This window comes from Tinamus guttatus, unplaced genomic scaffold (assembly GCF_059628265.1).
Source record: "Tinamus guttatus ecotype Peru unplaced genomic scaffold, ASM5962826v1 Tinamus_guttatus_pri_ptg001173l, whole genome shotgun sequence".
Classification (NCBI taxonomy): Eukaryota; Metazoa; Chordata; class Aves; order Tinamiformes; family Tinamidae; genus Tinamus; species Tinamus guttatus.
In genome coordinates, this window is record NW_028289707.1 from 78,580 (window position 1) to 149,680 (window position 71,101).

Sequence of the window (71,101 nt, forward strand, 5' to 3'; positions counted from 1 at the left end):
TTATTGTCACCATGGTGAAATATATATTTCATATATAAAATACTCTATGTTTCAATTATATGGCAATGGTGATCGAAAGTTTTTTTTTTTTAATTAAAAAGGTCTTTCCTCAAGCTGGAGCACCCTTCCTTCAAGCTTTCAGTCATTACTGCATTACTGAGACACCCACTAATGAGTGAGGTCCATGCGAAGCTACCTTAAGTAATCTTTAACAGGATGCTGTTTACAGATAAACTCTGCAAACACCAGTGTGCTCAGCAAACAGTATAAAAATACAGTATTTCTTCCAGTACTTGAAGAAATGCCTGCAAAATTATTACAGCTGCAAACACATTTATTTCCACTTGCACAAAGAAAAACTTGCCAACTAAATCATTTGATTGATTTTAGTTTTTATTAAGTCATCCAGGCCTGCTGCAGCCATAGTCTCCATGCTAAAATCTGTTGTAATTTCATTTATTAAACATTAAGAAAAAAATCATACAAGCAGACACCACACTCTTAAATTTCTTGGAGCTACAATTGACTTGCAATAAAATCCCCCTGCGCATTACGGAACAGGGCTGTCAAGTCATAACAGCTCTATTACGGCTTCTGCTTCAGTCCCTGCTAGTCTTTGTGCAGCCTGCCAAAACTCCCACCTGCCCGGGGGAACCTACATTCAACAACAGAGGAGAGGAAATTGTGCTCAAACGAGCTGTTCTCTCACCGCGTGGATTGCACGGGTTGCGCTCTCGTCGCTAAAGCAGCGCGGGCGGAGGGCCGAGGGAAGGGGAGAGCAAGGCCGCGGGTTGATGGGCCGCGGGAGCGGGGCGCGATCGGGGGCTTTTCTCCCCCCTTGGGTGACTCTCGTAACAGGCGAGGATTTGGTGGTAATAACAACACGAGGCGGCAGCGGGGACCGCACCGCGGGGCTCCAAAGCCCTGGCTTTGGGCACCACGCTGACGCGGACCATCCGCAGGTCCTCCAGTAACTCAGGTCAGCCCTCTGCACCCCACACACATGGGGAGATGGGGACAACGATGCTTTTCCTTTATACCCAGGACTTTCAACTTTTAAGGAGGTATTAACTGTGGTTGAATCACGCAGTCCAGCACTGAGGAGCCCCTGAGATGATGCCTGCCCTGGGCCAGCTCTCTGCCTCAGCTACACGGAATGATTTCTGTGGGATTTCCTTCTACCATGCTCCTAAAAGACTTCACTGGTGGAGGACTCACAACTGCTTTTAGTGCCAATTTTGAGGAATATTTAGGGCCTGAGAGGAAAAAAAATCATTCGACAGGTACCACCAGGCATCACTCTATAGCAGTGTTTATTTTACTATTTCCTGTGATTTAGTGGAAACATTACCACCTTCAGTGCAAAGGTGACTTAAGGCACGTTAAGAAGTTTGACCAGGAGGAAGAAAGTTTCCTTTTGAGATGATCCAAAATGCAGCCCCACCACCATGTGGTGCTGCCTTGGCTCTCCTCTGCTGCTGGTGTGCGACAACTGATGTACAAGGAGAATGAAAGCAATTGGGATTCAAATCGTTAATGAAATTATCTACTATTATTTACCATTCCCCATTGCCAAAAGTGACAGTGCCCCGATGAGGCCTGCAGATTTGCTGAGCCAGGTGTTGGTAACCCACAGGAAATCCAGGTACCGCTCCTCTGGTTTTACAGTCAGATTGAAATCCTTTCCACTATCTCCACCCAGCACAGCTGCTGCTCGGGGCCCTTGGTCCCCCCTCCCTGGGATGGAGCGAAGCCTTTCCGAAACCATTCCGGAAACCCCAGCCCCAACAGGGAAATGGTGTTCTCCAAGCAGACCCCACAAGGCCATGGCACTGCTCGTGCGATGCTGAGGTTGATGCTCAGCCACCAGCAGCTGGAGGGAGCCCACACCTTCCACTGAGTGGAGCTGGAGGAACAAGTGGGCACACCTGAGCAAAACAAATAATAATTTTTTAAAAATCCCAAAAATAAAAAATTAAAGGGGGCTTTTTTTTTTCTCTGAAAGTTGGATAAGGTGTGCATGGTCTAAAAAGAAAAATATGTGCTCATGACGCCAGGCTCATAATATTAGCAGTAAGTCTCACGGGTACTTCTCCAAGTTGCAGTTAGAGTTTTACAATATGCAGAACCTGCTTTTAAGACATCCCATTCTATTTTCTCACCAATGCAAAATATTAGGCAATTACTGCAAAGCTCAAAATGTAGCTACTCTTAAATGACACAAGAGCCAGCCTATTTTTCTTCCAAGAATGTTATACCCTACATAGAGATTTATAATATGCTATTCCCCTTCCCCATGCAAGACCGTGCCCAACATCTCTGGAGAGAGCAGTAACCGTAGCCCTATGGCCATACTCAGCTAAGGCTAAATGAAGGAAACAGAAATGCTTCCCCTGAGTCCTTTACTCTTGCCTCTGATTTTGCTAAGCTTCGTATTTCAGGTACTCATCCAGGTCTTTTTTTTCTCACTCTCCCATTGGAAAATTCATCTGCTCTTCACAATCTGTAGGTGAAACCTCTGACAGCTCTCACAAGTTTTCTAGGACTTTTTGCACCAGAAGGTATCATTCTTGTCTGAGGACTAGTGGCAATTTCTCCCCAAAGCCTCCAAGATGTAGGGCTAAAATTTAGCTTAAAACACTAGCTATATTTCATATGCCTGTTTACCTAAGACCATGCCACATTTATTAGATAAATATTTGAAGAATTACAGATTCAATATTACACTAACAGTCCATTTACACATGGACAGCCTTCTAACAGCAAACTCAAAGAGTTTTACAGTGTGACAAGAGCACTTGATTGGAAAAAGAATCAAATGTATTAACAAAATAATTATTAACATTATATATAATGTTAATATATATAATTATTAACAAAATAATCTGTTGTGAGAGTTTCCTCCTAAACAAGCTGCTAGTACATTTTTGACCATTGCTTCATTTGGAGGAGTGCCTATTTAGTCAGTATACAAACTAATATGAAGGACATATAGGAAGGCTAAGAGAGTATCTGATTGGGATTTCTAACTGCTTCCATAAGCTTAGAGAGAGTAGCAGAATGTTTTCAAAGCAGTTTGTATCACTAATTTCCTTACAAAATGCAAAGATTTGTCCTGTTTTCTTTGAACACTGTCTCTTCTAGTGGAGTAGTATCTGCTGTCGCCCACAGGATCTTTCAAGAGTGGTGAAGTATTTCAACTGTAATTTTAATGCTTCCTTAACAGGCACTTGGCAGTGAAATACAGCCCAGATCATTATGTGGTCTCATTAGGAGGCTGTATAACAACTAGTGATTGCCTAAACTAAGCTTAAAGATTTGGGCTGAAAAGGAATGCTGGGAAAAAGGTTCCAATAAAAAGCCATCTAATGAATATTAGTGAAAAAATGGAATGTCATTGAAGTAGGTAGTTTTAGGGAGAGAGGCGACATTCCTTTGGTGCTGTACTTATCGTAGTTAAAAACACAGGTTTTATATATAAATGGATTTTTTTCTCAGTTTTGCCCAAAAAACACTTTAGTCTGAGAGTCCTAAAACTCAACCCAACAGTGCTAAATATCATGGTAGCCTAATAGAAAAAGCTAAATGATCACTTCCCTCTAAAGCCTTAATATATTTTATGTCCCAAAGACACAGCTAACTGAACCCAGTCTATATAGCATATTCCACGGAAACCACATGACAGGGGAGAAAGAAAAACTCTAATTGTGTGGCCACCCCAAAAATCCCTAGGCACAACAACAGCCTGAAATTTAGGAACAGAGACAAAGAAAAAAGAACCAAGTAATGACAGAAAAAAAGAGAGAGTGAAATAAAGCAAAGTTACCAAGAAAACATCTATACTTAAACCAGAACTAGAGTTTATTTGTTCATATTGTTTCCTATTTCCATTTGGCTTCCCTGGCAGGTAGCCCAGTGCTCCATCAGTAGGGGAAAGGAAGTTACAGTATCACATTGTTGTAGGGATTGAATTTTATTGCTTTGCTATTACAATTAGGCAAGCATTAACTCAGTTAATGAGGCATAACTTTTTTAAAAAAGTATATACAGCTGGGGAATGTGGATTAGCCCTTCATTCAAACACAAACTTTACAAGAGCACGGGAAGGAGTTTAAAAATAATAACATAATAATAAATAAGAAGCAATGCATCCTTAAAGGGGGGTGGGATACAAAAAGCAAGGAGTTATCAGTGTTGATGGGAAACCCTGATGAGAGACCTCATGATTGAACAGTGTCCAAACCCAGGTAGAGGCCTAGAGCACTCACCTCTCTCTTGAGCAGGGGATGCCTATGCGTTGTCCAAATTACCAGTTCAAGAGGAATGATTTCCCTCAGTAAGCTCAATTCTTGTCTTTTTTAAAATTTATTTATTTCTAATTAGCTTTATTTTGTTTCATCATCACCTGTTCTTCCTTAAGTGATGCTGCCGTGTATCTTAAGTGTTTATATTACCACTCTAAACCCTAAGTGGGAGGAAATGTCTACACCATATATGATTTATAGGGAAAAAAATCACAGGCAAAACTAAATATCTGCTGGGAATCCATACAGCTTAACTAGGGTGACAAAAGATCCCAAACAGGAAGCACAGCAAGGAAAGCAGCTAGCAGCACCATTTTAAAATACTGCCTTAATCATCTCCTATCCTAATTTCTGGATTCTCTGCCTTGTTGGCCTACAAACCACGGTGCACTGGGACTCCCCCGCGCTCGCACGTCATTACATGATGTGTGAGTAGGTGAGGCGGGCGCGAGGCCGCAGTGGAGGCCGCAGCCCCTGCGGGCCCTGGCTCACTACCATGACAGACTTCCTCAAATCCATCCCCGCTCCTGCCAGCAGTTTTGGGTAGAGCCTTCTGCTTCCGCACAGCTCTCGCTGCACTGGGATGCACCCAGTGGCACCGGAGCAGCAGGGAAAGGCGAGCTGCGAAGGGAAACACGAACTCAGCACCTGCAGCCTCGGTGGCTGGAGATGGTGCCCGGGGCCGGTTCGGCCCTCTGAACCACGCAAAGGAAAACAGGAGCGTTGCAAGCAATGAAAGGATGATGGGAAAACGCTCGGAAGAGCAATTGCTTCAAGCTGGAAGCTGCACTCAGACTTGGTTCTGCAGCAGTGGGAGGCAGGGATGGGAAAAGCAGCCTTGGTGATTCTTGCTTGACTCTCTGGAAAGAGCATGGCATAGCCACACCAAACCTTCACTTCCTTTTGCATTCAAACAAATTATTTTTAGCATATAAATATTTTAGCATATATATATATATATATATATAATGCTAAAAATGACTTGTGTGTATATATAAATATTTATATATGTACGCATATATTTTCTGGCTTCCCTTCAGCTGGGAATTTTAAAAGTAAGGCTTGCGCGCAGTTCTCACGTGCATACAGAGAGACCCAACACTTGGCTGTGGCCGTTGCAGGCTTTGTGGCAGGAAGTGAAACACAGGCCCATGGAGGGAGCTGGCCTGGGGCCCATGCCCCGTTTGGGATTAAAGACCACGGTGCTCCGGGAACAGCCCTCGTTTGGACCAAGCTGTCTGAGAACCTTCAAACCAGACACAAGCAACACTGAGGCACATTTATTTTGTCATCTGAGACGAAGTCTCGATGTATATTGCTCTCAGTTTCTTCTGAAAGTAATATGTCATGTTTATTAGAATAGCAACCCAAATGCACTTTACATACACACCAATGATAGTACAGGTGCCTGAGATTTTGTCTGGTGCTTTTCGCCCCCCACAACTGCTGCTGAAAAATGCAGTTTCTACTACATTTCATGGCTAAGTGATGTCACTAATACAAGCTTGACATCTGCTTCCCTAAATCTCAGAATATTAATAATCTTACTAAATCTCTGGTCATTGCACGCTATCTATCTCGCACACATACACTTTTGCAAGGCTTGGAAACTGTGGTCAGCAGTAACTACAGAGCCATGTTGGGTAAACACAAATGGTTCACTTCGCTAAAGAGATTTAAAAATGGAGCTTTCTAATAATATTAGGATAAATTGGAGGACTGGTGGAAATAAAGGACAGTTTCCCTCCTATGTAGACAGCAGCAAGCTGAATTAGAAGATTTCCAGTGAGGCGGTGCAACTTAAGTACTTTCATGGGATGCCTGACCTTACCATCCAGCCCAAAAGCCATGTGGTAGTGATGAAGAAGAGTTGTTCACTCTAATTAAAAGCAAAGAATGTAGTCTGCTAACCAAACAGATGTCCCTACTTGCCTTTCTTTAGTGGTGATCCTTAATAGTTACTTGCACGCTAAAGTTCAAAATGCAAGCTGAAATCCTGGGCAGACAGGAAAAATATTTGCCCGCATGTGTTTTATTTTTATTTTACAGGTAGGAATCTTTGGAGTCTGAGCAAGTGATTGATAGCTTCCAGTTTGCAGAGCTGTGGGCTTTTCTACACAAACTTAAAGGGACTAGCCAAAGGGCAGCCCATGGCTACTCTTTTTGAGAAGTCATGGACTTTGAGCAAGGTCCAGAGGACAGGGCAAGAACAAAGATCACACTGAATTTTAGAAAGGGAAAAAAAGCAAAGCCAGGCAATTACAGACCAGGTACACTAACCTCAATATCCAGAAAGATATAAATATTACATAAGACATTTCTAAGCAGCTGGAAGATTACAAGGTCTTAATAAACCAACTAAGATTTGTCAAGAATAAATAAATCACGTCAAACTAGTCTAATTTATTTCTGTGACAGGATAATCTAAAAACTAGTAGATGTGATTTATCTTGTCTTTAGTAAGACTGCTGATGCTGTCCCACATGACATTCTTACGAGCTAACAGGGGAAATAGGGGCTATTATAAAATCACTGTAATGTGAATGCACAGCAAGCTGAAAAATCTTTCTTATTGAGTACTTAGCATTTATCAGGGGTTCTCTGGCTTTCTGGAAAGCATGACAAAGAAGCCAGAAGAAGGCTGTCTGTGTTTCATGCTATTTACTGTTTGTATTAGAAACAAGCACCATGAGCATGTGCATGTCTATACAGCGTGTGAATGGAATCAGCCTGGGAGTGCTTTCTGAGAAATATATTTTTAAATTAAGAAAGCAAAATTCAATTAAAATTCAATTAAGAACCATGCACAGAACTGAAATGAAAATTAAAAACAAAAAACAAAAACCCCTGCCTGCACACATACAACTGGAGAATCACTACTCAGGCAGCAATAGGATGCGAAGGATCTGAGGAATTACAGTGGCTCAGGAACTGGGCAGAAGTCAACACTAAGGACACTTGTCTGTATTAGCAGGCTCGTTGCATGCAAGATAGCAGAGGTAATTGCTTCTGGCACTGCTTAGACTTTCACCAGTTTAGATATCTAGGTTTGGACATCATCCTTCGGAAGGAAGGCAAAATGAAAGAAAAGTCACTGAGACATAACTGAAAAAAAAATGTGCATCACGCTTATGGAAGTGCTTGTTTGCAATGTGTCCCTCCGGATTTGAACTGAGACATGGCAGCAGGCTGGGAAACATGTGCTCTCTCTGCTGCTGTTTGTTGGACCTTCCCTACTTCCCACCTCAGAACTGGCTGTGAATAGCAATAATACTATTTTACAATAAATGTAAAACAGTTATAGAAGCATTAATATGCACTGTACCTTTACGGGTATAATGTAAATACAACGTGTCAGTGATGCTAAAGGGTTAGAGATGCAAGTCCATACTACACAGCTGTTTGGGTGGAAGCTGTTTGCATTGTAAGTCGCTTGCATACTGCAAAGATTAGACCATGAGAGCAGCTTCCCTGCCACTTGAGTACAGCACTGAAAAGCCTTCATTAGAATTTAACATGACACCGTATGCACCCACGGCAGCACAGTATGAAGGATGCTAGCGTTGCAAAGGAAAAACGGGTTTCGGTCCAGCTGTTGTCATTTAAAGTGAAGTCTAATTTTTGTCTGTATACTTCTGGGTAGCTCTTTTCTGTAACTCCCCCTTCACCTGAAGGTATCACGATGAAATGCCAAAAAAACGCTACTGAATTGAAAAGCTTTTAAAGTTTATCCACTTTCTCACTCCAGGACAGGTTTATCATGCGTTGTTCTGAATAGCAGCAAGTGTTGAAACATCCCCAAACATGCAAAATCAGTCACGGTACAGGAAGACCCAACTACTTTACTCCTCAGGTAATTGTAATGGGTTTTGGCAAACATTCAAACCATTCATACTTTTCTAGGAAGACAGTTCGCAAGAGGCAAAGGCATTCTGTTGTATGTTGCCATTTCCAAATAAGCCATACTTAGTGAAATATATAGAAACAATTTGTGAGGGACATAAGAAAACAGGAGTAAAATAATATCTAATACAGATACTCAGAGGCAAGAAATGATCATGGGGTTAAATTACAGTAAGATGTGGGCTTTTTTTATTTTGTTGAAAAGTACATTTTTTTACTGGATTCAACATTGTAATAAGATGAAAAGAGGTCCACTGGTAAGGGAAGGAAAAAAAAAAAGCAAAAATTTGGAAATATTCAAAACACAACTAAAATCAACAACAGCTTTTCTAATATCCCATAAGCAGGTTGTAGTAGATGCTTTCTCATTTCCATGGAGAAAGTAAAGTCTTTGACTGACATCAGTTTAGCAAAATGCTGGTCTATTTGAAACCTGTGTTACTTATTTTCTTTTTCTTTTATAGATAATATAGGTAATATCTAGCTTTAATTCTGAACCCATGCTTTAACAGTCAGAATTTATCCATATTTAATTACAATTCTACCACAGTTTTCTAATCAAATAAATTTAACTTTGTCCGCCAAGCAATCACCTCAGTATTCCAGTATGTAAAAAATACTTTCATTATGTTTATTATAAAAATATAAATGTTTCCACTACAAATCATTTTACATTAGTAAGAGGCCATCTACAATTGCACAATATATAAACTAAATGAGTAAGTAATGCTTTAAAATACAAGTTAAAAGTAAATACATATTGCCAATCAAATCACATCTATACATTGCTTATTGAATGCTAAGTAACAGCACAAAACTAGATATGTTATGTTAACAGAAATAAATAAAATGGAAACTATATTTAAAGATACAAAACCAATAATAGGATATGCGATTTTGTGAGTAGTTGCTTTTTGCTTGATGTCGATAACCAATGCAAGTCCTGTACAGGAAGATGGCCACACAAATTCTAATATGCCTACTCCACAATGAAGAATTGTACACTGCTATGTTTACATATGTACATGGGGAAAAGGGAGTATAGGATGTTTGCAACATAGGCCACTTACAGTACAAATCAACTTTTGACAGGGAGAAAAAGCTATATGTATTTTAAATGCTCTACTTCTAACAGGAAAGAAAAGCAAAATTGAGTTTTTTTTTTTCCCCGAAGCATCAGTGAGATTTAATCATTTATACTGAGCATGCTTAAACAGTGGGTAAGGAATATGACATGATAAGAAGAGAAAATTCAGGGTGTTTGGTGCAAAGTTTTCAGTCCCAGTACAAAACTGGATTCTTGTTTTCCGACAAAACTGGATTCTTGTTTTCAGAAGCATTTCACAGGTCTCTCCCCTCCCTCCCCCCAGCAGCAGAACAAAGCTGAAGAGACAAATCAAGAAGAATATGTTATAAAAAGCCAGCACCGCACATACTGTCTCCAAATGGATTTTGGTGACTTAAATTCACTAACAATGTCTGATTTGGATCCTAATCCTAAACTGAAGAGAAGCAAGGCTTTGAACAAACTAAGCAAGTGGAAATGTAGCTTTGTATTTAAGATGCTGTATTTCACTACAGATGGCTATCTATCATGAGAAGTCCTTCATAAGTGCTTTCAATTTTTAAAGTATTTTCAATTTACTTTTAAACCCATTCATTCTTCTTTCTTTAAAACCCACTTGCTTTTCTTTCAGATCACATAAATAAATGTTATCCTGTGAGTATATTTCAAACTGAATCCTCTTAAGCATGCTCACTGCCAGGAGTCACTAAGTAGCTCCTCTGCCTCTTTTTAGCCACATGTGATGAATGTCCTCTCTTTACATTTTGAGTCTTGGATCTGTGAGGAACAATTTAAAAGCTGACTCAGCTACACAAATGCAGAGAACTGACCCTTCCCTTGCATATGTGCCCTGTTCTGCGAGGACCTTCAAAAAGCAAAACAAACCAACATCAAAAGCAAAAGTAATTAACTGCTTTTCCCCGCATGGCAAAACGAGGCATGCCATGTAGTAAACTGCCTTGCTTATAGGCTTGGATCATCCGTCTGTCTTTTCAGGGACTCACTGCTATTCACCAGGAAAAGGTTTAGGTTTAAGCAAGGCAATTTGTAAATCCAGAGTGTTTTACAGGGTCAGCTGGTGCTTGACTTCTGCATGCCATGTATCAAGCCTAGCAAGAAGCTTACTGTGTCTGCATGGAGCACAAAAAGTGCCTCATGTTGCAATTTAAAATAACTGTTTCCAGGGCAAATAGCTATGTCCACTCAGAGCAAAGACTAACATGCACAGGAGCAAAAACTTATAGCTTGAGTTAGTGAAAAAAAAAAAAAAACACGGGGGAGGACGTGTGAATCCTGCCTGTGAGGGCCCTTTTCCTACTGGGTACTGTGAATGCTGTCCTAAAGGCAGTCTCCTTTCTGCTTTTGTTGAAGCAACTGGTCGGAATTTATTCTTCTCCTGCAAAGCACTGCAGCATCCCTTACTCCTTGACTCAAGTTTTAGAAAGAAGGACCATCTGTAACTACCTTTTGGATGGAGTCTGATATTTTTGATTATATGAGAACACGTAGCAGGCTGCATCCTTGCAAGTGCTCGAGTTCTGGGACTCTCAGATAGCCATGAGATAGGCAATGTGTTAGCCCTGCCAAGATGGAGGTGGCACCAGGCATATGCAGAGAAGCAAACACAGGTGCCTAAGGAACCTGAGAGTCAAAAGGTAAGGCCCCTACAGGAGTGAGGCTCAACAAAAGCCTTGAGGATCAGACTTAGGTAAAACTAGACACCAAAGTCCTATTTCATGGACTTAAATTGTCCCTTTGCACCTGGCTGCAAGTCACCATCTCAGCGTAATTGTTGGTGGCTGCTTACACGGTCATACATCTCCTTGTGGGTTACGTGACGAAGTAGAGCATCAGAAGCAGGATCTATGAAATGGGAACCAGAACCGGATCGCTCCTCAGTGACCTCAGAAAACGCCCTCCTTGGTTAATGAGGGATGCAAATCTGACTCCAATTATACACAGCAGGCAAATATGCCAAGGAACACTGCCTGAGAATAGTGGTACTTATGTCAGGCTTTGGGGAAGTAAAGGAAATGCACGTGCTTGACCGAAAGAGGTGTTGATTTGGAGGTCAATATGCATAAAATTCTGCCACGATATAAGCCCATGTTAAAATACCTTTCACTGTAAATGGAAGGAATGTTAGCAATTCCAGGTGATTTCTTTAGTGATATAACTGGAAGACCACCATCCTTCTTTCCTTCTATATTCGATATATGATGCTATGTAAGTTTGGATAACATGAGACAGATGGCAGTAACACAGCCAGGTCAAGGTATTTAAGCATAAATATAAACCATAATGGAAAAAAAAGAAATAAATATGTATTTTCAAAATTAAGACTTTTTCTATTTAAATGAACAAAGTTAGGGAAGCTAGCATCATGGCAAACATCTTTTGTCAACTAACTCAAAGTCACTACAAACTTTATTTCTGCATTCCTTTCTGAAGCTGGAATAACATATTACAATGACAGTATAGTAAATATGGCCAGATATGTTCTGAGGTATAGTCCTCTATTTTCCTTGCTTTTAAAGAAATAAAATACCTGTTACAGATCTCTTCTGTGTATAAAAATACCGCAAGTCTTTCTTCTTGTTTGCTGTATAGATCAAATACACAGCTTTTACGTCCATGTTTTTTGTACGTTATTCAGTCACTTAATAATCAAATGGCTCTAGGTTTTAGTATCACTATTTTTTACTTGGAAGGAAGTACACGTTTTTTTCTTTTGAAATTTATTATCTGCATCAGTCAGTTAAGAGCACCCACCCTTTAGGATTAATAGATAGAAAAAAAAAGTTCACTCCTATTTTTAAGGCATTTATACTCAATATATGAGTGTCTTAGTGGGTTTGAAATTTCAACCATTATGTTTCCAAAGCTGTTGCAAAGAACTTCAAACCGTGCCGTTTATCAGCCATCACTTCTGCCCTTTGAAGCAACTTCTCTCCCTTTTTCATCCCGAGCAACATCATTTTGGTACCTTACACGGGAACGGGGCTGTTCTTTGTATGAGTTTCTAGAGCTTTGATACTGCTAATAATCTTCTTTTGTGGCCCCACAACGGTAACACCGACTTTCTTCACGTCGCTGGAAGAAAGAGAACATGCAGTGCGTAAGCGTACCAGGTCTGGGGTGTGGGCTGATGTGAACAGACAGCAATCAACTTATACTGCTGCAGAGGAGGAGACACCAGGTATGGAAACACTGCTGCAACACAAACCCTGGCAGAAAAAAGTACTAAGGGACTTTGTAGGAAAACAACAGGAGACTGCAAAGGACAAAAAGAAAAGAGTCCAGCTCATTTAGCCTCGCTCTGCTTTCTTACCTGAAAGAAAGGCAATGAAACAGTGTTTTCTGATGATAAATACACTGGGATTTGGGACTTATGGGCAAAGGGTTCACTCCTAGGCCAGCTATGAGCTTGAGCCTCTCTACCATCTCCATTGCCCTACCAGTCTGACCGTTTCTCCTGGCCAGTGCTGACGTCTTGCTCTTATGTACTGAACTCTCTGAACAGTTTTCATAACTCTGGTATCAGTGTGACCAAACTTGCAGGGTAAATCACGATTTTCACCTCCTGTTTCTCCAGGCAGTCCATTCTCTTTGCTCCTTCTGCAACAGGAAAGTGGTTTAACACTTTGCTAAGAGCTAATTAACCAGTAGCTGACAGGAAATTGGACATTCCTAGAGGATTTCTGCACTGTCCCCATGGGGTAATTGTTATAATAAGTCATTATCAGCCTTTTTATAGCTGCAATAATACACTAATTAACAGCATTAATGTTTTTAATTTTCAATACTGCAGTTGTTGGTTACTTCTTCCTCACTTGTCTTGTACCCATCTATCCCATATGAAGTCAAGATTTTCTTTGACAGTGAGTTGTAACTGATACCTTTTTTTTTCAGGTGCAAGGAGAACATTAACATATTGTTCCTTATCGCAAGAACAAAGACAGACCATACTTGAACATAATAAACGGCCAAGCTTTAGACTCCCAAGTTTACTATGTTTAAATATTGGAACAGGAAGCAGGAGGGAATTTAACTCGTGAATCATTATTAACACACATTAACAATGCTACTTCTTCAGAAGGAATTGAAATTTCCTTGGCATAAGTGAAAAAAAATCTATGAGACTACAGCCTTTCAAGATATCAAGAGAGCACCTAACAGTTTTCCCCACAGGTATTCCAAGTACAACATTAAAAGAAATTTATCACTTCAAACACAGCGTTTTGGCTACACACTGGAAACTTCAATTCAAACTTACTCTGTGGAAATCTTGGCTATTGTATCACAGGAACTATATTCCACGCCTGTGAAAATGTCTTTGCACTGTCCTGTCCGGAAGCCGTTGAGCCAATCACCTGTTGTGCGGAAGGCTGAAATATCAATGTTACTTTGGTCCAGGAGAAGATTTGATGGCCTGAAATAAAAAGAAGAATGTGATGAAAGTTAGGGAGCAGGGTTTATTTGTGCCTAGACTTAACACCAGCAGTTAGAGCTTCCAGGCTACAAGCAGCTTTTCTGTTCATCTGTGGAATTTATCTGTCACTGAGGCCTCATTTATCCATGCTGGCAGCTTTGAGGAACACTGTGTAATCATTTTGCTCAAGAACTGCAGCTTTTCAAGTCCATAGTTTACATCACTGAAGTATCACCAACTCATGAAATGTATGGCTACATCACAATTTAACGTGGTTAAGCATTAGCAAAGACAAGCCTTGTTCTGATGTTATTTATGTGATTCACCCAGTCTCAAACAATGTACTACCGAATGCATACTCTTAATTTCAAGTGGAACATGTTGGCAGAATTTGCACATATCAACCATTCAAAGTACTGCAGCCTTTTGCAAAACCCTAGATAGTGCTATTACTGTTGGAAGCAGAAATAATTGGACACTAGTGGCTCTAAAATTATCTTAAGTCTAAAAATCAAGCAATAAGGAAATTTGTGAGACAAATGCAACTGCTCATGTGAGATTTGCATTTTACAATGCACAGAGACAGAAATGAGGAATTTTGTTGCTGAATATACTGAGCCAAACGTACATGCATTTGTATATGGTGGCCATAGGTGGTCACTCTATGATATCCCATAAAGATATCATACAAATATTTTCAAAGTAAGAATAGAATCATCTGCCTTTGAAATGAAGTCGGTGCTTATATAGAATACTGAACTGACATGGTGGCAAACATTTATTTTTTACTTAAAAATCAAAGAAGAAATCAGTTAGAAATCACTTCCCTTTGCTCACTCACAGCACTTCAGATCTAACACTGAAAGGAGTCAAGATTACAGCTCTAAGATGGTTGCTCAATCTTCAGGACCTTTGCTGCATTTTTTGTTTCAATGCCATCACTCCTCTTCATGCACATCATAGACACTCACTTGTTTCATGAAAGCCACTAGACAAAGAGCAGATTGATTTTTGGCTACAACGGATCATGAGTAGAGTGTAATAGTGAAATAACCCATCTTTTATTTCATTAATCACCTGTTTAAGCATTCTCCCCAGGAACTAATACAGGTACTGAAGTGTGGAACATTTCCTGTATGAACCATGCATTCATTTAAGCACTGGTTTAGAGAAGCAGATTACTCCAACATTAAAATATATGCAGGAAAAGTACCAATATTATGCCTAAAAGTACCTAAAACCTATTTCAGGTTAGCAGTTAAAAGCAACAATCCTTCCATATTGCAACTGGATTTTGAATGAAATCATTTTCTAGGTACTACAGTGCCAAACTTTTCATAGCTGAGTCCTTGTCTTTTTCTTATCTCAATAAGAGGAATTAAAGAAAACATATCATTATGTTTCTTTATCCATTAAAATCCATTTTCCTGTCTGTCTACCTAGAAGCTATTGAGAACAAAACATACAACTGAAAATAAAGGATTAAATGTATATATATATATTTTTTTCTGTCAAGGAGGAAATGTATTGCAGATGACCCTGCATTTTGCATACTGAAAGTAGCACAACTGTCTGCTCTTATATTGATCCAGAAATTCTGTGCTGTCCAACCACAGGATTCTTGTTTTCATGGTCTTGTTGTTATATTAGGATTTTTTACCTAAAAGCAGAAAGGTTAAAACAATCACCAGCCCTTCCCTATCTAGTCGCTAGAGACAGGATCTACCCCACTTGGTTTTAGCTGTCTAAAAATACAGCATGTAAGCTCTTTGAACTATTGTTACAGCCCGTGGAGAGACACGTGCATTTCTAGGGTTCTGCCCATTCTGAAACAGGTCTTCAAGACAAAAAGCTTTCATAAGCTGCCTAACTTTTAGGGTGAGAAATCAGTCTGTTCCTAGCATTTTTTTTTCTCACTGACTTCCTATTTTTTCTAAACTCTGTAAGCCTCTGAAGAGCAATACAATCAGTAATGTCTTCCTACTGACAAGGCATCTTACTAATGCTAATTATCTTACTTTCTCAGTGCTAATCAGTATGATAACAGCTTCCTCGACCAGTCAGATGCTATTAGAGAGCATCACCTGCTATTTCCTCACTTTTCCATCCACTGAAAAACAGGTTCCCACAATGAAAAGCTTTTAGCTCTCCTTCAGAATAAAGAAAAGAATGTTATGGGGGTGTTTATGTCACCTCATGCATAAAGCTAAGCACATGCCTAACTGTGAAATCAGCATGGTGCTGACTTATGAGTACGTGAGACTGAACTAGAGGATATCCAAAGCAGTCATTGCTGCAGCTCCACAATCTATCTTCTCTGTTAGATTTTTATTTCCATGAATCTAGTGAAGAATCACCTGCACAAGAGCCTGATTACTACAGCTAAGTCCATTCAAAGTGAATTTCTTCAACGGTGGGAACTGAAATGAGATGTGTTTAGACACACCTCATACTTAGAAGATACTGATTACACAGGCTAACTGGTAGGTTACAGATATCGGTACCTCTTCATCTCAAAGCCAAATCACCTCTGAGCACTGCAAAAGAAAAGGCTAAAGCAAGAGTTTGTAAAGGCTCCCAACATCATTAAGTGCTTAAATAACATCAAATTCAAACTCTTATAAGCAGCCTAGAAATTCCAAACAGAACCTCTCTACCCCAATACTTGTTTTTGTTAAGTTTCATCAGGATGAGAAGTACTAAAATAACATACTCTTGCAATACATCTGACTCACACTGAAAGCAGGAAATACCACATCAGTTACACTGAAACTTTTAACCTGAATTTTGAAGAAAAAACAATCTGGCTTTCAGAACAAAACAAAACAACAAAAAAAGTATTGGCTACATATTAAACAGCACCTTGTACCTTTCATGCTTTGCTAACCATTAGAAATCAGTTGATTCCTTTCAAGATCAGAAAATATTTTTTAGTATCCTTTTCCCTTCTGGGATCCCGGGACACCATTTCAGAGCTAGTTGGATGCTTGAAAATCTGACCTCAAAATCACAACTGGACAAATGCTGCTGCATACCCGGTTTTGACTGTCATCAGGTTTCAGAGCACTGATGTCCCTGACTGGGCACACTTGGCCTATCTTCTCTCTAGAGCCTAGCCAGGACAAGAAGGCTGTTGCCCACTGTAATGGCACATGTAATGATCAACCATTGACCAGCTATGGACCTTGCACCATAAGAACAACCATAGATGGAAATGAGAGGCAGAAAACACCAGAGCCCCGCTCTGCCCCCAAATAAGAAAGACAGGAAAGCATATATAGCAACACCAAAATAAAGCCTGAGCTAAGGAAAGAAGATCCAACAGACTTATGCTCTTGTTCTCATGCTAAAAACAGATCTTAGGACCTACATGATATATGGTTTCCAGTTAAGGGCTCAGTTTTGACAATAAGGCCCAAGATGTTTTTATTCAGTAGCTGTACAGCCTACATGTCCCTGACTACTGTTTGTCCCAAGAAGAGCCAACGCTTTTTATTTATAGTTTTCTGGGTATAGTGTCTGGAATCCCAGGACATTTATTAAGAGTATTTATGAAGTGTTCTTAGTGATAAAGCATGGAGTTTTGTTTTCTTTCCCAGCCTCATATGTCTTTTCAACTTAAATCTAATAAAACAAGCCCTGACTCAAGAATCACTAATGAAAAAAAAGTATAAACAAGTTGAAATAGAACAGGTCTCTAGGATTAGGAATTAGAGTGGCCCAAAAGAGCTTTTATGTTTATTACTTGGATCAAAGTATCATCAGAACAAAAAATATGACCTAATTTTAATGTAAGTGACCTCAGAATAACCAGCACTGTAAAGTATCATTTTTCTCCTTGTAGGATTCCAAACAAAAATTAGTTACTTTCCTCCTCAGAGAGGACATCTGGACAGTTTATCAATGAACAGGAATTTGTCTCACTGGGAAGAGCCTGTGATGTCTCCTCACATGCACCAAGGGAAAGCTGGGCTTTCAGTGCATCTGCACGCAACAGCAGTTCTTTTTCCCCTTGACCCAGCCCCTAGACAGAAGGTCTGAACACGAAATTTATGGGCTGGGTGATGTGCACCATGAGCTCACACTTTACTAGACAAATTAGATGGGTTGCAATCCGTGCAGCTGTAAACGACGTCCTGCAGGGTTCCACCTGATCTTTTACAGCTTTTCATAAATCAGTACCTACTAGCTTCAGAAGAGAGTCATTAAAAAGAAATCATGGAAATTACATGTTTGCTCAGGGGAAGTGAAATAGAACATTTCCCTCTGTCTTTTCTTCTCTTATTATTTCCCCCTGCCTCCTTTTTTAAAAAGCTCTTTTTATTTTGTTGCTTTGACCAAACTACAATATCCCCCCACTGGGTCATCTGTCGACTGCCACGGAAAGATTTTTGATCCTCTTCATCCTTACTGTGTGTCTATCTACAGAGCTATATTTGCTGACATGTGGTGCCCTGAAAAAAAATCAACAAGACTCACCTTAAAGAGGAACATTTTAACAGCGAGATGCCAGTTACAAAATGCCCTGTTGCGGAAAGCTTTCCCTGGATGTGGAGAAGGTGGATGTGGATAGCCATTATGTTAACAGTGGGAATTAACCTTTGAGACGTACACAGTGGCAGAGGAACTCCAGTTTGTTATCATTAGCACAGCTCTTTGTCACAAAGCAGGGAAGCTTTTGTTATACCACATAATAATCACAAAGAACCTAGAAAACATCATTAGAAACCTTCCCACCATGGCAGGATAATCTCATCTACGGATGGCTGCTCTTTGTTGAGAAAGGAGTAGAGAAATTTATAAGTTCAGGTTAAAAAAAAAAAAGACAAATAAGAGGAAAATATCCTGTCATTTCTTATGCACGAAACATGGGATTCTGCAGCTACACAGAGGAATTCTTTGGACAGTACCCAGGTGGTAGCACCGCCTCTCTTTCCACTCCTTCCTCCAAAGAACCTAAACGTTTTTTCAAATTTTAGAACTATCAGTTTCCTTTCTACAGTCAGACTACAGGAGATACAGACTTTCTTTTTCCTTTAAAGAGGAAAACATTAAAAAACATAAAGTAATTTCCTGTGGCAAATTTTAGGTGTTTGTAATCTGATTTTGTTAAGTCAAATTCCTCCCTACGTGGTAATTTAGGCCCTTAAAGTCCTGAAAGTCATACCGGACTTTTTATTTTCTAGCTCTACATAGTCCATTGACAAAAATAAAATTACCGCAGCTTCCTCTTGGAAAACAAACAAATAAAATTTCAGCTGCCCCCAGATCTCAGTCCTCCAGCTGTGCCTCAGATTAGGGTTTTTAAGGAGCTTCCATCTTTTCAGCATCCTGGCAGGGTGTATGATCTGCCTGGGCGTACCAATGCACCTCAATTTAATTTTTTCCCCCACCAAACCTGTGAAGACAGTGAAGGCAAAAAATACTAGTGTGTGGCTGAAATGCTTTTCTCTTTCCCATAACAGAGCTTAAGCTGTGCTGCAACAGAAGCAGCAGGACTAAGGCGGCAGGCCATTTGGTGGGATTCATAGCTGCTCAGAGAAAAACCTTCAACAGCAACCAGTCATTCCTGGCAGGACAACCTATAGTGTCTTTAACGGAGGGAAGGAAAATGCCTTAGAGAGCTTTTAAAGCACTGTTCTAGCTCCTACGGCCTACTATTTTCAGTATATGACTGGCCTGATATTTTGCATTTGGCTGCACCGTGAACTTTGACAGACAGAGCATTTACTACAGCAGGCACTGGCTTTGTGCAGTTTTCTAGCGTTTCCAACTTAGAAAGGTCATTACCACTAATGAGGGCTGCACGTGGCAAACTCCGCACGCTGAGCTAAGAAAAGCAGAACATAATCCCTCTGAACCACAGCAAACAGCAAACTTACAAACCAAGGACACATTCTGACCAGTCTGCGTTACTATTTAAATTCTAAACTTGCGTTACTATTTAAATTCTAAACTATATACCTCAATCTGCTCCGAATTCTTGTCCAAATTTCATTAGCAGAGTCAAACTGGAGGCGTGAAAGTGCACGTAGATGTTCGATTGTACACACTGAAAGGCAGTCCTATCAATTTTGAACTTTAGGGGAACAACGGTGCATTTGTATTTTCCTCAGGCATGATATTCATCACTGCTGGATAAAGTCACACAGCAACAGGTCTTTCACGTCCCATCATGCTGACTAACAGAAGTGCCCCCAAATCTCTTAAGTCTCACTCTTGCATTCTACATGCAACCCAAATTATGATCATACATCAAGGAGTATTATTTAGGGGAATTTTCTGTGTGATTTGTAGTTAAGTTTTTCCCACATCCATGATTTCCTTGTTTTAAACTTAGCAAAAGGACAGAACTGTATTAGGTTTATATTATTTGAATTCTTTTAGAGCAGACTGTCCAGTTTAGGATAGAGAATACATTATTGCTCTTTTTTTGAATGAGACTAAAAAAAAATCATACGTAGGCTTCTGTTATGCAGCATTCTGCCAAGCCTGGGCCCTTTTGTTGATGCTTGGACATACACAAAGCAGGAGCAGCACTGAAAGGCTCTGACTATAAAATGGAGAGCTCCTTCCTTCAGCCTTAAAGCTTCTAAGAGAGAGAAGCAAATAGCCAAAGTTACAGTACGGCAACAATATGTTTTGAGCATCTGAAACTATCTGACCCAAACGTCAAAAAAACAAAAAACTTTTCGAAAATATGTTTCCAACCACTGTGCTGGTATCTTCCTAAGAAAACAGACAGAAATAACCAGTTAATTTTACAAAACTACTTGAAAGCAGTAAGACATGTCTTATTAATGGCTTTCCATATTAGATACTTGGGAAAGATATGAACTGAAAACACTGACATGAAAGTAAAAACGTGCCATTAAAGCCCCTCTCCCCTTAGATCCCCTTCTCAATTTACACAATGCAAAATAAGTAGCAATTTTCAGTGAAGACCCAATGAAACCAACAAAACTGTCAGCTGTTAACTTGGAGCAGATTATAAAATTATTATTTTTTTCCTCAAGACAGACAGTTGTTTGCTTTCTGCATTTTATATGTGAGACAATTACTAGCAATTCTTGTACTTAAATCATTTTATCATCATATTAATTAAGGAAAGGTTACAGATCACTTAATAAAAAACATCATGAAATGTCAGGTGGTTTCAATCCAGTTCCTTATTCCTGTCCTAAATATATGTTTACAGTATAAAGGACAGGGGTAATACCTGACATCATCTTTCATTTTATCAAAAGCTTATGGAAGTAAAAGCACAAATACAGAAGCAGCCTCATGTTTTGTACGTGCATTCCTTCCCGATTTTGAAATCAACCACAGAGCTGGCAGAAATTAAGAATTTCTGAAAATTACATGTTTGAAAGAGAATGTTTTTCAACTTTTCCAAATGTTCTTTTTTTGACAGGTGCTGTGGATTAACTTTGTTATTCCTATTTTAGCAGGCTCAAAATGCCTATGTGAGTTTTGTCCCACCTACACCGCAGATGTGGAACAAACAGCCCCATGTTCACTGGGACAGCAATTGGAAAGCTCCAATATTAGTCACGTTGCCCAAATCCCATTTCAGAACCCTGAAACCCCTTCAACAGCATAATCCACTTCAGGACATAAATGTTTAAAAGATCTTTTTACTTATACACTGTGTTTTAGATATATTTTCTCAAATATTTGCAAATGAGTGGGTAAGATTCATACATATAAACTGACAATATGTAGACATTGTACATCTAGAGAGTCATCTTACATGTAACAGAGAAATGTTTTGCTCAGAAACTAACCAGAAATAAGTGAACAAATATAAAATGAAGTGTTAATGAATCCATTTCACTTTTGTAGTGTATCAAAAAATCGGTTGTCTGACTCCTGGGTTATATTTTTTTTTCTCACGAGTGAAACAAGAGCTAATAAGCCCTTTTAGATCACAGCTTCATCAACTGGTTAGCAGGCGGAAGAAGTGATTCTGTCTCTCCTATTAAAGTTTAGAAAACTTTCCATCTGCTTTGTATCTGAATGAAATGTTCACAAATGTGAAGTAATACACAATGGACTAAAAAATAATAAGCTCAAGTAGAAAAATAGAGAAACTGATCAAACCTGGAAGAGCTATGAACTCACTTCCACCCCAAAAATATCCAAACAACCTAGCAACTCAGTTATAAAAATGAACATAATGCTCAGATAACAAGAAAGAACAGCAAGACATAAATCAAAGAAAAATATGATAAGGTTAAGCTTTAGCAAGCTGTATGACTTGACACAAACTGAATTCTGTATCTACAGCCTTACAGAGCTAGAAATATACTCAAGACAACTTACAGGACAAAACATCCAAGAGCCTATAACTAGTGTAGTCTCTGCTGGAAAGGGCTCAAGGTAGCCACCTAATTAAAAAGTGAACTTTGACTGGAAGAAAAAAAACATATCAGCAATAACCTCTGTACTTTACAAGGAATAGGAAAGGGATTTTCATGTGAATTAGACATGAAGTACAACATTGGAAAGATCTTATCAAATATTTTTTGCTAAAGTTACAAATAAGTTTTGCTGAGGTAAGGTTGACAAGGTAGAAAAATTTGCAAAGAGAAGGTCAATAAGGATAAAAATTCCCAGGCATCAAGAAATTATTAGATGTCAAGATGCAGCTAGAAGGGGTAGAAAAACTTTGACTCCTCTCCCATATTTCTATGAGATATTAGCATAAAACATGCTCAGACTATGGCCTTTGAAAAAGAAACACAGTCAAGCACATCCTTCAGTTAAAGTCAGCTAAACATAATGTAACAGAGGACAGGGATATCTTATGCACCTCCAAAAATGTGCTTTTGAATAGGATATAAGATCAGTGTGACTACTTTAAACAAACACTAGCTCTAAAATCTGTAAGGAGAGACAGGCTTTGCATCTTAACAGAGATCATCAGGCTAAACATTTTTCCTGACCAAGTGAACACCTCTGGACATATGCTGGGGATGAAGCCGTAGCATTCTTTCAGTAGCAGGACAGAACAGGGCAGAGGAGACCTCTGGAGCTTAGATTATTTTTACTTCCTACACCCGTAGGTATGTGTAGAGGTGCTGTGGGAGTACTTCAGCCTCAAATAACAACGGAGAGCAGCCGTCTGACACGATGTAATCCACCAGGCCCTCTGGGTCGAGAAAACTACTTATCACACAGGGCTTTACCACTCTAGTGATGTATGTCCCTCCCAGGATGCAGACGGTAACGTGAAATCTGCTTGGAGATTGATCGCACTCCTTTCTTTTCCTTTGGAGCTGCCCTGAATACATGCCCTTCCATATCAGTTCCTATTCCTGCACATAACTCTACGGCAATGCAACCCGCTTTGTAGCCTCGCTTCTTATTTTTCCTCCATCAGCCTTTACGAAAGGCATATACTGCACATCAGGGATTCGGTCACAGGCTAGGACACTTACAGGCTCCTGCTGTAGAAGTAGGACAAGCTACCTGACAGAAATGCCTCTGCAAGACACAAAGTGTATGAAGGTTGCTATAAGTTCCTTTGAGTTTTAGCAGCCTCCTTCCCCTCTTCCCATGTTGTGCCATGAGCAGAGAGCATCAGGATAGGGAAGCGAGAGTTTGCTTTGCCCCTGCCAGTAAATTATGGAATGAAATACGAGCAGAGAATGTCGTGGAGAAGGAGAAGCAGAAGCTGGTAGGCGCAAAACAACGCTCAAAGTGAATGAGCTCCCCATGAGAGGATATCAGCTTCTATGCATGAGCTGACGGTTCAGTGCTCTTTTCAGATCTGCTGGGGTTCAACTCCCTAATTACAAAGACAAAAAACACAGCAATTTTGCTTTTGTTTGAAGTGCAGCAATAGCAGGCACTGATTCCTACAGTCAAAAACCAAACACAATACATGATACTCATGATCCCAACTCTACTGTTCAGCAGACCACTTCAATATATCCCTGCAGGGTAATTATTTGCATGAGTCCTTTACAAAATGGCAATGCAAGATGCTTGCCTAAGAAGATAATGGCTAAACAACTCTGCTTCTTTTCCTAGGCAGTCACCTCGCAGATAACAGAAATAACTGTTCCTGTAAACACTTTGGCTGGCTGTGTGTTAAATAGTCACCAATCAAATTATTACTATATAATTACTGTGCAAGCATTCCTCTCTAATTATATATATTTTAATAGCAAAGCCCATTAGTACGACAACCTTCCTTTTTCCTGGAAGAAGGAAGTCTCTGGAGTAACAGCAGGAGGTAATTAGACTAGTCAGCCTCCACCTCAGGATGCAACATAATGCCAGGGGACAGGAACAAGCAGGCAAAGTCCATGTTACCTGCACAGCAGGCTGCAATAGCAATGCAGTTCTCCAAGCTGAACTGCCTTAGCTCCAGTTCCCTTTTTGTGCTTTCTCATTAGACTGCTGTGATGAGAAATGGGATTTATTAGAAGTAACGCTCTGAGAAGCACATTTTGCTGTGCTCATTTTTAAAGCTTGCCTCATGTCAGACTCTGGTCTCTCATCCACGGAAGCAACCCTCCAAGACCTGGGTCTGACACAGCAGAGAAGTGGAGTAAATCATTCCCTGACTGTTTTGCAAATGGAAGATTTCTCACTAGTGTTTGTGCTAAAAATAATTTTAGATCTCTTCAGATCACTTCAGTAGGAGTATGGCATTTTCTGCATTATATTCACTTACACCCTACTTAACCAAAGCTCTTATTTCACCACATCCTCGTTATGTCTTTAGGTATCAACACACTCTTCAGCTACTCCTTCTCAATGAGATAATGCTTGTCTCAGTACAGTGATGTTCCAGAGTGTTTTGAATAAACAGGATTATAAGTGAATGTTTTTAATGCAATTAGGAATATTACATGTTGGAAATGAGTTCATAGTTATAGCACTGATCTAACAGAAAATGTAGGTGCCTTTTAAAATATGTGAGTACTATTCAAGATGAAAACATTATTCGTATGAATAAAATTAAGGTGATTTGTCAGAGTGCAAAATACTTAGGAAAAAGCTGGTTTTAACCTGCAAAGCACTATGTACTTATAACACATAAGGTCCAGAGGAGGAGAAGGAAACACACATTATGGCCAAATCACTCATCCGTGCCTCTCTAGCAAACCTCTGCTCTTACAATCTTGCAATGGGTTTCATGGTCTTAGCAAGTCATAGTCATGGCAAGAAAAATAAAAGCAATAACAAAGATAACAACATTAAATCTCTCTTCCATATAGACTGACAGGAAGCTACCTATAGCCTTCAAGGTGGCGTACAGCTACAGTTAAAAGTTGAAGTGGGTTAACCAAGTAAACAAATTCTAATTATGGAAGATGAAGAAAACAAAGACATTTCTTTATGTTATGTGCAAAGTGAAATCTAGTATGTCACCTTGCCGCCGCATTGGTGATTATTTTCAGACTGCTGGGATTACGGATCAGTTTATCCAGGATGCTGACAATCTGCTCAAACTTGGGTCTGTTGTTTCTGTCTTTCTGCCAACAGTCCAGCATCAGCTGATACAAGGCAGCTGGGCAGTCCATAGGAGGTGGCAAGCGGTACCCTTCATCAACAGCCTTAATTACCTGCACAAGGATAAAAGTTTTTGAAAATCTGAAGGCACTTAAATCAACTTGTTCTTATCAACTCTGTGAACCACATTACCATGGACATTTTATGTTTAAACAAATGTGTTTATTCATTGATTGTGTTGCAGTGTAATGCTTCTGGTTTATCTGCAGAGTAAACCAGGCAGTAAATTAGGCATACAGAAAGAACTAAAGGAAAGCTAAGATACTGTATGTGACTTTGAGGAAGGTGAAAGTAAAAAGCAATTCATATTTGATTAAGCTAAATCCATAAGAAAAAGCTACAGTTAGTGAGTTGCTTGTTTAACTGTGCCTAACTTCAGAAAGTGTTGCCTAATCACCCCCAGCAGCACATGATTTCCAAAGTCTCTGGTGGACACTCCACTCAGCAGAAAATAAACCTACCTTTTCACAAAAGACCTACACTCACAAATCAAGGGCATGTAAAAGGTATTTCATTTTTATTAATCTCATGGTGCCAGAAAATACCAAAACCTTTCTGTAAGGATAACTACATGTCTCCTGCTATATACCCTATGTACCTACAGAGGTGGACAACAGAGATCCAATTCTTTTATCATTTGTCGAGGTGCAGCTTACTGCTCAAATTTGAATTTCAGTGGTATTCTTTTTTTTTTCTTTTGTTTATTTCTTTATTATAGTGTAGTATAAAGAGTGCCTGACTATAATTATTTTACCAACTTTTAAAGCTTAGCATGAGTAATGATATATAGTAAGCCTTTGGAAAATCTATGTCTACTGATTGTGCTTTAGAAAATCTGATTCATTATTATCTCCTGCAGAATAAATCTATGATTAATACAATAACAGAAAAAAAAAGACATATATTTTAAAAAATCTTATTTTGGAAAATACTAAGCTTCTAGCAAAATATTTTAAGAGATACATTAATTACTTGGATTGCAGACTTAGATAGTTTGCCAGTGTAGCTCAGAAGTCAGTATTAGAGGGCTTCTAAACAAATGACTGTACTTCTCTACGTTGTTCCTTAATTACTTCCAGAAGTATTTTAGTTTCATTAAAATCTTAGTAGAAATGCTTTGCTTCTCTTTTTCACAAGCTCTAACAGCAATTTATTCTGTGCATTTGACATTTATGGAAAACTTCTACAGAGTATTAGAGAAGCGGAACCAAAGGGGATCATAGAAATTTAAGGAGGGAGTTTCTAACAATAAGCTAAGGAATGTAAAAGGGAGTGACATCACTGCAGTGGAATTGTTTGAATTATCCAACAGAAAACCACCACAGCGTTAAAATTCTCTAATACATTCCTCAAGAGGTACAAAATACCCAGCTAAAAAAGATGTTAACTTTTTGTTAAGTTCATTAGGACTTTTACTTGACTGGGGAGATTTGGAAATTTTCATTTCTACATCTTACTCAGTGTCAATGTCAAAAACTCAGAGCCACCTGGTTTCATTATGCTTCACTTCCTTTCACAGCTTGATCCTTTATTTGAGAGCATAACTCAAATAACAATACACTCACATCCTGGTTGGACATCTCCCAGTATGGCCTCTCTCCGTAAGACATCACCTCCCAGAGAACGATCCCATAGCTCCACGCGTCGCTGGCCGATGTGAACTTGCGATATGCGATGGCTTCTGGTGACGTCCACCGGATAGGGATCTTGCCGCCCTAAGAGCAAAACAAAAGAAAAAAGGTCCATTCGACTGTAATACAATGAAAATGGTTTTGTATGATTATTTTAAATGAAGCTTTGAGATTATCGTTGTACTCGTCCAATAAACAGCTTAAGTTCGTGAATGCTATTGCCATTTGTCATGAAAGCATCTTGCATACAACCTAGAATGAAACGCATTGCAGAGTAAAAGCTACTCAAGCCATATAGTATAGAATGCATACAGTGTGCATGTGCATATATATGTATATATACATGCACCTATATTTAAGAGTAATATAATATACATAATACTAAATAAATAGTAAGTTAAGTATTATTGATTTAGAATTACAAAATGTTAGGGAACTGGTAGGACTATCATACAGAATTAAGTACGAAATGGCTGATACTATGTCTTTGCTTACATCCTAGACCCTTTGGCATCGCACAAAAGGACCAGGTGAATTCCCAGTTAGTGTACAACTTACAGACGAATGTTTTCTACCTCATCCTAGAAGAATGAAGGGCCTTGATGCTCTTCTGTTCACCTAAGATCAGACCTAAGAATGCATAAGACTGTTGACAAGACTATACGACAAATACTACGACTAGCACATTTTAGCAGATGTCCAAATATAAATAAATACAAAAATCTGAAGAATAATAGAAAACTATGGATGGTTTTCCACCTTTATCAGTTTTTAAAATTATAAGGCTTACTACAACTAAAAAAGGCTATTTGGAAACTCCAAAAACATACATGATCATTAATCAATAAAAACATTCTTTCTTGTTTCTCCCCACCATTTTAAAGAAATACACATTTCATTTGAACACATGTATCCCGTCTTCAGTTTTCTGATTTTTCAGGATCAGAAATACCTTACGCTTTAAAATTGACCTTTTTTCCCCTAGCCCATAGAGTTAGAGCTAGAAAAACTACACTTCCATACCTGTTTGTTTATTTATCTCTTGGTTGTTACCCTTTCTCCTGTTTCTCCATATTTGAGTGAAATAATATTGGTGTATAAAGTACTATTATGAAAACACTAAGAAAAGTCTACCTATATTTTTTTATTATGCATTATTTGTCCATTAGACTTCCATGCAATTGAGGCTTCTTTATCCCGACATTACAGCTGCTTATCCTCCACTGGAACATTTAAATACTGACTAATAGTATAGCCTGGTATTGCTTTCTCTTCAAAATTACTACTGTCAGGGCAACATACAACATGCATCACCAGCTAGATAAATGAGAAGACGTTATAGCTATGTCTCAGAAAAAGGTTTGCCCAAATGTATTTGATACAACTTTATACCAAAAAAAAAAGTGTATCATTAGCTATAGGTGTTATATTTATTCTAAAGATAAATATTGACTTTATTTTTCTGTCATGGTCTCCATTTAAGAATAATTTCATCATCAAGTCAGATAACGTCTCTGGATTCAAGCAGGAAGAAGGCATTTGTACTAAAAGTAGTAGGAGTTCCTTACTGCAGCTCACAATCCAAGGCAGTCTAGGTCACAGAGCCACTCTCGGGGTTTGAAATTAGTGAGCCAGCAGTAACTAAAGGTTTTATCTATGGTAGATGGAGTTGTGATTCCTACAGTATATGACTGTTCAGCATAATTCATTTCAAGCCAATGAAGTCCTCAATTTATTTCTAGAATGTCTGGCAGTACAGCACAGGGCATCTGTTTCCAGCCCTTAACAGCCCATTCCCATATTCTGATTTATAATCTGTTACAGAGTGACTATCACAAGCACTTAGCCACAGGCCTGGGGAGAAGAGAATCAAGAAAAATGGATTCTATCTGAAAAAATAGAAGAACTTTGCAGGGGAACCTGAAGGCAAAATCTTGACATTCATTCATTATGTGAGGACTTTGGCTTAATTCAGGACATGTCTTACTGGTACACAGCAAGATGGCTTCATCTGAATGATATCAGTTTGACTTATCGTCATCAGGACTTGAAAATTACCTGAACCTCCATACTCATCCTTTATTAATGACTATTTTAGTTTGCAATTATCTCCCTCTCAAATGGTAAATAATAATAGAGCACTCCTCTCCCAGGTGAAAAGCAACATTCTGTTTTTGCTTTTTCTCCAAACTCTTTGATTCATTCACATTGCACTCTGGTCTTTTTTTCCTATACAGAAAATGAGTTAGCTGCGATAAATTTCCATTAAATAGATGGATAGCTGCAATAGTGTATGCACAAAGGAAAGGAACTTCTTGAGATAGAACACCTTCTTTTGGCATGCAAACGAGCAGTGCACTTCCATACTCTCCCTGCTCTAGTACAGTTACTTGAAGATACAGGTTGTCAGAATATTTATTTTCACAGCACAATATTTTTCCAAGTGATGCAGATTTAATGAGAACTGGGTTATGCATGCAATTCAATAACTAGACAGTTTTGCATTTGAATGTCATGAACATCAATGATGTGAGCTACTGTATGTGTTTAAACCACTGAAATTTATCGAGTGATTACTAGAAATATTATGACTTTGAGTGACATGATTACCATTATTGTACATGTGTGATGGCTTAAATTAATTTCCAGTTCATACTGCATGATTAGTCCACCCACTTGGCATATGGACATCCAAAAATAATAAGAAATTAAAAAAATCAACTTGACAGTGACAATTTTAATACACCCTTGGCCTTTCAAATAAAATTAAACAGGTACAGAGACTGTAGATAATTACAGTACGTCCCCTCTAGCATAAAACCTTGGTAAAAAACAAAAAACAAAAAACAAAAACCTAATCTGCCCAATTCACACACTGGGTTCTGCTTTTTTTTATGCAAGCAGACCATATAGGCTGCTGAAGGTCTTCTACGGTATCAGTGACAGTAAACCAGGAGTTTCAACTCCTGTTTTCCTTTTATTTCACGCATTTGTGATGTTATCACAGAAACCACATCTGTGATCTTTGCACCATGTCTCAGAGCTCTCATACCATAGCACGTGCATTATTGATTATTTACTGATACAATATACACATTTATACAATGTATGGAAATCTCCAGGCACAGCTTCCGAGAACAGAGCAAGGTAAGATTCCACCTGCTTAGCGGTGCTTGCTTAAAGCCTGGAGGGCTAACTGGGCTCTCTTTTGAGGTGGGTAGAGAGGGATAATATCCAGAGATGACAACATGTCACCAGGTACGATGGGAAAAGCCTGGGTGTCAAGAAACACAGCTGAGCTCTGTCTCAACTGAGGGAAATGGGCTTTATGGAGAGCTTCATACTCTGGCTTCCCCGTTGCTTAAGCAAGCTGGAGAATGAATACATCCTCAGGAGCCTCTTCTAACCTGCTTACACTTCATATTTACTTCAAGGGAAACCTGAAGTCCTGTCCTTCTCTCAACAAAGTCAAGATGTGGCAAAGGTAACACATCTGTGGTTGGTATTCAGTAACCAGCCTTTCAGAGAGGGCCAGAGTGCCCTTGCTCCTCAGTGTTCAGTCAGCTTTGGTGGCCTCCCTGCTTCTTTTGTGAAGCCTGATGTTTGCTTTAAAGCACTAGTCTATTTATCTTTTGAGGGAAAATAGATTTGTCCAATGCTGCATTTGGGGATTTTCATTACCTGAGCATCTCACTGCAGCAGTATGCACACATATCATTAATGCCAGATGGAGTTTACAGATGAATATACTTTACAAAACGTTTTCTTTCCATCTGATTTCATTATCTAAATGTAAATAACCAGGTAGGCTTAGAAAATAGGTGGCAGAAGGAAGGGAAGAAGACAACTTCAGCAGTGTACTTGAACAAGGGAAACTTAGATGTAACACTGACCAGAAACATTGATATCCTATAAATCTTGGTTTACTCTAGCCCATCTGGGAGATAAATTATTTATACGCACTTCATTTTCAGAGCAGTCCACTTCCTTTAGAAAGCTGTACACTATGCAGTTTGATGGGCTGCTGCTTTCTCTTGCCATGCAACTTTCTTGTCTAATTTATCTGGAACTCATCCTCGGCTCTTAACGTACTCCTCTAAATGGCCTTAACAAATTATAGATCAGTTTGCATGTCCAGATGTATTTTGGAATAAGAGAATTTAACTTTTAATACTGGCAAAGGTGTATCTGAGTAGAATGTGAGGCAACCATGTTGCAAAGCTTGGAAAAACGAACAAAGAAAAACAAAAGAAAGAGGGGTTCTCACTCAGGGGGATATTTATGGAAATGTCATGTAAAAGAAACAAGAAAGAGTTCAATGTGGCATTTTTGCTGCAAGTGTTTTAATTGTATGCAATTTTGGATGTCATATTTAAGGAAAACGTCCAGAAGTTGAAAAGAATCCAAAGGAGGCCAGGAAGAATAGTAGGAGTTTGAGGGAAAAAAAAGACTTAAAAAAGAGTGGCTGCCTGTGTGTGAAGAACACAACAATTTTCATGCACCTATGTGGCTGTTTTAAAGACTGATCACCTGCCCCTGTGCAGTGAAGGTAAAGCGAAGAGTAATCACCTTAGCTTGCAGGCACACGTTGTGGGAAGAGAAGTTTGATAAGAGACCAGATAAATCACACATCTGAAATTGTTTACCCAGGAGACACTAGCACTCATTACTATCTCAGGAGTTTTTAAGAAGAGCTCAGGCAAGTACATCAGACAGGTACATATCTGCCTCAGAGAAAGACAACAGGCTGAACTATGGAGGATTCTTTCTCGAGGAACTCCTCATTTATGTTATTATTTCCCATGAATGCTTTCAGTGATCGCGAAAAGTGCCCTCTCCTACTAACACATTTATAATGACCACAAGAGATCTGTGCAGATCTATAAAATAGCATTTTGTTCTATAAAACAGTATTTATTTCACATTTCTAAACACATGCTTAAATGTATCAGAGGTCAAAGAAAGCACAGCAATGTGAGGCAAAGAAAAGATTTGAAAAGCTATGAAGGTATGTTCCCTATATTTTCCTGGAAAACTCATATTAAGATTTTTTTTGATTTATTCTGTAATCTGGTATGCACAGTGGAGACTGGATTTACTAGGCATCATTGCAAATTTTACTTGACTGGATGTTAATGCCACTTTTTATAAAGTTAATGAAGTGCACTTGCAATTGCATTAATGTGGACAAACAAACATAAATCCATTGTAATGCTTAGACAAACAAAGCCTTTAGGGTTTTGCCAATAAAACACATAGTATTTTAACAGACAGACAATGCAGTTTTTAAAAGGCTACTGGCTAAGGCAACACAGCAGCATGAAGGTTGCTTTTCAGGCAAGACGAAATCAAGAAAAGAAACAGGAAACAGTCTACACTTTTAGTAGCTCTGTATTTGATAAAACCTCTTCCTTCAGGATGAAATAGTCAGAGTCATGCCTCTTCCCTGATGTCATGACTCCTCCAACTTGCTTTTGCAGACATTTCCAACATCTATGTACAATCTACACAGATGTATTTCTCTATATTTTTTTTCCTTTCATCATCTAAGAGATATGAATAACAAAAAAGAAAGTAATGGCTGTACTGAGTTTAAGGTTTATGGACAGAATATCTCTGGCCTTGGAAGGATGACCTCTGTGTCACAGAGTGTGAGCCTCAGGGACTCCCTCAGATATCAGACCAACTTTGTGATGACAGAGCAACCAACATACAAACTCACCCTTGTTGTGTATGCAGCTTCTGGGTCGTCTTCTAACACACGGGAGAGGCCAAAGTCTGAGACTTTGCATACGAGGTTACTATTGATGAGGATATTACGAGCAGCTAGATCTCGATGGACGTAACCCATATCTGATAAGTATTTCATGCCAGACGCGATCCCTCGAAGCATGCCTACTAGCTGAATGACTGTGAACTGTGCATCGTGTTTCTGGAAAACATTTGAAATAAAATGTGAAAGATTGTCCATGTTCCTCCCAACACAGAATTTTTGATAGTTTCTGAAAGTCTCTCAAGTGAAGAGCTTGTGAGTTGGAGACCATGACTGAGATGCCACGTGAGGAAATACTTTGATTTGGTGAAAATATTCTCTGAATTAGCTGGAGGTAAGGAGACAGATTTTTAATTCAGATAAGATTTTTTTCTGTTCTTGCCCTTATCTGAATTTCAGTTTGCTAGACGGGACCTATGTGTAAGTGGGACATAAATCTAAGTTGTGTGTACTTTTGACTCTGGAATGTCAGGACACTAGGAAAACAGATGTCCAGCTTTCTTAAAAAGCCATAGGAATTGCTAGTGAAAGAAACCACCTCAGCCAGCAGACTCATGGAAGTTTTCTATCACATAAGCATTTCTTTAACAAAAGCAAATACTGATCTAATTCACAAACCTCCAAGTTCCATGAAAATGTAAACTCATTCCTCAATGTTTTCCTCAACTTCACATAAAACCCCTTTAACACACTATGATTTAGCCTAGAAACCAATAGTTGCATATATTTATACATGTCTACCACTAGACAAATGTTTTAAATCTCCCAGTTCTTGCTAATGTTCTTTATTAACATCTACCTTTGATATTGATATATGAATACACAGATGACAAGGCAACACTATGTCTTAGAACAGCTCTCAAATGAATCTCCCAGTGCTATAAATGTATCATCATAGGCAGCTCTCCAGCTTTTCCTGTGCTTCTTCCAGAGTTTTATTAAATACATAGGAGCTGGCTCTGCCATGTGGCGTGAGCTCACATGAATCAGTCCACAAGACTGATTATACTCATTCTTTTCTCGCCTAATATACTTAGAGGCAATATTAGCTCTGTAAACATTAGAAAAATATATGGCACAATGGCTGCTTAAAGAACCTGTCAGAATACATATTCATGAAGAAATTATTTATTACAGAAAATTCCTAGCAGTTCCCTATTAGGAAAACTTCTTTAACTAGAGCCAAAACAAGAGGATCTATATTCACCATGAAAAAGCTTTAGTTATAAATTCTAAAAAGGTTTATAACCATGAAAGGAATGAGGTGCTGAGCCTTCCAGTGGTAATGGGGAAAAGCCATCCAGTTTCAACAGGTATTTACAGCTTAGGGTTACATGACCTGAGTTGTTTGTGATATTAATGAATCACAATGTTCTTGCCCTATGTTCTCATGCAATGATAATCAAAAAAAAAATCCCACACTCAAATGAGTATGTTGAACAACAGTTTCATATAGTCAGACATTACTCTCTTTTCCTAAGAACTTTCTCCAAGGATTTTCAGCCTAAACAAAATGTATATCGTTCAGTACGGATATATTTCATGCAGATATACTGACACATTATTTATATGTATTTCACATGCTTCAATGGACATCATAACATATATAGTATATATTGAAACTAGAGCTGACAATATATCCCCTTCTGGGGTTAAATGTCTAGTTCAGTGTTATGAATTTGGGGGATAATGTCATTCAACCGTGGCAGAACTAATGCAGTCCTCCAGTCACAGTTGAGCTTGCTCTAACAAATTAAAATTAAAGTAGTGTTTTTCCTCAGATGGGATTTCATTTCTGCCACACTTGTTTTTTTGCCTCAAGTAAATCTTGGTGACACAACGGGCCTTCACCTTTTTTTGGGCTTGTTACCAACTTTGACCACAACCAAAGATAAATCAATAAACAATATTGGTATGTCCAAGTTTGAGGAAGGAGAACAGGCTAATAAAGTTTTCTAGCAAGATATTTCAAACACACAAAGGTCATTCCCTAAACTTTTCACATTTAAATTCTTGGTTCTACATGATTAGGTTACCGTTAACATCTCCACAAATTCGTTCTCTCTGGAAATGAGCTGATAAGACATACAGGCTGCCAACCAGTAAGGGTAACAACATTACAGTAGGAATTCAGCCCCCAGAAAAAAAAAATCTTTTTAATGTGTCAGAATGACTTCTCTTTAAAGACACGATACGTTAATAAAACTAACAATTTCTTCAGTTCATTTTGGAATAATACAGCTGGCAAAGAGTCAAAATGGAATAGCAGATTTCTACCTGGCTTTGTGGCCACATCACAATACACGCAAAGCCAAATGGAAATAATGAAATATCAAAGAACAATGAGTTCATGATGAATCAGAGTAAGAGTGCCAGGAAAATTCACAACAAAGTCAGAACAAGAGCCAGTCCTCTATCATGCAGTTATCCACTGCACTTACCCGTAGGAAGCTATCCAAGGAACCATTTTCCATATATTCAGTAACAATCATAACTGGTTTACCTGCAAGTAGATTACAGAGGTCAAGCATTTAAAATAAATACATGATGATAAGTAAAAATGGATATTTCAGAAATCCCAAGGATAATTTTGCCTTTAAAAAGAAAGAAAAAAAAAAACATGCATGGGCAAAAAAAGCTCTGTCCACAATATAACTATGATTCCACTGACGTATACAGGAAAACAGTCAATCCAGCATATACTGATATAACTGTTTTAATAGCTTAAGTCCTAAAAAAGCAAGCAAAGCATCCCAAATTTTCAGTATACAAAGACTTAACTAATGCAGATGCACTTAATGCTTGCATTTATGCAGTGAAGCAGGCGTATCCTGCCCCGTGTTTGCCTCCAAGTCTCCTCATACTCTGCTGCACAGGCACATTCAATACATTGCTCAGATACTGTGGTCTCCAGGCAGTTGCAGCTCCTCGCGTGGCTGGTCAGGTGAAGATCACTGGTACCATCTACCCTCCCTCCTGGCACGCACAGCTTGGCCACGGGCAGAACGCAGCGCATTTACGGGGCAGCAGAGCACTCATTAAAGAAGCAGCTCTGCATCCCTGAGAGCCTCTAATTAAATATCTTTCAAAACTTGTCTGCACAATCTGAGTACACACTGCAGGCAGGTCAGTTTGTAAAATCCTTCTTTCTACCTTAAGGTATTTTGCAATGCAGTGAAGAATTTGTGTGGAACTTCTACGTGACGGAGAGGAAAGAATACAAAAATTATTGCTACTATGGGGAAGTTTCCAGAAGGTCATTGCCCTGCTAATATTTTACAATCATGCAGATTCTATTATTTCATAGCATTTTCAAAACTTTTATTTTCTCTTTGTGGTGGAGAAAATAGGTAACAGCATGAAGCAATTTAAGAAGATGAATTATCATTTCACATGTAACATAGGAAGACATGTTGACGGTAAAAATATGATAAAGACATGTAGATCAGGCACAATAACATCTTAGCTTGCAAAATTGAACAGCCTGAGGCTTAAAAGAGGTATCTGGTCTAATTAAAAACAAGTAAGCAATAAAAAAATCTAAGTGGCAGGAACTCTTTCTTTTTTTTCCCCCAGAACAGCCCTTTTACATTTCTTAGAAAGTACAATTTCCACCAAATAGAGCTTCTTAGAATTAAAAAAAATAGATTTTGAAGAATTGGTTAAATAAAAGCAGGAGAAAATCCTCTGTCCTCTCTGCATGGACTAATGGGCTAAAATCTATTCCTTTTGATGTGCAACTGATGTGTTATATCATTGGAGGCACTCTAATGGGCAAGGGAGTTGGTCACCCAGGAAACAGTGGGGACATTATCTAAACTTCGATCTTGAAATATTTAAGATACGATACAGTTAAAAGGCTGAAGAATGAAAGATATACCAAAAAAAATGTTGTTTGATTAGTCTTGTTAGCAAGAAACATGTAATCTGAGAAAGAGAATTTAGACTGTGTCTGCAACATTAATTCAAAAGGCATTTCTGGTAATCTGCAGAAAATGATGCTGGATATTCTAAGTACAGTGTAGCATCCTAACAGGGATATCTAAAACTTTATATGATAAATTCATGTAGTAATAAAACCAGGAGACAGTATTATGCATGGCGACTCTACAAACTCAGTCAATTTTATGGCATGTAAGGAGACTGAGATTAGAGTAAAATGATAAATCTGTCAAATTATTAAAAGAGCATTTTCTTGACTTATTTATTCATCCATATTCAGAATGCCTTAAGTGCAGGGTTTCGCTCACATTCAGTTGGAAATGCGTCCGTAATAAGAAGCATATGTTCTGAAGCAGCACTGTGTAGTTCTAAAAGAACATTCTGCATTCATTTATCAAAACACGGCCGTATATACATGATAACAACTTGTGTCAACAGTGTTGCCGAAATTTATTATACTAACAGGCTACAAATTGCTGTAAATTATTAGTAAACTAAGCAGAACATGTGTGGTGGTTATTAAGACTACTGCCTACAGGGCACCCACGAGACCAGTGTAGCAGGCAAGCTCAGAACAGAAATCAGTGTGAAGCAAGGGAATATTTCTGCTCCGGAGCAAAGGGCTGAGGTCCTGTTCAGAGGGTGTCCCCCTTTCCTATCTCCAGTGTGTTGTCACCATATCATATCACCGCAACAGTTCTCATATCAAATGGTCCTGTTCTGGAGACCCTGGCAATGGCAGCTCTTAGGAGTTTCTTCAGAAGACCTACTTAGCAGTGAACTAACATTTCGTGCTAAGGGCCGCCCGTCAGAAATAATCTGCTTATGGAAGAAAAGGTCACATTGTCCATTTATCACACATTATCTGTGTTGAGAGAGATCCAGCAAATACTTCACAGGCTATTTACTGATTGCACAGTAAACTACCACACTGGAGTGTGATTTATAACCAATCATTAAAAAATATGAAACCTTGCTAATTTGTCATTAAAATATATTGGTTTAGTTAAAAAATAAATAAAAATAAAACAACTAAAAACCTTCTTGCCTTTCCACTGCCTTAGGGAATGTTAAATAAAAATAAATGAGGACCTTTACTTGCATTTATGTCATAAAATCTTACACAGCAAAATGGATACAAATAATTCCAAGCTAAGGAAGCAAGAAGAGTAGAGTGGTTTTCCCAAGTCATGTATTACTATTTAAGATATTTGGAAAATTTTCTGCTGACTTGAATGCAACAGATCTTAGATCTTGCTCTCTCATATTATACTTAAAGTGATAAGCATCTGGAATTCCAAATGACTGCTGAAATAGATAGCAGCCTGTTGTGAATGCAACAGCTACGGAACAATATTATTAACATTCATTTACAGAACACAGGAAGACATCTATTCAGAGTCCATTTTTAATGCACATGCAGAAGCAATGCACCCAATTGTGCAGGCAGAGCAACTAAGCTAGTTTCAAAAGCGCCACATGAAGAGAAAAATGTAACGAAATTTCTTTTTTAAGAAATTTGGGAAAGACAACTGTAATTCTGACTCCACGAAGTAGGTGCCATTAAAAATCAGATCTGTACACCCACATCTGGTAGTCCTTTCCTAGGGACTAAGACACCTAAATTGAAGAAAAAATTATTTAAGTCACCAAAACAGACTTTTGTGAATCACATCCAAAGAAAACATTGTTGTGATAACTGTGTGTCTTCAGAACATGCAGGATTTTACAAACCTTTGATTGTTTGACATCATTTTTTAAAATTCATATACTTCACCTTACTAAGCTGTAAATTTCTTGCATCCATTCATGAATGCAAACATACGTATGTTTGTAAACCTTTGCGCCATGCAGTTAAAAAAGAAAGTTTCCTTAAAACACAAAATCATTTACTTAAATTATTCTATGCATTTATCCCCGGTTAAACTGAAAGAGTCTTCAGCACATTTCAAGATAGTTCACTGAAACTGCAAGAAGCTGTTCTTTCTAAATACCTATTTTATTGGCAAAGTCCTCTAGGCTTAAACACTCTACAGAATTTTAAAATCCCTCTTAGGAAATTGAGAATACATCAGACCTTATTGATCTTCCACCCAACAATTACTACTGGATTTGGACCATTAAGTTGATCACCTGATGACGCAAAGTCAATTTACAAAGTGATGTTGAAGTCTGTGAATTGCTGTGTCCCAAAGCAAGAGAGCTCTGGTATTTCATGCAACCTTTGTACCCAGCATATTTGTCTTTCCATGTCAAGATAGATGACAACCAGTGGCATAGGCAACAAGAACCAGGCTTAGCTAAAGAAGCCAGCATCTCAACATTCACCCACACCACACAGCCTTCTTAGCTCCCTGTAATCTTTTTTGAAGAATGCTTGGCACATATTATGAGGGTTATGACATAAAAAATACTGGAAGGATTTGTGGAACATAAACGCTGATGATCCCGTTCATTTTATTCTGTTTTATGCTTCCAAGGAAAATCAGAGAATCATAGAACAATCAAGAGATATCCAGAAGTCAAACTCCTCACTTTAAACAGATGCCCCCACTTTGTATCTTACTTTTAGTGACAACTCCCTCTAGACGAATGATATTAGGGTGGTCAAATTGCCCCATGATGCTTGCTTCTCCTAGGAAATCTCTTCTCTGTTTTTCTGTGTAGCCAACTTTCAGGGTTTTGATAGCCACAGAAATTTCCCTTTTAGAAGGCAGCTTTAGGCGTCCACTGCACACTTCCCCAAATTCCCCTAAAAACGAGGAAAAAAGACAAAAGATCAGCTTTCAATAAAAGATTAGCATTCAATTAAAGTTCTTGAAGTGTAATATTTACTGGTAGGCCAGAGACCTGAGTACCAAACAGACAACTCTAACATTTCCATACTTCTGTTCTCCAGCTTCATTTCTGCCAAAGGGAGATTGTTCAGTTTCCAAGTATTTTACTATTTTTTTTTTTTTTTTTTACTATTTCACCTGAAGTAACAAGATAATTCACAGCAAAAGAATGCATCCACATAAGTGCCTGACGAAAAAAAAAAATCTGGAAAGATTACTTTTACTCTATCATTTCTTAGCTAGTATGTAATCATGCAAATGTACACTGTCACGACAGGCCCACTGGACTTGATAGCCCACTGAGAATTCCTGGAGATCCCTAAATAGAAAACAGAAAAATCACTGAATTATTACTTTTATACAGCATGGCTTTACATTTGTTATGCCACTCCCAGCAAGAATGCCTAAGTAATTTTATCTTACCATTCAAATCAAAAATTTCTCAAAATGTGAGATCTAAATGCAAAAACAAACGAACAAAAACCCAAAAGCTCATCAGCCATTTTTGTCAAGCAACCTTGAGGAGAAAGTTTTTATTGTAAACAAACAAGCCTTACAAACCTAACTCTAGCTAGCATCATTTTCATGCAAATTTGGTTTTATTTGCAAGTGAAACATCATGGAAAGAGAGATTATACTGTTTATACATGAGAATTTCCCCACTTAATACATAATGATCCTAAATGCAATACCATTACTAGGCAACTACACAGCAAAGGCTCAGGGAGCACATTTGCCCAACAACAATTCCCTCTTTATCTGCACAGCTGATTGTTTATATTAAGCAACATCTGTGAAAACTAAAGTGGACCAGAAAGAATATAAATAAGACATTCTTAATAGACAAATTTAAATAATGTCACTTTTAGTGAATTTAATGCTTAGAAAAGTGTGCTGGATTGGCAACCCTGCACTGAAATGCTCCTGAACTATTGGTCTTCAGAGATCACACAGGATCTATTTTATATTCTACCTTCAGCCCATCCATTGTAGACTGAAATTTTTCTTTCATCAGTTTGTCAATGTGACATTGCAATTCAAGAAGGACAAAAGGAACAACAACTAGAATCTTAAAAATCAGGACTGTGTGTGCGTTCCTGTTTAAGGCTCAAGGAATTAGGGCTATTTATATACAACAAGGATTGAGGGAAGAGAGACATGATAACAGTGTGAACATCTGGAAACCATGGCTATAAATAAGGTGGGCAACAACTCCCCAAAAATGTTTTAAATTACTATAAAAGTGAGTTGTGTTAGAAAAAAAATCCAACACTAAGGACACGTAGACAGTAGTAAAGGCTTCTTAGGCAGACTATGAATACTTCATCTGGGAGACTGCAAGGAATCTATCGAGAATGGTACCTAACAAGTCCTGGTTTGGGCAAGGAGATGGATTAGGTAGTCTGTCAAGGTCGCTTTTCACCCTATTTCCTAAAATTCCTCTGTTAGACATACAGTTTAATTGAAAAACTGAACAAATACCTCATATGGCAATAACCTTTCTCTATTGGTAACCTGGGCCAGATCGGAGTCAACAACACAGAAGTCTCCATATCTTATTACTAGCTACTGATATGCCTTATCCTCTAAGCATGATATCATGCTGCTAATGTAATAACTTCCAAGATTAAAAACAGCATATATCTTTAGATACACAGGAACATACTAGTCAAATAGCTCATTACATCCCCTGTTTCTAATGTTATTAGTATTTCACAGTGACAAGATAGTCAACAGTTCAGAAAATAAATTGTAAAAGCTATTACTAGTAACTAAAGGGTGTTGAGTTCTAGTCAGACTTCTTAATTAAAAACTTTCAACATCTGCGAGCTAAAATGGCCAATATACTTTCTTAAAAGCAAACACTGCCTCAGTTCAAATACTAACCCCTGCTCAGTACTGTCAGAACACCACAAAGAGGAAGACCAAAGCATATCTTTAAAAGAACAGGAAGGGAAAAAAGTGCTTAAAATAAACCTTGTGATGCCCAGGTTGGTATTCATTTTTCTATATATCTTAACAGCTCCAAAAGCTGTAACAAGCTAGACTCTGAAAACTATTGTTCATTCACTGTCAGTGGAACTTATGTCTATGACTTCAGCAAGCAACTAATCCTTCATTTCTGACCAGAATCAGGAATAAGGTGCTCATTTGTCACCTGACTTTTGGGAATAAGAAGGTTATGAGTGACACGCATCAGCTCTGCCCCATTCAGCAGTGGCTGCACAATTTAGAACTTGGGTAATTAATGATTCCAGAAACCCCTCATGCCAGGGGATGCTGCATGCACTGATACTGAAAACTGGACCCTTCATAGCAAGCCAGCAATAAAGCCTACTCTTGTCTGTGAATATGAAAAGACTTTACTTCTTTGGAAAGAAGCCTGTTGGTCATTACAGAGGCATTGTTTTACTGCCTGAAGTTTTGAAGAACATGAACAAATTTCTGAATAAGCTGCAAGAAATTTGCTGGGCAGGCCACCTATATTAACCTTTGGTTCTTTCATAAACAGTGGAGTATGGATGACACATGAGTCTGACCAGCATCCACTGTGGATCCACTTACCCTACATCTCTTTCCAGCAATGCCCCCCTATATGTATATATAAAGAAATGGGCTGGATCTCATAAGAAAATGGTTAGGAGTGAGGCTTTGTGTACTGCTTAGAAGGTAGAAAAACCTTCAGAGTTTAAGAGATGATGATCTTAAGTTTTTTTAATAAAGCTTTCTAAAATTTTACTTTCTGTTTTTGAATAGGCTATGAACATTGTATAACCTGTCTATTTTTATATGGAAAGCAAAAAGATATTATTAGGAGGGCTGTATATTTAAAAAACTCTTCAGAAGCTCTTTTTTTTTAATAGACTGTTTACTGCATCAGTGAATGGCATTTGCTGTGCATTTAAACCCAAGGGACAAGTAATAGGTGAATTTGTGAAATTTGCTGCTCCCTTATTTTTCTGCATTTTAAATCAAGATTGTACTGCTGTGCATGGAACTCCCACAGAATGGAAGGAGCAGCTAATGCTGAATGCTTCAGAGACCTTGTGAAGCTCATCAACATCATGGTGATTCACTGCTGGGCCTCATCGAGACACTGCAACCTCTGCCAGAAAGTAATGGATAGGAGGCCCCTAAATGTTAGAGGTTCTTTGCCCAATAAAATGTTCTGCTACAAGCATGTCTGAACTTTGAAAGAAAAGAAAAAAAATTGTTTTCAAGTTCAGCAAAGTAAATGCATAAACCTATCCCAACTCAGGAATCGATTTTCCACTGCATCCTTTTGTGACCCAATTAGTTTTAAATCTTTATAGTGATTTGCTCACCTGGGTACATAAAAACGAGTAGCTGTATTAAAGGAAGAAATTATTATAATGAAAAATATGAAAAAGGGCTCCTGATCTGAATTTTCTTATGCTTAGCCTTTCACTAAAATCCCTTGGTTTATTTGAAGTTCTTTTGCATTGGAGGATTGCCTTAGTACATTTAACTATGTTTTCAAAACTATATAAGCTGCCCTGTATTCTTTTCTCAGAGACTTATGTCTAAAACTGTGAGGAACCATTTGGAAAATACATCCCAGAATATCAAGATTACCTGTGTGACTTGAATGTCTAGTTACTTATGTCACACTCCAATACAGTTAAATGAACCCCTCCTTCTCAAATCTCTGCTTTTTTGTAATTTCATTTGTATTTGCATTTGTAAAGGAGAAGCGCAGGAAATGATCGAGCCATTCACTCAAATAAGTCAGGGACTCAAGTAAGACACAGGAAGTGTCTTTCTGCTTCTTGGATTTGTAAAGACAAGAGCGTTCCTGCCAAAGCAGGTAGCAGCTGCCATTCTCATGTATTTCGTGACACTCTGAACGCATAAGCTGCCACATGCTGAACATGACAGCAGGGCAGCAAGCTTCGAAGCAGAGGAACTACACGTTTTGATTTGGAACCTAGTGCTCTGAGGTAGAGTGCAGCAACATTCATAAACCTCCTGACTGTTTTAGGATCCTTTTTTTTTTTTTTGAGGGGAACCCTGAGAAAGCTGTTCCTCTAATTTCAGAATATATATTTGATGAATCTTGGTTTACCCTTCGTTCCAATGTACACTCTGAATAAAAATATTCCCCAGAAGTGAGCTATAAAACACAACATATCATTGATTTTATGAATCCGTTTGCGAGGCTTACATAGTATGCACAGCTTAAGTTTAAGAAGCTCACATTGGTGAATGAAGACTCCATACAGTCTAATAAAAAATGGATTGTTCTGGGACTTGCTTTGATTGACTCCCTTCTTAGTTCCCATAGTAATTCTGTATTTATGTGCAGTAAGCAAACAGCTTTGCTGTCTTTACTGAAGATGATGGAGAACAGTGCACTCTTGTGGGGCAAAATTTAAGCAAGGAACAAAATTCTAACTTTGTGAAAAATAACTTAACTTATACAAGCACTTAAGTAGCTACAGTAAAAGAGGATGAATACTAGTTCTTTTCAGTGAGGTATCTGGGAGTTGCACGGAATGCAGAAGCTCGATTCTATTTTTTTTTTCCAAATAAAAACTTTGTGTTATACAGGAAGACTTTATCTCTCTCCCATCCCATGATTTTAAATCTGATAGTAAATTTAGGCAGAAATAGTAATAAATAAATAAATAAACACCCTAGTAATTTTCGATTTTTGAGGTATTAAAATCACTAGTATGCAAACGCTTCAATTTAGCAGAAAAGCTAAACACTTCATGATTTTCTGATTTGACAAGACCATCTGCCACTTCATATGAAGAAGCAAGCACACATCCTATCAGACATTATATGCTGCATCATAGCATGGACGGCTCTGTGATGAGAAATTGTGTGATCTAGTCCCTTTGCTATAAAATCTGTCCATTTTGGCAGTTTGTTTTAGTAAAACCAACAATGCATGGCATCTATATAGCTCAGACAATTGGTTATCAGACAGACAACCCTTTCATTCTAAATCAATAATTCAAACTGAACGCAGTGACCAAAATCAATCCAATGACCAAAGGTCACTGCAATTTGATGGATGGGTGGTGAGTGGTATGAAATGAGCTTGTGGCTGAGGCCTAGCAATCACAAGACCTTGTAAGAAACAAAAAGAAAACACCTTCAGATATTTTCTGTGTTGACAGATTTTAGAGAGAGACATATAACTGAGGCATGAACCTCCTTTTCACTCTTAACAGTCCTGGGTCCAAGTGTCGGTTGATGGGTGTCATTTTAAAAATTGTCTTGTTACCTGTTTATTTGGGGAAAAAAATAGACCTGTATGTACCTAACTTTTCATATGCACTTTAGTCAGCTGTAAATATGACCTACAATGCTGTAGACCTAAGAACATTTCCAGTCATGGATATAGAGTCACATCTATAAAACAATGTATATAGTAAAAGAGCTATCTTTCATTCAACATATCTGTTATTATTACCTGCTCCAACAACTTTATCAATGGCTATATTAGAAGCATCTAGTTCCTTGGCAAATTCATGGACAGCTTGATTGGGATCTTCATATGTATGTGGATCTACATAAGTTCTGAGGCCTGGGAGTTTTACTGCATAAAAACAAATTCAGAGAGAAAATGTTACTTTGAGTTGCCCTTCTAAGAAAAGCAAATGAAACAACAGAAATGAAATCAATAAAAAGAAAACAGTACACTGCTTCCTCAAATCAAAGTGCTTTTGATGGTTCTTTAGGAATTCACAGAGAGTGAACATGAAGCACAAAACCAGAGACATCAGTGTAGTTATTACACAAAGCTTTTTGTGTTAAATATACCTGCACTTGCTATATTTGACTGCCCCTCAAATTGTAAAATACTACTTGCCCTCATATCTCTTTAGATGCTGGGTTACGTTGTTCTTTCAGGGTAACTGTACAGGAGCAAGGAACAAAATGAGCGATGCTACAGTCAATATGAAGAAGAAGCGTACATTATTTCAAGCTTTTTCCAAGCAACCTTTGTAACAGATTGCGAAAGACAAGAAAATTGTGTGTGAATAACCTTCTCCCCACCCAAAACCTCTGCTAGTTCTGCAAGGATGGAAACCAGTATTTCTTGTAATTCAAGGTTGGCTCTAGTTCTTCATTACCTCACATGAGTGTTTTTATTTTGTCCCCTTCTTTAGTTCCCCGACTTGTGGTTGTTTGGTTTGCTTGAGGCAAGCACTGATTTTAAGAGTGGTCTCAAGCTCTCCCCCACCAATCCTGCCAGCAGGCCTGGAGGGAGCAGGGCAGGAAAGGAACATATTGTCATTTAAGATCTTCCTCTCAGGCAAAGGTGCCGAAGGCAAACCACAGTTTTGTACTTCCTACCCAGTCTCAAGGTCCTGTGTATGGCTTGCACCTGATAACTTGTGTGCTTGTCTCTGTATTCATTTTAAAACACAAAGATGTTTCATTAACAAAAAGTAAAATAACCATTACCTAGCTTTAAGCTTGCCACTTCTGTTTCTACCACAAAACTTGCATTCCTGGACATGTATCCTAGTTTTCCATCACTACATCAGCTGGTTTTATAAAACATATTACCTCCTCCTACAAATATTGCCTGCACTCAGGAATGTCCCTTCCAGCTTGGCATTAGTGCACTGCACCAAATTGCTGACCTCTGGTGTAGTTAAGCACATTTTGCTCTAGTTAGGCAGATGGGAAAAATACCCATTGGACCATTAGCTAGAAGATATCATTGTTTTGTCAAACAGTGTATGTGGAAAAAAAACAATCAATTTTATGGAGATTTATTGGCCTTGGGACTGACAAAAAATTATAAAAATGAGTTCCCAAGCCTTGCAAACAATGCAAACTAAGACTCGTGTTCTGAACAGGAGGGCTGTGTGTGTGCAGCATTAAATGCAGAGTGTGTTTCCTTTAAGAATCTGATGATTACAGAACTACTTGCAAGTAAAACAAAAAGTAATTGGCTGTATATTGCTGTTGGTTAAAAATCTTGTAAATGCTCCTTTCCGTCCATGCTGAATGTACGTTACAGGCTCCTTCATGCCCCCAGTAAAAATAACAACAATTAAAAGTTTCTGCGCTGTAGGGTTTTTGGCTGCAGCATTTTAATGCTGACCCCAGAGGTTCCCAAGATCAGGTGAAGGTGGCTGCAAGGAGAATAATCCCTTCACACCAATAATTAAGGGCAGCCTATATAGTAACTGGGTTCTGTCATGAAAAACAGATAATAAACACATGCACACGTGTTAAGCTGCACTACTTTACAGCTCATTCTGTGCAAACATAATAATTTACATTTTCATTTTACCAGCATGAATTGCCCTAAGGGTAGCAAAAAATAAAAATGCCCTAGCCAAAGAAGGCAAAGGCAGAAGATCTGAGGAGGTGAAACACATTTTTGCTCCTTTGAAGTAATATTATAGGATTTGTAATAAGGCCGCAGGGAATAGTTCATGGCTAGAACCCTTTTTTAAAGTAATTCAGAATAAACTGACTGAAATAAACCAGCTGCTGTATTTAAGATGCAGAAAGTTTATGACAGCCGTGGAAGTTACTTTATCCTCTTAGTTCATAGAAGCAATCTCTTATGCTTTGAAAAAAAAACTTTAAAACAGCAGAAAAATAAGGTTTCAATAGCCATACACACACAGAGAGAGATCCTAACAGATAAATATCAGCAAAATCGATGAATCTTTCTCAGGAATTTCTAAGAGAAAGGCCAGAGTCATGACTGGCTGTGTTCTTACTATACACGGGATCAGCATGGCACTACTCAGAAAACAGTACATAAATATCTAAAGCCAAATTAAATGCAATTTAATCCACAGGAATTTAACTACATCGACAGTTTAAGAACAGTGATTGCAACTTTCCATTGTGCGGGTGTAAGGAGAGCAAACTCTGACCTGTTATTTGTCTGTAACACTTTTTTTACTGGCTGTTTTTATTTTATAACCTAATTAAATTTGCATGATGAAGCATTAATTCTATGGGCCACATGTAACTGTGCAGACTTTTTTGAGCCTGGTTGGTTAGTTGTCAACGGGAAGCACGAGGCAAATCTTCTATCACGGCATGACAGTGCAGAGGGAGTATACGTACCCACAAGCACGCATATGCACATGGCTAACTTGAGATCAGGAAAGGCTCCAAAGTAAAAATAATAACAATACGAAGAGTCAGAGATCAGTTACACCATTGCCACTATGACTAAAAAGCAGTTCTGATTTCTAACACCTGCAGTTAAATTCTTCATTAAAATGTTAACTCAACATTTCAGTATGTGGTGGGGGAAGACACCTGATTATGATACCGATGGGTGTATTCAAGTAGCAGCAGCAGTGCTACTGTCATGTGCAAAAGACCCATCTAATAATAGCAAAAATAGTTTGGAGTTTCGCTTTGGAAGACATTTAAAGAGTATGCCAGGTTACTCAGGATGAGTAAGATTTTATAACCTTAGCTATACAAAGCATTTTCCTGAATATATGTAAGTTTTAGATGCAAAGACTGCTTAAGTCAAGAGAAAGGCTTTCATCCTAGTTGTGGACGGGACCCCCCCATAAAAGACAGTTAAACTCATTCTTTTAAGTAGGCAAATAGGCCTTGACTAAAACATATTCCTAAACAGAGTTGGATTAAGTAATCCCATTAATTTTTAAGTGAGATACTCACTTAAAGAAATTACTTAAACTAAGTAACTTTAAAAATTAAGAATCATAAACTAAGGAACTTGAGAATCTTCTTTTTAGCCTATGCTTAGAATAATTCCAAAATAAATTTATTAGCAGATCCAGCTTTGTCCAGCAAGCAATTTTCACAGTCCCTTCAGAAGTCATCAAGGCAGGTTTCATTGATTTTACATTTTGCTTTGGAAAACAAACAAACAAACAAGAAAGATTTTATACAGTTGATAATGAGGAAGTTGAAGTTCTGCTCTGCATTTCAGCAATGCACAGCAGAATCAATATCATATTGCTAACCACAAGTACTGTTTGAACATAGACAGCAACAATTCACTCATTACTAACCTTAACATGGATGAAAGATTTTGAAATAAAGACTAATTGGTATGGGGAAAATTTTCTAAACCACAAGAGAAGACAGAATTCTCTTCCCAATTTAATCTACATTGAAGGGAGGTATGACTGTTTTCTTTCTTCCCTTTTTTTTTTTTTTTTTTTAACTGAAAAATGCTAATTATCTTGGGGATGAATTCAGCAGAACTGGATGTGTGGAAAGAGATCAGTAACTTACAATGGCCATTTCCAAAATGTAGTCTTTTCTCATCAGTACCATGCTTAGATTTCTTGTATCCACAGAATCTACAAGCAACAGGAAAAAAAAATTAATATATAAAATTTTATATGTTAGCTGCAGGTGGAAGCAGAATAAAATGTTTTCCCTCCACAATTAAATGCCTGTTTGAAAGTTTAATGATATTTACATTCTCTGTGCCCTATAGAGGCACGTTATGTTCTCAGGGAATTTGAGGAAATTGGCTAATGAGAGGATTTGTTGATTTTTGACCCCTACAGTTTAATTTTACAATTGCCTAAGAATGTGTTTATAGCATTTTTTAACAACTGCCGCATGATTGGGGCTGCTAACGCTCGCAGGCTCATTACCAAGCGTAGAGCAGTGCTCTGAGCTCCTCGGCAGCGCACAACGGAGAAGGTGCAGAGCAGCCACACCGAATACCCGCTCTGCATTCGATTCACTCTGCTCATCGAGGCCCCAGTGGGAAATGGAAGTGCGAGGGAATGTGTAAAACAGATGATAAACGAACCTCCCAATCAGGACATACACCACAACGGTGAGGAGAATAATGGCCACCGCTGCTGAAATGGCAATCATTACGACCTGGCTATTCTCGCCGGAAATGGAGAATGCTGGAAAGTTAACAGAAAAAATAGGTAAATAACCTCCCCACAAAATATTGTTTACATCACAATTAACATTCATAAGGGAACAGACAGGTTAAGTCATCACTGTATAGTTTTTGGTTTCCTGGCAAATATTATCTACTAAGTAATTTTTCATCAGACAAATACAAGGAAAGAATGGAAAAGACTTCTCTGAAAATGTACAAAAAGTTGTTGCTGCTACGGCTATTTTTTTAGTGTTGCTGATTGCAGTAACTGCTGAAAAACCTACATCTATATTTATACATAGACACAAACAAGTATACAGATATATAACCCAGCTATATATGGGTTTTTTTTTCGGTCATGGTCAGTAAGGAATTTTTCCTTGGCAGGAATTCCCAGACAGTTGATAATTATCATCATTATTCTCACTTCTGCATGACAGAAAGTGCTTTAATGAATTAAACTGCATAACTAACTTCATAACTTTAATGAATTATGCTTCACGGTACCACTGTGAAGGTTGACAAAAGGCTGGGCACACAGCTGCAGACAGAAGGACTCTCTACACTAAGTCAATGTCTACAGGAGAAAAGGAATGCTTTTTCTACCTAACTTTGAATATTTCCTTGCAATGCCTAAACAAGGTGCTCTGCTGTACCTGACTGCTACACAATGACAGGTCACCTTTATTTCATGGGTATGTTGAACCATCCTCTGCAGATCTTTATCAATCTTCACTGAGTATAGCAGAGTTAGAACTACTAAGCCGAACTGGGCTTCCAGCTACCATGCCAGTTGTCCAAAGAGAGCTGAAAGATGGCTTTCCTATTCCACACAATTTTGGCAGTCTGTTTGGATAATTCTTTGCAGTCACATCACTCCGCTCAGAAAGAAATCTCTGCTTACAAGTGATGAGTCCTGGCTAATATTTGGTAGATTAAAAAACTACAACTGCATTGGTGCAGTTACGATAGTTTAGCAATCGTAATCTCATTACATATTTTGGGACCTATCTGTACAATCTGAACCCCTCTTACTGAGATACATGCATCACTGCCTCCTGTCACCTCCCAAATTTTTGGTCAGATGCTTCTTAACTTTTAAGTTTTTAATTTTTTTTTTTACCCTCACAACATCCCTACAACTGATTTTATTTCCCTTTTTCTCCTCATCCTATTTTGAGATCCAGTGTCATCCATCATAATTAATTACAATCCATTTGCTTTCCAGAGTAAGAACTGAAGTTGGGTAAGGAAAAGTGGGGATGAAACACGCAACAAAACTCAAAAAAAATACCAGGATGTCAAGTCCCAAATTATTTGGCTTATGCTACTCTTCTTCATCAGAATTTGTTGCTTCTAATCACATTTCTTTTGCCATGGGTTCTTAAGCCTTATTATGAGTACATGATGAAGCCTTAAGACTGTTTAAGCCTTTGAACAATTATAATCTTGAGTTGGTTTACAACTCTGGACAGTGGATAAGAGTCTTCTGCAAAAGTCCTACTTCTAAGGAGTAAACAGTCTCTTGCTAATCGTATGAAATTTGGACTAAGTGCATCACTCTGCATTGATAACTGATTACCTAAACAGAGACTTTCTGATGCATTAAGTCGCTTTCAGCTTCTAGTAAAGAAAAAGTCTGATTTACTGTGTAGTATTTAGTGAAGAGAAAGTAATATCTAAGAGTCTTTCTAATGTAAAGACAGAACTTGAAAAGAATACTGATAAGGTTAACAGATAGTAAATATTACTACAGCATTACAGAAAAGACAAAAAAAAAAAAGAATGCCAGGCCAGAAAATAACTTGTCCAAGGATATGCAGCAATTTAGTGCCAGAGATGAAAAAAGCCAGACTGACCAAATTTCTGACTAGCTACTTAACTGAATGACCGTCCTTCCTGGCCTGTGCACATTAGTTTCATGCAAAGGTTGCATAGGAGAAAGTGGCTATGTTCCTCGCTAGGGAAAATTCCTCACTGATCCATGTGACTAATGGACAGACAAGATATACTTTCTCTTGAAGCATGCAGTTCATACTGCAGCAATATAAAGCTAAGCACCTATTATTGTATTAAGCTTCTTGTCTCAGTAGGAGCTGCGGCCTAGTGAAGTACTGATCCCGGCATTAGGCAACAGTAGGGAAAAGCAGAAAGAAAATACCACCTGTGATATTTTTTTACAACATGTTTCCATTTTTATTACAAAACATAAAGTTATATAGAAATATTACCACATCATAAATAGTTATGAGTCACATTTACTAAACTAAAAAAGGAATGAAAACAGCCATTCAGATCAGTCAGAAATAGGATGGGATCTCAATTCAAGACATTTTAAACAAATACGTACAATCTGGACTGGTTTCAAATTCAAACTTGCGGCTGTTTGTCCCATATCCAGCTGCGGTTCGGGCTCGAATTTGGAACACATAGGTGGTATCAGGTTTGAGGCCATTGATAGTAACGTTGGTGCCTTTTGCTCTTAGAATAGTATAGCTTGTCTCTTGTTCCTGCTTTTGGGAAGAGAAATTATCAGATTAAAACCACATCCTAGAACAGAAGCAATAGATGGCATAAAATTATTACAAACACCTGGAGATTACTGCCATATTTTGAGTATTTATAGCCTAACAAAAGCTTGTGCAGCCATTCACTTTCAATCTACTAAAAATCTGTTGATTAACAAGGAATTTAAATCATTAGAGCTTCTATAGCCTTGTGCTGTAAATCAAACACTAGTGCTAATATATGACATTTCATTAAATGGCTTTGTACTGTATTTGTCCACAGCCTGCAGTATGACAAGAAAATAAAGATTAAGGCATCATTTGAAAACCATAAAACAGTTCTGCCTACTGCACCAAATTGGAAGTGGTAATAAGCCAATTTAGAGCTTTTAGGGCCTTGAAGGGCTATTGCAGGACTCGTTTTTTACTGCCTTCTGTTTTATAAGGCAGCGTTTACCCTTTATAACAGTCAGAACAGAATTCTACTCAAACTCCTTACCCTAGTTCTGCGAACAAGCTAATATAACTGGTTTACTATTATGCCATAAAAACTACAAGCTTGATGCGTCAACCCTCATTTGGGCAAAACCCCACTCGACGTGCTCCTGAGCAAGGCTTAGCTTTAGTAGTCGGGAGGACACATACGATTACTTCTTACTGCTTTTCGTTGAAGAGCACAATGTATGGCTGATACAGATGATATGGCTCACAGTTACACTTTGCTTAATAAAAACACATTCCTGACATAATGAATTTTTGCATGAAATGAAAAATAGAACACTTTCTAATTGAGTAAGTTTGAATACACTTCCACACTGCGCAAAAACCTAATTCTGATAAAAATATGTCTCAGGCCCACTGTAATCACATAGTCTAAAAATTTAAACATGCATTTGGGGCCAGGGGTATTGCTTATATAACTAAAGCCATCCTGAACCAAAAGAGTGTTTTGGCCTCCTAAAAATGGCAGCTGGAGCTGCCTTGGAGAATATCTTGGAGAGCAGCCACACATGTGGGAAACTCCAAAACTCAGTTAGGTTCACAAGGATGACTTTTTTTTTTTTTTTCCAAGTTTGGGAGATTCCATATGTTGCCCTGTTGCTTTGAACAGTCTCAAATACACTAAACTCTCTGAGTTTTGCCTAGTTGAAGGCAAAATCAGAGTTAAACTAATGTATGTTGTAAGCAAACAGTCTCACGTGATTTCCACTATGTTTTATGGTATGGTATTTGCTTGCAAGGTGCTGAACTTCTAACTTTGACAAGAAAATACTCTGTGCTAAGGCAGACGTACTGAGGTTGGAAAATATTCAGCATATTCTGATTTTCTAAGCCAGATCATCCTCCTTATGAACAGTTCAGTGACTAGCACTATTTTACTATGTTTGTTCTGCAGTACTGCCTAAAGTACAAATCTTAGGTTTAGTCTAAGTTGCTCAGCTAACACCGGAAGCTATTCACTTCCATGCTAAAGAATCTGATTACACTATTCTTGGCAATCTCTAACACGGACAGAGCCAGAGATACTTACATCATAGACAGAGAAATTATCAGTCTGAACACATTATTTAGCATTATGCACATTAGTAAACACAGTGAAAAAAAATGCTACGTCGTACCTAAAAGTTACCATCCTGAATCAAAACCTTAAACAGGATGAAATAGAAATATTCTTCAGAGAACATAAAGCCTATATATAAAACCCTGTATCATGGTCCATTTTGTGCACACTATGGATGAAAAAGAAATCAGCATTAGATTTTTTTACATGGTTTTCTGACCTTTCTCTGAAAAAGTTGTACATTTGGAGGCAAAAAACTTACAGAAAGGCATTCTCAGGAGCAAACAGCTTTGTCTTTTGCACTAACAAAGTCTCTTTTACACTAACAAAGGCAAAGTATTTTAATTAGCAGGCTTTGCTTTTACTACCTCATCATTCAGTTGAATATAGGCAATCATTTCAATTTCAAAGACATAATAATCTTTTCTTTAAAATATAAAATCTTTTGTGTATGCTATGGCTGGACATTCATTTTGATCTCACTCCAGGCTGCTTTTACGAAATGCAAACATTTCCTTCTTGTTCAGATACATACCTGCAAGGGAATATATGATCATGGCCATGTCTGTTAATAATCCTCAATGGAACTTGAAAAATAAATGTTTAAAATAATAGTATGGAGGATGTCATGGTATCTCAGTTTATGGTAAGGTTTTTAGGCACAGATTTTGTAAGTCATTTTTTATGTTAGTAGTAACCAAATCAATGAAACACCACATAAAAGCTCAAGTTTATCTTTCCTGAGGATGAAGTAAAACTTCTGAGATACAGCACTATAGCAGCCATAAGCAAAAGGAATATACAAAAAGGAGAGGCAGTCTTTGCCAAGCAGAACTTTAATCATCACTCAACTTGATGATGAATTTAACTTGGATGTGTCAAGGGTATTCTTCTTGAATATTTATCTATAGTTTTCTAGACACAAACCCTAATGGGAAGAAAATCCTACTACTGTATCTCATATCTCTGTTCTACAATAGATATTTTGGATATATTTAATATATGGTGGTAGTAGTGAGCGAATGGTATGCCCTTTTTCAGACAACTACGGTATGTATTTATAGTATATGAGGAAGAACATTCAACATGTCAGCTGCAGCTTGTACACTTTAGCAAAGTTATGTTTTATCATAAACACCTATCTTCTTAATACTTGGCTTTATATTTGAAACAGGACTTGATTTCTTTTAAATATTCTGAATACTTGGTACCTGGTTGAATAGACTTACAAATAGGCTTTGGTTTTGTGGAAAATACAACTCTATTCCAAACAATGAATCTCAAAGACTGTCACTGTCATTTCATAGTGTTATGCATTAAAATCCAGTACGTTAATTTCAAAAAGTTAAAATACTTTCCCACAACAGCAGCTCCTAACTTACTAAGAAAGATCATAAAAGCCTTATTTTTCTTGGCTTAACAAGTGAAAATCATTGCTGATAAAAACTGAATACGCTAAACTTGCAGAATATAAATACTTTTTCACAAACTTTATGCCAATAATGCACAAGATAAACTACATTACATTAGCATTTAGATATAGGAAGTCCTATTTTTCTTCCAAAATTATCTTAATATTAATGTCAGTAACATTTAATTGTCCACAAATATCAATTACTCTTAGAAAACTAACAATTTCAGGTAAAAATTTGCATGGACAAGGTGCATGACAGAACTGGAGGGACCTGTAACAATCTATTAACAGTGTATATATTATTTCCTGAATAATTAGGAAAGGTACTGGCAGCAAAAACAAGCAGGAAGGAAAACAATGGCTCAACATGAATCACCTGCCAACAAGCATATTTGACTTGTCAGGAGAAATACCCAGATTGCTAACTGGGAAAGCTTTATTTCCTAGCACCTGCCACTTAACAGCATTGTTTTCAAGATGGGCAGGACTGGGGTGATTTCTGAAGCAGAAAATCAGTAAGACTGGAGCACTTTACAAAGAACAATCACTTTTGAAAAGGGATGTGTGAGAAGGGGCTGCCTATAGATCTCACATCACAAGTAGCATCTTTCTAAGCTCTCTGAAGAATGAATGAAGAGTAATAATCCAGTACAGGCTGGCCTGGCTTTAGGTAAGTTTAACATGTGCACATTTACTAATCTACAGGATCTTTTCAACCTTTTTCAATTTGCAGACCTAAAAAGTGCGGTGGATTAAAGCCTCCTGACAACGGATTTGCTTTTCTTCGTTACCTTTCATAAACCCTGCGGAACAGGCTTCTGACTCCCCAAGGGGCTGCAGACCACACATTAAAACACTGGTGTCAGAAGGCTGTTTTTTTAAAAACCCCTTTGCTCTAAATGGTCTAGCTGTTATTGTTAAGCAATTGGTTCTTTGGTTTAAGAAAGCTGTCTGGTGCATACGAGCTCTTGATCAGAGACTTCAAAGGGAAGAAACACATGTGCAAGATCAGCCTCATAAGACTGGCTGTCTGATGAAGCTGTCTTATATCAACCAGTTGCTCCCTAAGACTGACTGCTTCCTAAGACAGGATAGACACAGTGGGAATAGCAGCCACATGCTCGGTCCGTGCGTACAATACTACCCGAAACCGACAAATTTATTAATGAAAGGAGTCAACTCAACATCCTTTAGAACCATGAGCCCAGAACCACTGGGAAAAACAAAACAAAAAACCTCAAACAAATACACAAAATCACTTATTTACTCAAAGTGAATGAAATCCTCACAAAGAGAAAAATTCTCTACATTGGGAGTGACAATCCTCAGACTAATCTGACACCAAAATAAGCAACGCTGTTGAGTATTATATCCTGAAGTCCACTGCACCCTCACAGAACTGCCTCAGGAAAGGCCTTCCAATGGCAAAGATTGGCCTTGAGGCGGAGAAGAGGCTGCTGCAGCTCTCCAGAAACAAAGTTACTGTCAACAGCAGTAAGAGCGGCCAAGTAGGTCTCAAATGTCTCTTTGTAATGCAAACAGCTCTTTTAATACAAAATACTTTCTACTGAAAGGTAGTACCCTTTTTTTTCCTTTTAAAAAAAGAACACGGACATGTCGAAAATGCAGAATAGTGAAACCAAAATAATTACTGTGTGCTTTTACTGCCGAGAATTTATAAAGACTGTCTTATAAGCTGCTGTTTCTTTACACATCCTCAAGTCCAGGATCTGGACTGGATCCTATCCTCATTGATATTAACAGAAAAAACATGAAGTGAACTGGCAACAGAAAAGGCATCTATAAGCTATTGCTTTCTAAAGTGAGGCTGAAGCAATATGATATAGGAAGCTTTCCTTCTTCCCGTTTATCAGTAATACTGAGTACGTTTAGATTTTTACCAAGGTCTTTCAAAGTTCAAGTGCTCATCAAAAATCACCCACATCAGATGGTCTATTAATCTGTGAGAAATTTTTTCAGAATATGGCCCTCAGAGTGCCCCTCTTTGGCTGAAGATCAAGTAGGACTATTGATATCCCACTATTCCAGTGACAAGTTCCATGAGGAAGATTTTTTAAAGGCCAACTGAATAGTCGTGGATACCAGTTTCAAGTATTCCCTGGTACACATGAAGTATAAAGCTGACTTCTATGCATTAACCATATCGGTAAATGCTAAGCCATTATTTATGCCTTTATTTATTTCCAAGTTTTGTCTACTTTGTCAGCAACATATTCTATCGAAAACTCTCTAAAAATGGTCTGTCATTCTTTAGAATCTTCACAACAACTTTTGGTCTTTTCATGTCTGTTAGTAAAGCTTACAAAAAGCCCATTTTGTTATGAGATTTAATTATTTTTACTACATACAGATCCAGTATATGAAGCAGTAAGAAACTGTTGGAAGCACAAGAGAATTTCAGAATAAAACGGAACTTATTCAATTGCAGATTTTTCTTGGTTTGCAGTTATTTAGACACACTATCAAGAATTCAGTTATTCATGAAAACTGGGAACCTTCACAGTATGAATCATTCACTAAAAGGATAGCCTGTCTTTTCAAAACCATCTTTGTGCAAAATACGTTTGTGCCACAGGGAAGCACATGAATATATGAATGCTGACAATGTAATGTATAAACATTGACAGCATAATAGAACTGAGTAAATATACTGTAATCGAAAAGGGAAAAAAAATATGGGTTATATCTTCTCTGTATTGCTTCTATATTTGTTCGGAAACATTTTGTGATGAATTTAGTAGGCAACACTGCTTAACAATTCCACTTCATACTTTCAGGATATCTTCCTTACCCAAAATTGAACAGCTTCAACACTTAGCACCACTGAGGAGGAAAGCAAGCGAATGGAGTTGTTTCTGAATCCACAACACAGGAAAGATATCATTCATTACAAAATGATCAGCACTGAACCACCCTCCCCCTTCAGTCTTTCTTCCCACCTTTTCATAGTATTTGACCTCGTAGTCCAAGATGATCCCATTTGGATGTTCAGGTTCTTGCCAAGACAGAGACACGCTGCTCCTGGATGTCCGGTCTTTCCTAATTACTGTGATAGGGGATGGAGCTGTAACGGAGAGAAAAAGGAAGAGAGAAAAACAAATTGAGTTTATCTCTGTTCTAATCCTTGCCAAAGAGCATTGTTTCCAATTTAAAATGCTCATGAGCATTTGTGTCAACATTCAGCAGCTGGATTACAGTCCTGGTACACATGCCTTAAAGCATGCTGGACCAAAAAGAAAATGAACCGAGATTTTCTGTTAGACGGACAGACTAGTGGCAAGAAGGCAGATGGTTTCAATCTGCTACTACAGGGTAAGCAATGAAAAACACTTGATATATTAAAAAGAGAACAAAACAACAGTACTACCTTTTTGTTATAATGCCGAAGTATTATTATTACCAGACCCTGCAGAACGCTGCTAACATTTTCATGAGCAAGTGTTAAACAGTGCTGGAATGCAATACGTGCAAGGAGTTCCTGGTATCCACAGCTAGTAACAATCAATAAAGCCTCTTTTACAGCACTATTTGGTAAGCTCCCCAGGTACAAATTTCTCCCATATACGCTATTCTTTTACCACATTTATTCGAAAATGAAATCTCAGTTTAAAAAATATCTAAAATCTAAACTGCAAAACAATCTCATTTCTGATCTATGTTAATCACAGTTAGGCATGACAATCAAGAGTATACCACAAACTCACCCATGACCTGAAAATTGGAAGCATCAAAAGTGTTTCAAGAAAAAAAAAATCATTACCTAAGATTCTTTAAGACCATTTTGTCTTTAGACCACCCAGTTCTGCACATTGTTCTAAAACCAGGCCTAGATTTCCTGAAATCATAGAAGATACACACAAAAAAACACACACAAAAAAAACCCCACTTCCTTCTTTTGCGTTGGCTTCCCACTTCAAATGCCTCTCTCTCATGGTTTTGGCCAAGTTTCATCAGAAGATAACTTACAGATCACACATCAGAGGTCATAACTGTCATTTTGAAAAAATCTTTTACTAATAAACTGCCTTTTATCTTACTGTGTAAAACAAACGTGTTTATAAGTTCACATTGTGTTATCCTAATAAAAAGGCACTAGCTGATCTAAACAACTTTATTTCAGCTGAATCTTATGAAATTTTTACTGTTCATATAAAACTAATTGCACTTTTCAAGCATTATATATTTGCATGAACTAACCAGCGTTCTTTGTATTTCAGCTTTCATTGCTATAAGAGACCTTTCAAAAGCCAGAAAAAAATTAATCCTAATTTAAACATTTTTGGAATAAAAATGCTATATTCGATTTTGCTAAGCTTCATCAAAGTATACTTTCTAATCTTGACTCATAACTAAATGTTGACATCCACCTTTATTTGACCAAAGAAAGCTGCACACACCCACACAAGCACATATGTATATACACACTCACATATCTGCTCCGGGCAGAAAGAACTACAAATACTCTGAAAAACATTTTTACATGCCACCCAGCTTGAAATACCTTTCCTAAAACACTGAGAAGGAAAAACATAAAAGAAAAAAATCCTCTTTTTTTTCCCTCCAAATGGAATAATTTATCCTGAAGTTACATAACTGAAATCAGATTTTAGAGTTTCATAGAGTTTCAGAGTTTTATTTTTTTAAGTGGTATGGGAAAGAGTCCCTTGATTTTATTCAGACTCAGCAGATCTGTGCTTCCTGAAAAGCATTAGGACAAGGGATACAGGACTGATGCATAATGAACCTTCTTCTGTATTTCCACTAAATCTTAGGCACAAACCAGTGCTGGAGCCAAAAAATGAAGCAGGTAGCGAGCTGGACTGCTCCCGCTTTATGTTATGCGGCTCGCTGCTTCTATGCTCTTGGAAGTCATTTTTGCCTTCTTTTTAAGTTAGACCATTTATCATTTTTGGATTTGAATAGAGTGCCAAGCCCAGTCCTCCAGCTGGTAACACTTCCCATTAAGGTAACATTAATACAGATTTTATGAATAATTAATATATGATTAACAGAAATGTTTTTTCCCCCTAATAAATTATGGTAATTTGTACTATAACACATTCCCTGTGTAGGCTGAAAAAATCTTATATCCTTCAATACAGATGTGCTTTAAAAAAACTTTTTTCTAACACAGTAGTAATTATTCTAAACTCATTTACACAAATCTCTAGAGAAGCTAGCAGTAACAAATCTCACAGCAGTTTATTAGAAAAGTGCCTGCATTGCAGTTATCAATAACATTATAAAACATTCATACAGCTCTTCGAAGCCCCGGGTTGGCTAAAGCTGCTTAGAAATTGTACATACATAGTGCTTGAAAAAGACAACATCTCATTCCTTGACCAAGTGGAAGGGAGTTTGATACTCATTGGGGAAAAAAAAAAAAAAAAAAAAAAAACCCTTTAATTCCATGCAAAGAGCAGATTTGAGCTCTACCAGATGACTCTGCCAGCTTCTGAATCTTTCACTCCATGAAAGTATATATCCCAAAAGTGTTTAAACCACCAGCTTACCTGACTATAAAGGTGACTGAAATTACCTAGTTTTAAAGTGTTAACCTTGAGTATATAAACATTTTTTTCATATGTTTCACAAGTAGATTATTTATTTCTAGAGGATAAACCACACTATCCATATTCAGAGTGGACGATATATAAATCAAAGAGATCTAACTCTTTGAACCTTCATATACACTATATTTTTCCCATTTTGTTCAACCATCTTTTATCACCTTGTCTATCATCTGAACATTTTAATTTTGAAGCATATATGATGTTACAAATAAACACCCAATACTGTGGTAGAGATTTCAAAATTTTCCTGCTGCTCCCATCGTCTCTGTGCATCCATTTTGGATATTAGAAACAACAGCTGACTTTGATCACTCTCCATTATTGATGCACAAAACAGAGCCTGGATGTCCCTCTGGAAAGTCTCTCCAAGTTGTTCCTCCTCTAGCATTGTTTCATCTATGAAGCAAACATCTATATCAGGCCCAGGGCTCTTCCACACACCGACAGAACTGAACTGTGTTGCTCCCAGGATGAGCTCAGTGCCAGGATAATCCTTCTACAAGAAGGGCAGTATGAGGGAAAAGGGATAAATCTTGAACCGAGTGTGCCCAGTAAGCAGGCTTGCGGCCCCCTCACTGCTCTGAGACAGCTGAAGCACTAAGCCTGACCTTCCCAAACCAGACTCCAGTAAAAGCAAGAAGACAGAAGTGACGCGGCTATTCTGCTCGTCTGTCACCCACCACAACTTAGAGATAAAACCTCTTTTTCTATATATCCTACATTGCTTTTGCTGTGTCTAGAATGACTCCTCGGTTAACACGAGCTCAACAGAAGAACATGAGCTAATAAGTCTCCGGCTAGATCAAGAAGAGGTAAAGACAAAAATTTTCCAGCACAGCATGTGGCATAAGTTTTCTCTCCTGGTCTTCAAAAAACTGGACACTTTTAAATATTGATACACACATTTTCATTTTTCTACTGCATCTGCCAGATAGATAGGTATGAAAGGTCCTTAAAACTAACGTGTTCAGAATGCTGTTAAGTCTATCATCTGTCTACTTCGATCAGTGGAGTTGGTCATTGGAGATACGGTAGAAGTTAAGGTAATCTATATGTTGTCCTACCCAAGGAGAGTTACACGACTATAGAAATGCCTTTGTGATCTGAGTCTTCATTTCAGGTTTTCAGGTTGTTTAGGATTATCTTGACATTTAACTGAGGAATTAATCTTTTTTGTACACACCCCTAGTATATAGTTCAGTAAGTCAAAAATATAAACTCTGCCTGTGGATATATATTTATTTTCCTACATTTTATTTTTTTGAGTGTTCTTGAATATGTCCTCTAGAGCAGAAAAGGGCTAGCTCCAACTGAGTCATCAAATGTCAGAACAACTATTTCTGGCTCAAAGTAGCCTACATTTCCTATGAATTGCTCCATTTTGTAACAATTAATCCTTCCTTCTCACCAGAAGGATTGATTTACTGTATTCTACTGCTTCCTTTGCAGAATCTGAAAGTCCAGAAAATAAAGGAGCAGAAATCAAAGGAAGTTTAACATTATAAATTCTTAAGCAATGAAGACATCACCATAAGCAGTAGCACATATAGTCCTTTAGTCCTTTGAATGGGGAAGAGAGAGCTTGAGAGCTTCCTACTTCCTGAAGACCATTAAATAAGTACAGCAGGATTAAATTAAAGTCAAAAGCATGCTACAGAAAGGAACAGAAGCACTTCATGTTTAGAATTGTCTATTTCTCATCACACTTCCAGGACTTTTTCTTCGAGTAAAAGACAATCAGTGTGTGCAACAAGAGAATACTAGAACAAATATTTTAAATGGCTGCAGCTCTGATTGTCAAAACAATTTTGTAAGTCCAATCTAGCAAAAATAGCATAATTTTATATATAGCTATTTTTATATAAATAGGAATTGCTTGAATCTTCTTCATTATTAAAGCACCAACACGCTAGATTAATTAAACATTCAGGCAACACATGTTTTAAGGTAAAAAGCAGAGAGGTTTTTTTACACTAAAAAGTTGAATAAACACAATTTCAGTGACTTTCAGAAAGAGTATCTCCATACACTTATTTTTTATTAGTGTTCTGATCAATGTAACTCAACTTCACCACTGTATATATATATTTTTATATATAATTAACTTCAGGCATATATGGGCACATACTGAGAAGTTAAGTCATTTCTGCAAGAAAAAATGTTTATTCTCAATAGTCACATGAAATGCATACAGAGACTTTTTTATGCATCAGATGGTTACTATTTGTATGGTACTACAGTCTAACTGGTTTATGACTAGTTTAAGCAGTTAATATGAACATTCAAAACTCCCTAGAGCTACAAGGGGAAATGTACTTTGAGCACTCAGTGTTGTTAGGTAGCATTTGTGGCAACTGGGAATGTGGATGTTGAAAAGCTAACGAATGCAATGATCCAGGGAGCTTAGATTCACAAGTGTAAAAACCTCCTCACTCATGACTATTAAAGGTGCAAGCAAGTAACATGAAGGATCTAGCAGAGAGCACAATAAAACTCTGCTCAAATTGATTTCCCAGAGAAACTGACCCCAACAGATCATCTGTTTTCCTCCAGTTTAATAGCAGCTGTACATAAATCTCCTTATTGACTTTTTCTCATTCTGTGGTTATTGTTTTCATATGTGACTGGCTTACAGATGTATATACTGGAAGAAAATTCCCTGTCCTGTGACAGAAAATTCAGTATTAACTCTGGGAAACCATGTGTGTACAACTGCTGAAATATTTAGACCTTCTTGCTTAGGTCTCTGGATCAGCAAATTAAATTTTAAGGAAAGTCTAGTAGAGTCCTCTAGGATTTCATTCTAATCTGCCCATGGTCTCCTCACCTCCAGCTTCCAATCACAACCAGCTATCAACATCAGAGACTAAAATACTCCAGGTTATGCGGAAAGATGATGCTCAAGAACATATCCAAGCTAGCAGAACCAAATAAATTGCAACTTCTCCCACACTGTTGAATAAATTGCTTGCTCATTTTTTCTTACAGAAATTTGATGATTTTATTACATAAACCTGATCTTTTCATCTGATATAATGTATAACTTGGCTTTAGTGTGTATGATCCCCTAGAGGGAATTGGGGAAGCAAGAATAATAAACAAGTTAAGACTATAATCTGAGAATTAAATCCATAGCCTCTAATGCTACAGATCCACTGGGACCCAAATCTAAATCTCTGAAGTTAAAATAACAGCAACTATTATACAAGTCAAACTGGAAAGATCAATGTTTGATTGCATTAACTGATCTTTCCCTTAAAGACAGTTTATCTTGAAAACCGGAGTCACATTCATAAACTATGGACGTGCGAGAGGACTTACCCTGGCACCAGCACTAGGCACCCATGCTAAGTGTTCAGTTCAGTCCAGCATAACTAACTGTGCTTTACATACATATTGCACCCACATTTGCATTTTTGTGAGCCAGGCTTGTACTTTTGGATTTATTCAACCATTCCACTATTAACCACTATTCAGTTTGCGAGACAGTCGTAAGTAATGAGTCAGAAATCAGTATAATGATGTCATAGCTTCATGACACAATCACAAAAATACAATTTCTGTATGGACTGCTACCCTTCTCCTTGCATCCTTTACATTGCTAATGGATAATCTCTGGACTAATATCTAGCCACAGTTTGACATAGAAGATAATTCGCAGAAAGCAGGAGTTGGACTATTTGAAACCTTTGCTTAGATTACTATTTGCTTTCACTATTAAGCACAGTTAAACATGCTGCCACCCTATATACTGCTCTGCTAAAACAAGTAATTACAAGGTTAATGGCACCGGCACATTCCAAGGAAGGCACAGGCAGGACATTGTTGTCAGGTGCCTCACAGGCCTCATGGACGAAAGAGGAAACAGTTACATTTTAACAACATTTCGGGAAACCTGCTAAACTCTACACATTCCTCTTCCAGATACAATTACCCACCTCTTGAATGTGTGTGCAGACATAGTCCTTCTGCCCTTTAATCTCCAGGATATGCAGTTAAACTAGCACAGTACTTTCGTATGTGTTCTCACACCTTTTGTTTAAGCTGTAGCAGACTCAATATATTTTTATGACTTGCACTGTAAAATGTCATCTGATTCTACAACATCATTAAGTGACTGTCAGAGGGAAAGCGTGGGCCTTTCTTGTCCCTTCTTTTCGCCAGAGACAGAAATAAAGGAGCCCATCAAGTCAACAGCAAGAGACCCATGCTCACATACAAGACTCACACTGGACCCAGGCTGGATTGCAGTAGGATACAGTAATAATGAAATGGGTGAAAAGGTCCACTATTAAAGGTTATCAAGATGTAGGGGCTTATACAAGTCAAACTGCAGAAGGAAAGCAAGAAACGAAACGGATAGGGATAAGCAGAAGTGGGTTAACTTTGGATGGAATGAAGCTATGTATGGAAGCATATTCTGCTCTGGGAAGGCCTGGTTTTGGTTGTAACTCAAGCTTTTTACTTAAAACACTTCCAAAGGTATTCCCCAGCCGTGACATGGGGTATGCATGTCTTGCTTTTTATAGCAAGACTAATGTTATAATGTGCTATTTTCTTGGACAAATCTAATTTGATTCTTAAATCAAATAATGTTAAATTAAAATCACAGTTTAAAACACACATGCACGCTTTAAATACTAACTTGTTCATGATTATTTTAATGGATGACTTCCTGCATTATGGCAGAAATACTCCGCTGCATCTGGAAGCTAGTGGCCTGTAACCTGTGGTTATAGACTCCAGAGTGACTGCAGGCCCTGCACAGGTGACATGGAGGAAAGGAGGAAGGGCAGCAAACCAAAAAGGGGAAAACAAGCAGCTTCAGCAGGAACTGCACTAAAAGGCAGCTGCTTGCTTTCACTCTCAAGTACAGAGAAAGGCAACCTTCTGGGCAGCAGCTGTCACTGGACAAGAGATTATCAGAGCTCATTTCTCACTCTTACAAATAAATTTTAAATTAAAAGCAAACTTCATTAAGTGTTGCGCATTCATGCTCTCATCTCTTCCTCTTTTTATTGAAAGAGATAATAAATGTCTTCCACTGAGCAAACAATGTTAGACTTACTCATATGTTTAACACGTGTTTAATAAATCACGGAAACGCCAGGTCCATTTGGGAAGTATCAACTGCACAAGGCGCTCACTTCAGAAACTGAAAATTATGGTGCCATGGTGTTCACAGCTGTTATTTCACAGAGGAGAGAAATGCAGTATATGCTTTCATAAGGACTTGGCCCAAAGGTACTCACAATACTAATGTTATTCTTTCTGATGTCTGTTTGAGATGGTGATGGTGGGAGCTTCTCAATACTTCATATTTTTCACTCAGTGTTTTTAAAACCATATCAGTTTTAAATAAACAGTTTTGCTTTGCCTTTTCTACCCCATTGTTACATTACTTTGCATTATGCTAGAGACTTAAGCTTCCTGGTGGGAAGTTTTCACAAAGAATAATTTATTCACCATGACTGTGACATCAGCTGTTGGATGCTGAATAGGGTTTTGCTTTCCATGAATGTTATCATCTCTATCAGAGAAATTCCACCCACAGTTCATGAGGTATATAAGAACTATCTCTAGGAATACCAGCATTAAAACTGAAGACGACAGATGCATCCAGATAAATGAATTCAGCAATAATCAATTTGTCTGTAAAGTCCATTGGAGTCTTTTCAATCTGATCAGAAAACACTGCAAATGGAAACAATCTTTCTCAAGCTTCTTGTCCTGGAATTCTCAAGTGTCTTCAGAGATAGCTTTGGAGCAATTGATTTTATAACGGTTATCTGGGACATGAGCATCTCTAAAGGAACAGGCTTGAAAAGCATTCATAGCTCCTTTCATTTTCTTCTGTATTTTGGTAATTTTAGTGTTTTTTTTCTAATAATATTTTACTAAAAAGAAAGATCCTTTAGAGTGATATATTGTAAGAATTAAAAAAAAAAAGGCAAAGACAACAGACTTCCTTGAGGGATTTCTGACATCAGCTAAAAGTTCTACAGGCACTCATTTGAAGACAGGACTAGTTTGATGAAGCAGTCTTTGATTTTGAGAACAGGCTCTATTACCTTCAGAGAATATCTGTCCTCAAGACTTGAATGAGATCTCAGGCTTAGATAAGCTTATATAGTTAGTCCTAGTAAAACTAAAGATGCACATATAAGAAGATTCTAACAAGAAAGTGTATGCAACTTTGAAATTATAATTGAGTTTTATATTTAAATGCTATTAAAAATAAATTAGATGTGCTCAATAATAATCTCCAATAATTTTGCCTCATAGTTCCCAAGCCCAAGGAAACAGCTAATATTCTTTTCCATTTGTTTTTCTAAGTCCCCACTTTGCAAACTGTCTAGCTGGAAAACCTTTACGAAGCAAGGGAAGTTGCTCCTTGTTTACAATCTGGAGAAATGCAGGTAATGACACAAAATACTAACATGGACAGAGAAGTTCAACGCAATATTATTAACTGAATGTGAAGTATACTCTTCAGGCACATTTCTCTATGGTCACTATTTTCAAACCAAGATAGGAAATAAGAATCTACACGAACCTCACACAGAAGCAGTAGAAAAAACTCTGAGACCCTTGATTACCATTATTTGCTGATGGTGATTAAAGCTCTACGATGACTTCTGAAAAAGATCAAGCAGGTAGCTAACTGCACTAAAAGTGAAAAACACTGGCTGGTGGAACATGCTGTGCCACAAGTCTCACCTTTGAACCTTTTCTAAGGTCATGAACATTTACACGAAGCCTGCACAGTGAAGAGACCAATGCACATCACAAACTTCAAATCCACAGAATAACTCCCTTGACATTAGAAGGGAAGGGATCAAAGGCTGTGAATGCAGACCATCTCTAGCTAATAACAGGCTATGCATGCAGGGTCATTGTTAAAACATTTTCCTTTTTTATCCCTAAACGAGGAGCTCTATCAAGTCAAAACGATCCTTGAATAGCCTCTGGGATGAACTGTAAAACACATTTGAAGAGCATAAAATCCTTATTTATGCCAGGAATGTTTGAAATTCAAAAGATAAATGTCATTCAAAAAACAAGCATGTCCCAGGTATCCAGTCCGTAACAGGGAACAGCTGTAATAACAGTCAATGAACCAGGGACTCACTACATCATGTCATTAGCTGACTTTTAATAAGTCTATCTTCTTGTCCGTTTTATAAAGGCCATAGGGTAAAAAAGAAATACATCATGCCTCAAACATCTGTGGCTTTCTCCAATTGTGTCTCCTAGAAGACATATCTACTTAAGGGACCTAACTTAGAACACAGATTGCAAAGTGCAACCCCTTTTAAACAGGAAACTCCACATATTGCATGTGAGTTGGTAGAAACAACATAATCCAGCTTAATAACATAGAGAGTGAGTGCACAGCCAGTGCCACAGTTCTCTCAAGCAATCAAACATATACATCCAAAAAAAGCTTTGTGCCCAATTTGGCACTTATTTCAGATAGTTGAAACAGCAGATTTCAAGCAACTGGAATTCAAATCCGGAGGAGTTTGAACAGACAAGCAGCTCCTTGCCTACAACAAAACTGAAAAAATTTCTACTGGATTTCTTCTTTGTTTTAAATGCTTACCCCAAAGGTGAAACTGAACTGTTATGCAGATTGAAAATTTCAGGCTATGACAAACGTAGATCAAGATTTTACAAATAGATGTGTCTACCCTTTAAGACGACTCCTAACAATGCTGATTCCTGCATCTAGTTATCCATTTTGTTTCCAAGCTTTTCTGAATATTTTTTGATCCTAGTCCTTTGTATGAATTCTCCAATGCATTAACTGTTACAACTGTTACCTTTTCCTTTAACAAATTCATCCCTTCATTTCTCAGCGCTACTGAATTTGATAGTTAATACATTTAAGAAAGAGACAGAAAGAAATATAAAAATAAATTTGGTCCAACATAGCAGACTGGACTGTATATTTATATCTGAAAAAAAAAAAAAAAAAAAAGAATCTGATGTTGGAACCACCACTTCGACCTCAGAATAAACGAGAGAGAGAAGCCTGGATTAGAGAATCAACATTAAGAACAAATACTGTCACACTTAAGAGCAGAGGAACAGCTATTACTGCAGTCATCTGTTTTCCTACACTTTTTCAAATGTGGTTTAAATGATTAATCGAGAATAGACTAAATGAATTATTCAGCTTTGTGGTTTTAGAGCTATGAACTACAAAAAATAAAATAAGATAAGAGACTCTTGATAATCAAACTACTTCTCTTTTAGGGACACCCCTAATGAATGAGCACATATGTGATGTACCTATTGCTATTCTTTATATCATAGCTGTGCACAAATGCCTCAATTTGAATTAAGGGACTTTTATTCTTTATAAGCCTCTCATATGAATAGAGCTGTGCAGAGAAGGCAATGAACATTTTACAAGTGCAGAAATGAACCAGACGGAAAGCAAAACCCAGATTTATGTACTTCTTGCTCACCTAATCACCTCCTATAGTCCTTAGTAAAAGATGTTAGAGATATTAATCTCTAGGTAGAATTTAGCCCACAAAAAACCCGTAGTATTTCCATTACATTTCATTCTACAGCAGCCAAAGATTCCTACTTGTATTCTGAATTCATCTGAAACAGTCCAATCCTATGTGGATTATGTCAAAATTCTGGGTCCCTCCATCTCTGGATGTCCTTATAACTGAGGACAGACTCAATTCATTAAATAGGTCCTGTACTCAGGAAATTGCCTGCACAGGAAAAGGGTGGTGAACTTAACTCCCAGTTTCCATCTACCCCATACAACATTTTGACTCTGTTCATTCTCCTTACTCCATCCCTATGGTCTAATCTGGACAGCTGGACTTGCTACCCTACATGGTGACCCAGGGCCATCTAAAATGGTACACGGAAATTAGAGATAAAACTATACACACCAGATTGCTTGGGACATCAGTTTCATTTTCTAGAGCTTACACAGTTCTTATAGGTAGCACACCCAGAGACATATTCAAACATAAATCAACCGTCTCCTTAGTAAAACTATACTAATTTAAGTAAATTTGTTTATGAAATATAGGGTTGGACTTGATGATCTTGAAGGTCTTTTCCAACCATAATGATTCTATGATTCTATGAACTAATTTATTCAAATCCCAAAGCGGGCACACTTCCTTCAGAGTGTCCCAATTAATTTAAGATGATAAACTAGGAAAAAATTCCTTCTCATACTAACACAAGTATGACTATGCAGAGTGACTACGCAGCAGTTTAACTGAAATGCTCACATGTGATTTAAAATTGCTTCTCCCTGCAATCAGGCCTCCCAGCATTCACATGGGCAAAATTAGTTAGTGGAAAGTAGGTCTCAATTTACTTATTGCTGATTCTAAGGGGAAGTAACATAGCTGTTTAATGGCATGCAACAACGCTATACAATACACAGAAGAATAAGACTTGATCCTGCAGGCTCTCTGTAACTTTGAGAGGAGGAGCTAGCCTACATGCAATTCATCTAAATGTAATCTCTTCCTGTAAAACAATCTGCTTGTATGGAGCTACATACAAGCAGAGAGGAATCCAACCCGCCCAGCTTTAAAGCCTCCCATCGGGCATTTATGAAGAGGGATAAGATCCTACCTGCACCTTCTCTTCTCCAGGTTAAACAGTCCCAGCTCTTTGAGCCCCTCCTTGTATGAGAGATGCTCCAGTTCCTTAATCAGCTTTTTGTCTCCTTACTAGACTCAGTCCAATAGGTCCATGTTTTTGCAAGAGGGAGACCAGAACTGGACCCAAGACTCTAGGTGGAGCCTCACCACAGTAGAAGGGAACAACCATCTCTCTTGAATGCTCTGCCTAATGCAAACCCAGATGCTGTTGGCCTTCTTTGCTCAAAGGGTACATTACTGTCATGCCATGCTGTGCGCCAGGGCCTGGAGTCCTTCTCTGCCAAGTTGCTTTGTAGCTGGCCAGCCCCAGCCTGCTGTGGTGCACGGGGCTGTTCCTCCCCAGGGGCAGGCCACAGTCAACTCTAGGAATGCTAAAGACTGAAAATAGCACGATGGACAAAGCTCCCCAGCATTACACTTCAGGGAGCAAGGATCAAGAACTCAAGCAATGGTCAGTGAGTAAAATTACATGTTATTCGTTTCCGATTTAGTCATTAAGCAGTTAAAAACAGTTTTATGTATATAAATAATATAATGTATAATAAAAAAATAAAATGTATATGCTGATAGTCAATAGAGTTCAATGGGTTGGATTTGCACAGGTACTACTGTTACCTCTTAGATAGGAAGAGCCACTCCTTTTAGGAAGGTAGCGTCAGAGTTTTATTTACGTTGTGTTATTGCTCACTTTGGGACTTTCCTTAGTTCTAACAAGCTGAGCACATTTTCAGTATTTGTTCTGTTTCCATGGCAAACACAATGAAAATCTGAAATTAAGACATGCCGTTGCCAGGTTGTTTGAGTTCATAGCTGTTAGAACTCACAAACACAAAGCTAAACAAAACTAAGCAAATAGGGTTAAGATCAAACAGAGAGAACCATTCCCTATATGCTGGGGCTTCTCTCCAGATCTGCTAGGAAGAAGGAATGGAAGGGCATTGTGTGTACTGGGATATCAGTGGGATGGCTGAGACTTCTTAACACCCACCTGGCAGAACAATATCCGGTGCTGGTTCAGGTTTCTTTAATTTCTTCTCACCTCATGCAGCATCTCTTCTCATGCAGCAAATACTACTGCAGAGACTATAACTATCTAAAGCGC

At 38.0% G+C, this 71,101-nt stretch overlaps 1 protein-coding gene across 1 annotated transcript; it reads right to left on the minus strand.

Annotated features, from left to right (window-relative positions):
• Positions 1-12,245: 12,245 nt before the first annotated feature.
• LOC148590655 (ephrin type-A receptor 3-like) lies at positions 12,246-58,478 on the minus strand. Its single transcript, XM_088538789.1, has 13 exons — positions 58,475-58,478; positions 57,710-57,834; positions 51,618-51,777; positions 49,184-49,286; positions 48,652-48,719; positions 44,864-44,989; positions 39,147-39,332; positions 35,080-35,141; positions 32,588-32,797; positions 26,800-26,949; positions 25,094-25,287; positions 13,550-13,705; positions 12,246-12,366 (listed from the first exon to the last, which is right to left on the minus strand). Exons 1-13 carry the CDS (start codon positions 58,476-58,478, stop codon positions 12,261-12,263), a joined length of 1,650 nt encoding a protein of 549 aa, XP_088394915.1. The 3' UTR covers positions 12,246-12,260.
• Between the last annotated feature and the right edge of the window lie 12,623 nt (positions 58,479-71,101).

Excerpts from the sequence above, each read along its gene's own strand:
- LOC148590655 (XM_088538789.1), bottom strand. Across the intron at positions 49,287-51,617 it reads ATTTGAAACCAGTCCAGATT|CATTCTCCATTTCCGGCGAG; the intron begins GTACGTATTTGT and ends TTAACTTTCCAG. Across the intron at positions 13,706-25,093 it reads ATCACCAATGCGGCGGCAAG|GCCATCAAATCTTCTCCTGG; the intron begins GTGACATACTAG and ends TTTTTATTTCAG.